We start from the raw sequence: 72,089 nt of genomic DNA on the forward strand, positions 1-72,089 counted from the left end.
GGAGACAACTCATGAATCCATGGTCCCTGCATGACAGCAGGGGCTGTTCAAGCTGGTGAAGGCTCTATAATGGTGTGGGGCGTGTGCAGTTGGAATAATATGGGACCCCTGATACGTCTAGATTGACTCTGACAGGTGACACGTACGTAAGCATCATGTCTGATCACCTGATTCCCTCCAGCACTACTACAGACATTATTCGAGCCCATGACATATTGTGTTGATTCATTCCTGCGTGCTCGCGGTGGCTCTACACGATATTAGGTAGGTTTACCAGTTTCTTTGGCTCTTCAGTGTATAAGCTTATGCTAAGATCATTAGAGACGGAGTACTATCTTAGATAGACCATTAAAGGAGAAATGATTTAGAGGTATTTGGAGATACGACAGGTTATAGAAATTTAAGTGATCTATTTAAGGTATGAAATCGACTCTTCTGCATCTACATCTGCGTAAATATCCCGCAAGCCACCGTACGATGAGGTGGAGGGTAGCCTGTGCCACTATTAGTCATTTCCTTTCCTGTTCCACTCGCAAACAGAGTGAAGGAAAAACGACTGTCTATATGCCTCCGTATGAGGCCTAATTTGTTGTTATTATCTTCGTGGTCCTAACGCGAAATGCATATTGGCAGCGGTAGGATTGTTCTGCAGTCAGCTTCATACGTCAGTTCAAAAATGGCTCTGAGCACAGCGGAGGTCATCAGTCCCCTAGAACTTAGAACTACTTAAACCTAACTAACCTAAGAACACCACACAACACCCAGTCATCACGAGGCAGATAAAATTCCTGACCCCGCCGGGAATCGAACCCGGGAACCCGAGCGTGGGAAGCGAGAACGCTCCGTCAAACGTTAGTTCTTTACATTTTTTCAGTACTGTTCCTCGAGAAGAACGTCGCCTTTCCTCCAGGGATTCCAATTTGTGTTCCTGAAGCATTTTCGTAATACTTGCGTGTTGTTGAAACCTATCGGTAATAAATCTAGCAACCCACCTCTGAATTGCTTCGATGTCTTCCCCTAATCCGACCCGGTGCAGATTCCAGATACTCGAGCACTAATCAAGAATAGGTCGCTCTAGCGTCCTACACGGCATCTCCTTTATGGTTGAACCACACCTTCCTTAAATTCTCCCAATAACGGGAAGTCGATCGTTTTCCTTCCCTACCACAACCTTCACATGCTTGATCCATTTCATATTGTACTGTAGCGTTGCACCCAGATATTAAAACGATTTGACTGTCAAATAGGCCACTACTAATGCTGTATCCAAACATTACAGATCTGTTTTTCCTGCTCATCCGCATTAGCTTACGTTTTTCTATATTTAGGGCCAGTTGCCCTTCATCACACCAATGACAAATTTTTTCTAAGTCACCTCGTATCATCCTACAGCCACTCATCTTCCACTCCTTCCCGTAGGCCACAGCATCATCAGCAAAAACCCGCAGATTGTTGCACACCCTGTTCGCCGGATCATTTATGTATACAGAAAGTAACAGCGGTCCTTCCATAACTCGAGTGGGTATTTCAATTATTGTGACAATTAATTCGTATTCGGTACAAGTGGAGTGTAAATTCCATACCAACCATCCAGATTTTCATTATCAACCGTCCGCAATAACCTAGTAGTCGATACGATCTTAAACACTAATCTTTGTACTTATTTGCTCGTAGAAGGTGTAGCCACACTTCGTATATTAGAAGAGGGAACCATCCCTCGTCTCTACGTAAACACACTGTGGCCCAGACAGTGTTCTCACCCTACATTACATCACTCCATAATAAAATATTCTTCCTTTCAGGTTACGTAAAAGTAGGAAATCAGTCACCACATAGACATTTGTCCTTGGAGGTTAGCCACTATTATTTATGGCTAACTGACTTACATTCGTCAATCTCAAAAGGGGAAGAATTCTGATATCCACCACCCTCAACAGGATGCACGCCGATACTGTTGCGCAAGGGTTCCCGAGCGCTAATTTACCTTGGACCTTGTACATATACTAACGAGGAGGCTACTTTCTCATAAATACAGTCGCTAAAGAAATTATGTGATAACCCCTCCAAAATACGTGCGCTGGGAAAGGAAGTTACGCAGTCAACATGAACCAAGAAGACAATGCGTAAACTATAGCAAATAGATTTATTTCCGTAAGAACAAAATTAAAACTCGGATCTTGATACGGAATGTTGGAGTGGCGGGTTGTTCAAAAATCACGAATATGACCTGAAATTTGTGCTGATTTGCTAACAATGCAAGTCTGTATTCCTAGTTTGACTACAGACAACGTACTGTGCACTCTGTTGTCAGTGGAGCGTCATTAGTACTAAATCAACCCGGTGACTGAGAACACACAGAAAAGGTGTGGTTTGCGTCCGAACAGAGAGGTACTGACTGTGGCCACTACAGACGGCAACAAAGTAGGAAATGGTGGTAATGTAGCTTGTAATTCCCTATCCACCAAAACCGCAGACGTATGACATGAAGCTGAGTTGTGCGCAGTGACGATGTCGAAGCTGCAAGAGTTTCTTCTGTTATGCTTCGTCCCCTGTTTCTCATATATCAATTTTAACTCATAGAGAAAACTCGTAAAGGAAACTCTGTACTCTCTAAGGACTTTACCACAAGTGCCTGCTCATATGACAGAAGGAGCTTAGAAAAACAGAGATAGATTATCTTTATTGACGGGCAATGTGACATGTCCAGGAACTGATTCTTTTTTATGGCAGCCTCAAACATCGTAACTGGACCCCTATAATCTGATGATTCGAGCTCTGGGCACATCAAAATCTCTTGTTGAATGCAATCTTGCATTTCTCGTGACAAACAGGTACCGAGAAACGCTTCATTAAATTCTTCGATAGTTCTGCAGTAAACTGTGATGTCCCTAACTTTATTTAACCTTTGTGTGTGCCCACAGATAAATTCAAGCTTTGTGCCGAGGGCCCATGAGGAAAGAAACGACCGACTGAACTGCCCTATCCAAATTTTAGGATGGAGCGTGTTGCTATTCACTTTAAAGTTTTGAAATTTTAGAATGGAGAGAAAACGTTTTTGGTCAAACGTCGGTTCGTCCCTCGCACTTGCACTTCTTACTGAATGTGGCATGTGTATTTGTTCGACGTGACACGTTATCACATGCCCCCTGTGGTTGTGGAATCCACCCGACTCATCGTGGAATGTATCAGGTGTGATTTCTCATCTTGGTGTGAAGTGGTCGCCCGAGTGTATATGTGGCACGCTCTGACAGGTGGCATGTGTGTAGTTTCTGTGGACAGCGCCTGACAGTTCTATCGGTGACCTGGGGGTCCCACCTCTGTGTATGTGAGTAGTAACATCTGTTCTGGGTGTTATTGTCTTCAGTGTCTGCTCAGCATGAGCTAAACCATCGTCAATTTTATAAATATTTTCGTCATACTTGGCAATACACTGTCTCCCTGTGCCAAGGCTTTGAAACATTTGTTTGCTGTGGACATGGCCAACTTTGAATGACTCTCTGCCACAAGAGCAGCTTTCTTCGCTCCTGCCGCCTCTTTGTGCGCCAAGCGTGCATCACTGATCTTGCCTGGTTTGGCGATACGATTCTCAGTTATAGACAGCAATCCGATTAACTTCTCTTGTGATTGTTCGACTGCCTTTTCAATCGGTTTCTTACATTCGTTCTTAAATTCAAGCGTCTCTCGTTACTCGTGTGGCGCTCTAGCAATCAGTGATACATCCCTTGATGGAGTGCTGTTTCACTCACTTTGCTTCGTCGGCGTATATCTTGCGTTTTCCATCGGGTTTCTTATTGTAACAATGGTTTCACTATGCCTCCTATCGCCGTCATATTCTGTCTCGTTTCTGCTGTCACATGCTGGTTCCCACACGTCATTATCGATTGGTACTGAAAGGCTACGGTTATAATACATCACATACTATCCCGTGGGAAAGTACGCCGATTCGTTCCTCGTCTGCATCATTTGTGTGCTCCGTATTGCCGCAAGATTCAGCTTGGCCTAGTCTTTGCAGGAACCTTACTCTACTTCTTGTTAGCATTCATGCATCACTGGCATGTCACCACAAGACAACAATAAAAGAAAACCAGAAAACTATTCTACAAGAAAAATCATCTAGATGGCTTCCCCACTATACTTACGAGTCATTAATACTCAATTAGAACCTTCCAAAATCAAACGATAGAAAGGCTGCTAAACGCGCTGGTGTGAATATTCATGGATGTGGTTCAGAACCTACAACACCAATCAATCAATATGCTAGAGTAGGATGAAGGTACATGCGTAAGATAGAGAGAAAATTAAGAAAAATATATGTTAAAGCTCTAAAATACTTCCACGAAACTAAAAGAAAAGATAAAACTGCTATGTGTGCTAAACCTGACTAAAAGCTATCAGAAGATACTGAGGGCTGTTCCATGCTAGAGCAACTACCGCCAATTACAAAAGTTATTCAGTGGTAGGTTCTACTTAGGGCTGACTGATTTACTTTCACCACTTGGAAGAATTTTGATATTCAGCACCTCAAGAGGTGCTTTTTTTAAAGAAAAGCATTAACAACTGTATACCAATAAGACTGTAACAATGAGAAGTCTTTGCTATTACATTCAAAAGCATACGACCCACCTTACATTTCAAGGTGGTGGGTTACTATGTACTGTTAATGAAATAAATAAATAAACCTCAACAGGATGCATGCCCAGACTGTGGTGTAAGGGTTACTACACGCTAATTTACTTTGACGCTCGTACATATGCTAATGAGGTGACTAATTTCTCATAAATAGAATTGCTGAAGAAATTATGTGATAGCCCCTCCAAAATACTGGGTGATCAAAAAGTTAGTATAAATTTGAAAACTTAATAAACCACGGAATAATGTAGATAGAGAGGTAAAAATTGACACACATGCTTGGAATGACATGGGGTTTTATTAGAACCGAAAATAAAACAAAGTATTGCTAGACGTGTGAAAGATCTCTTGCGCGCGTCGTTTGGTGATGATCGTGTGCTCAGCCGCCACTTTCGTCATGCTTGGCCTCGCAAGTCCCCAGATCTCAGTCCGTGCGAAAATTGGCTTTGGGGTTTACCTGGAGTCGCAAGTGTATCGTGATCGACCGACATCTCTAGGGATGCTGAAATACAACATCCGTCGCCAGTGCCTCACCATAACTCCGGACATGCTTTACAGTGCTGTTCACAACATTATTCCTCGACTACAGCTATTGTTGAAGAATGATGGTGGACATATTGAGCATTTCCTGTAAAGAACATCATCTTTGCTTTGTCTTACTTTGTTATGCTAATTATTGCTATTCTGATCAGCCAGCAGTGGTGGATGTGGGGAGAGAGATGGCGGAGTTTTGAGAGCGGATGATCTGGAAGTGTGTCCATCAGAGACAGTAAATTGGTAAGACTCGATGTCATGAACGGATATATATATATATATATATATATATATATATATATATATATATATATATATATAATGACTTTTGAACACTATTAAGGTAAATACATTGTTTGTTCTCTGTCAAAATCTTTCATTTGCTAACTATGCCTATCAGTAGTTAGTGACTTCAGTAGTTAGAATCTTTTATTTAGCTGGCAGTATTGGCGCTCGCTGTATTGCAGTAGTTCGAGTAATGAAGATGTTTGGGAGGTAAGTGATTCATGAAAGGTATAGGTTATTGTTAGTTAGGGCCATTCTTTTGTAGGGATTATTAAAAGTCAGATTGCGTTGCGCTAAAAAATATTGTGTGTCAGTTTAGTGATGATCAGAATAAGTAAAGAGAGAAATGTCTGAGTACGTTCAGTTTTCCTCAGCTGTTTCAAAATCAAATAACGTAAGGGGTTTACCAGCACAGTAATTCACTAATTTTTCCAAGGGGACGTTTCAAGTACTAACCTCTCCATGGATACAGAAGAGATAAAGTGACTCCAGTCTACGATCTTCCAGAAGCAAGCCCTCAATTTTCTGTCTTTTGCACCACAAAATGCACACACATCCCATTGCTCTCCGAAATGCCAATCCCCGCATAGCAACAAAGTTGGCAACAATCATGACCTCAAAATAGTCGCTCTGTGCTCCCACTACAACAGCAGAAAAACGCATTCGCCAATCTCAAGGTGTCCTCCCGAAACCAAAAGGCAACTTTGAACATGGGCAGACGTAACAGTTCGCCCACCAATCACAGGCCCTATTAAGTCCGTCTGCGGGACAGCTGAAGCTTGGGAAGCAATGACCGAACATGTAAATTTGATTGTCTACGTGGAGTGTTCGGCGTGCATCCCGCAGAGCCAGAGAGCAGTTTCTGTGAATTCTAAAGCCACTCATTAACAGGCCAACACCCTACACCCCCCGTGCTGAGTTGGTCTGCCCCGACAGGTTCGCCTTTGTGGAGTACGATTATATAGTGGTCAGGTCGAAGGTCCGGGTGCTTCGGCTCCGCTGGCAAGCGGCTACTTGCTGCCGCCACCTCTACCTTCCACCTCACACTCCGTCCTTTTCCCTGTTGTCTTGGCGACTGGGCCCTGGTAGACAATCACCTGGGTTGGCTCAGCAGGGGGGGCGGGGGGGGGGGGCGGCGCAGCGTGGGAGGGGGGGCGGTAGGAGTCGTCGGCTTGTGTATGAATAGTTGGCTTACCACACCAAGGCTTCCTGAAACATAGAGAGCTAGCTAGATATAAAGCGTTTTACCTGGCCAACTTAAAAGATGGTCTGTGACTGTGAAGCCCTTCGTTGCTTTCACGTATTGTCCTTGCTTCCGTCCGGGATGGTCCCTGTCTCGCCACATCACGTGACACCTGGGCACCCTGCCTTGACGGATGCGGTCGCCGCTTACAGCGGGCGAAATGTAATACTGAGAAAAGAAAAAAATGGCTCTGAGCACTATGGGACTTAACTTCTAAGGTCACCAGTCCCCTAGAACTTAGAACTACTTAAACCTAACTAACCTAAGGACATCACACACATCCATGCCCGAGGCAGGATTCGAACCTGCGACCGTAGCGGTCGCGTGGTTACAGACTGTAGCGCCTAGAACCGCTCGGCCACCCCGGTCTGCTACTGAAAAAAGAAATCCCTCCCCTCGCTGATGATATTCCCCACGCGTGCAGCTGCTGTGAGCTTAGTCACGAATTCGTACCTTGTATTCCGTAACAGAAATGAAATGACAAAATGTAAATTATGTCCTATTTTCGTCTAGAATTATGGAAAGAAAAAAAGAGGAAACGACTGAGAAAGGGCCTGATTGACCTTCCAAAGGAAGTGGACAGGCCAGAAGGGTTACCTTTCATCCTCTCAGTAGTTACACAGCGAAATATTTGGGCTACTTTTTGGGTATTATAGGAGGTGAGAAGAACACCTTTAACAATAACTGTCAGTAACAACAAAAGTTTGACAATTATCATTAGTAGTTGTCTTCCCTCCTGCTTCCATTTTACTTCCTCCTGAATTAGTTCCGCTTCTCAGGAGTACTGAGATATCACATAGGAAGAGTTGGTACCAGGTGTACCGTAGATGTCGGGCCGCTGAAGGAACATCGCTGTGCGCAAACCAATCACGCAGCCCATGAGAAGCACGCCCCTGGGAGCGGCATCGCTACCAGGAAGAGAGACGGATGCTTAAGTAACCACGCAGGAGCGGAAGTTGTCACATTCAAGTTGTAAGTCATTCCGAGCCTAGATAACGCGTTTCTGCAGAGTGTTCGTTATGTCTCCAAGTCGTCGAGTGAGAGAGAAACAGTGGCCGATAGATAGACAGTGGTTAGTCTACATTAGAAACAGAGCAGTGAATAGAATTATGTTATAAGGACAAGCCGGCACGTGTGGACGAGCGGTTCTAGGCGCTACAGTCTGGAAACGCGCGACCGATACGGTCGCAGGTTCGAATCCTGCCTCGGGCATGGATGTGTGTGATGTCCTTAGGTAAGTTAGGTTTAAGTAGTTTTAAGTTCTAGGGGACTGGTGACCTCAGCATTTAAGTCCCATAGTGCTCAGAGCCATTTGAACCATTTTTATAAGGACAGAGAACGCCTGTCTAGAGATTCGACTGAGTACTTTTAGTCTGGAACTGTTCTTCGAATAGTACGTCAAGACAGAAGGTTAGTTTTCTCCCGACGTTAGTTCAGAGGACATTATTTAGTTTGTGTTCATGGAACTGTAGTCAATGCATGACAGGCTAAAACAGCATTCTACAATTGCTGTAACCAGCGTTACCAAAGTTGAGTAACACATTTTACTATTCCACATTCTGTGTTATTTTCATTGTATGTTTACTACTATAGAAACCATGCATTCGTCCTACCAGGACACCTGTGTTAGTCTTTTTCAGCGGTAGCGAGACTTTCATCAAAGTGGACGCTCGCAGACCGCAACTGCTTCTTCTATGACGTCGGTTTTGTTCATTAGCACACAGTTCCTACTCACCTCGACTGAGACATGAATATTTGAATAAAAGATAGAAACTAGTTTCAATACAGTTGCGATACTGTTCATTTTGACTATGTGTTTCCTAAACATACTGTTGCGGCTGTGACACAGAATACCTTAATTACGATATAACATACTAAAAGTTGAGTGAAAACTCCACGTATTTCAGTTTCATTTAATCACATTTGGGATTAAATGCTTCATTTGTAACTTAAAAAATGGTTTTTATTTATCTGTAACATTCTATAGTCCAACAGCATTATCCATTTCATTGAATTGTTCGATCTCCAACGAGCATCGTGCATGCGAATTCTTGTGAAGGGAAACCGGTGACCTGAGTATCGAATGAATCGGTTTTTACTCTTCCAAAGTCTCATTTCCAGCAGGTCAACATGTTTGCGCTGATTTCTGTGTCAAATGAAGGAAAGTGCATCATGTATGAGACAGATATAAATGCAAGAGAGCACGACCTTGGCGGGAGAAACGGAAGGCTAATGGAGCGCGCAGCGGACTGCACCTCATTGGTAAACATTATTCACCGATGGTGCTCATGAATACACGTGATGTGACAATGCGTCTGTAACATCTTTCTCAGGCAGCAGCAATTTCCTGGAAAGCATTCACCTACAAACTTGAGGCAAAAACAGTTTCACTATCTTTGTTGCAACCTTCAACTTACATTTAACATAAAGCTCATAGAGAATCTCTCTCTCTCAGGAAAGTAATTGCTATCTTGGAGAGATCATGAACGTAAAAGTTGACCGTTTTAGTCTACAAAGTAAACAGCCTGTTCCATACAGGCATCGCATGGATTCATTACGACCTGTCTTCACAATACTAATTATTGCAGAGAAACGGCCTGAAATTGTATGCGAAGAAACGCTGCGTAGTTTTAATATTTCGTCTAAATCCATTCAGTCGTGAATCCAGGGAGCATTTGCCCACTAATCTAGCTACAATATAGCAGGTCAGCAACTGGAAGCAGTTAATTCCATAAATTATCTGGGAGTAGCCATTAGGAGTGATTTGAAATGCAATGACCATATAAAATTAATCGTCGGTAAAGCAGATGCCACACTGAGATTCACTGGAAGAATCCCAAGGAAATGCAGTCCGAAAACAAAGGAAGTAGGTTACAGTACACTTGTTCGCCCACTGCTTGAATACTGCTCACCGGTATGGGATCCGTACCAGATGGGGTTGATAGAGAAGATCCAACGGAGAGCAGCGCGCTTCGTTACAGGATCATTTAGTAATCGCGAAAGCGTTACGGAGATGATAGATAAACTCCAGTGGAAGACTCTGCAAGAGAGACGCTCAGTAGCTCGGTACGGGCTTTTGTTGAAGTTTCGAGAACATACCTTCACCGAGGAATCAAGCAGTATATTGCTCTCTCCTACGTATATCTCGCGAAGAGACCATGAGGATAAAATCAGAGAGATTAGAGCCCACACAGAGGCATACCGACAGTCTTTCTTTCCACGAACAATACGAGACTGGAATATAAGGGAGAATCGATAGAGGTACTCAAGGTATCCTCCGCCACACACCGTCATGTGGCTTGCGGAGTATGGATGTAGACGTAGATGTAGAATCTGCTTGACTGGACCTCGATACCACAAAGCAACTAAAAAATAAAAAGGTCGCAGATTCCTGATGAAACTTAGGCTGGGCACTTCAGCTGGCCAAGAAAGACTGCCGACACATGCGAGAAGACTTCTGCTTGTTTCTACATCATTCATAAGTTTCAAAACGTATATTTACATTATGTGAAATAGAAACTTGAGTAGTTATTTATTCTGCCGTATATTCACTATTGACACGTAATCCAACGGATACAGCTAACTATGAATGCAACGTTCTTTCGTAATATCCTTTTAAATTTGCCGGCCGGAGTGACCGAGCGGTTCTAGGCGCTACAGTCTGGAACGACGCGACCGCTACGTCGCAGGTTCGAATCCTGCTCGGGCATGGATGTGTGTGATGTCCTTAGGTTAGTTAGGTTTAAGTAGTTCTAAGTTCTAGGGGACTGATGACCTTAGAAGTTAAGTCCCATAGTGCTCAGAGCCATTTGAACCTTTTAAATTTCTTAGCGAGCGGGCGAATCCGCTTCCTCCTTCAGATCGGCTCCATACCACATTGTTATACACAGGCTCAGTGTATAACTAATAACGTGCATCCTTACCTTCGAGCAGCTCTAGCTATATGTGTGCAGCACGGAAAGCGACAAGCACGGTGAGAAATATAACTCTCCCGTGCGTATAGATCGTGATGAACGAGAGGAGAAACCTCACATACAGTAGTAACAGCAGCAATTTCTGCATTACCTGAGGCTCAGTTCTGCGTGTTAGACTCTTAGAATCATCTCTCATTCTGTTCTCCTTCTGATAAGAGTGCTGACATTTAACCTCAGAGTGAAAATTGGTCCTAGATTCGAAATATGGTAAGCCATTGTCCAGAGAAGTATAGGCAGGACGGAAGGGCAAGAGACGAGTTACAAGAGGCTAAAAGTAGTGTACACTGTGGACTACAATCGCACGTGCTGGATAAACATAATAATCAATACGTACAATCGTCATTTCACTTAACACTGATCTGCTAGCAGTGAGTGGCCTGTGTTAGAGTCTCAGAATTACTGCTTACTGCTCAGGCAAGTATGTGCAGCATCCGTTCCCTCCCCCCCCCCCCCCCCCCCAATAGAGAAGTATCATTGCGGACTTCAAGGCTCCTACTCAGGCACCAATTTATCGGCTAACCGACCAATTTCGCGGCTGTCCACATCCGTCCCGACCGACTGCACTCAGTGATCACAGCATAAGCTCATTGAGATAATGTTTTACGGGATCCCGCTTGGTTTTACACAGAAACAAAAACGGGGGCTTACCTTAGATGTTTTAGAGGTAATATAGCCCAAAAAATCCCAAGAGAAAGCTGTGAGAAAAGAAGTGGGAAACTCAGAGAAGGAAATTCACCCACGTTCCGGTACTTAAGCAGCTGAGAGACGGTGATTTTCGTAATTATCTAAAAATGGATGAATCATACATTTCGGAGCTGCTGAACAACATCAAACCATTCTTAACGAAAAAGAATACAGTTATGAGAGAGCCTCCTACCTGTGTTACACTTTCTAACCACTGCCAGAGGTTGAGAGGACCTCAAATTTAGTGCTGTTTTATCCCACAATTATTAACTAAAATTATTCCTGAAACCTGCTGTGTGATTTATAAGTGACTTAGGAAATACGTCGTGGTAAGACAAAATAAATAAAAAAAGAGTTTCATGTGAACATTATTAGTTTATTTACAGCATAAACGATGATCTGTAATATTAAGAAACTAATTTCAAATTCGAAGACGAAAGAGAACACGTGGTAGAGGTGCACATCATCTAATAAAATACAACAATTGATACATAAGAGAAATAATTCAAAAGCCAAGATCGCTCAAATACTGTTTACCGGCTAACCGGTTTCAACACACTAAAGGTGACATCATCAGATATGTGAAGACATAACATGATAGGTTTGACGGAAGGTTTGCATGAGTTGCACTATATACATTACTATTAGTACAGTACCATATACCTGAATCTAGATTAACATTTATAAACCATTAGGACATAAATATACATGAGGCAGACTAGCTGATATAAAATCACTGTCACAAAATTAAGAAACTACTGCTCTCATGGTCATTCTTTTCCACAAGATATGTGGAACTGAAGTCACAAGATAAAACAATTTGGTACATGACCGCTGCTCAACTAACAATGGTCAGCATCACACTGCCCTATTCCGCGCAGGTTTACCTGCTGCGATTCTAATGGTTCACAACCGGCCACTAGATATCGCTGTCCAAGCACTGCACACGCAGTCCCACGGTATAACCACTCATTACGACTACAATATAACTTCACTATTACTGCTAATCAAATACTTATCCAAAGAACACTTTCACATACACTTACTGTATACCTACTATACATACCATGCATACTATACATACTGTACATACTACACTTACTATAAAGTATGTCAATTACAGAGTAAAAACATCTGAAGCAAAGGCACTATCCCTGACGTGTCCGCCCAGGCCACTCTTTTCTATGTCCACTCCCTCCCTCGGCTCCCCCTTTTTCCTATTCTTCTCCTCCCCTTATTCCCGTCATAGGTCCGGGTCCTCCTCCTCCTCCTCCTCCTCCTCCTCCTCCTCCTCCTCCTCCCCCCCTCCCCCCTCCCCCCCCCCCAAGTCTGCCACCGTGTCACCTGTATAGTGCTGTTATAAGTGAGTGTTCAGTGTTGTGCGTCCCCTGTCAATGTTGCGAACAGCCGCCATACTGTCGCTAGTTGTGTTTTTTATCTCATGCGAACAGAAACCAGACTGTCGCAATGTTTTTTAACCTCTCTAATTCTTCATCCACATCGTCACCGCAGAGTTTTTATATTTTAAATTCCACACCTTACCGCCATTTTACAGTTTTTTGCGATGTCACCGTTTTATCGCCTGTTTTTCTTGTTTGTTTCTACTCTCATTATGTTTTTTAACTTTTCTGTAGGCTCTAGAGCAGCATATTACGCTGCTCCCAGCCCGCCCCCCTCTTTCGGGGTTGGGGGTGGGGTGGCGGATGAAATCCAATAAAGAAAAAAAAGGCATTATCCATATCAGCTCCATACAAAACTACATATTACGTTTTACCCTTATTCCTATCTGGATGTCAGGAATAGACACATAGTAAGCTGTTCATGACACGACTTAGATACAATGTGACGAGTGATTGAAACCTGTATGCTGGGCTTTACCTGTCTGGGCACTACGGTCTTATGTATTGTAAGCGCTAAAAAAGTACTAACTTGCTATAAAAGCCTCTCACCAGCTATACACTCATTATGAAATAGTATGGACCAACTATAAAAGCCTGCACAGGCACATGAAATTAAGGAATGCCAGGTAAGAAACAAATTGAGTGGCCACAGGAACAGGGGGGGGGGGGGGGGGGGGAAGACATGCGCATCTAGATTTACAGCCACTCCACGTGTGCTCCCATCGGCAATGGCACTCGTTTCATCCATTCAACTTACCGAATGGGGAGTATTGGAAAACCATATTACAACGATACCAAGAAAACACCCATTCTGACCGGTCACACAGCTCAGACGATAGCTGAAAACGTCTGCAAGCGGTTCCTTACAGCCCATCTTAATCTCACAATGACTTGTATGATGCAGTATAGAACCAGCAATAATGACCCGTTACCACTAAAAGTAGACATTAATTGCCCCACAATAAGCATGTTGGGGCCCACAGTTCCTCCTCTAGCGCCGAACACGAAGGTTGTTAGTTATCACTTCACCACAGCGTCGCTCTCCAGGACAGCCTTTCCTCAGTCTTGTTTGTGGCTTCGTACGCGTGACGTCGTTTGATCCGTAGCGTAAGTTGTGTTTCTCCGTTGGTAATAGCGTAGTCCGCTCATAATGTCAGCCGTGAGCTTCAAGCGTTATCCAAGATAAGGTACAATCAGCTCTAGCTTAGACAAATCCATGCGTTCCGTACAGTCTCAGATGTTTGAAGATTCGTGACTGGCTTTTGTTACCATTCACCTAACACCTCATCAGGTTCATACTACCTATTTTGGTTCTGGTACGTGATGACTGGGTGTTGTGTGATGTCCTTAGGTTAGTTAGGTTTAAGTAGTTCTAAGTTCTAGGGGAGTGATGACCATAGATGCTAAGTCCCATAGTGCTCAGAGCCATTTGAACCATTTTTTTGATTCTGGTAATTATATCTTTCTCGTTAAGTTTCTGGATCCATTACAAGTAAATATATGTGGCTTTTGCGTTATAGTTCTCAAATTTCCCTTAAGCATTGTGATGGTTCCGTAACTTTGGCGCTTCTTGCTAACGCGAAATTGGATTACATCGATGTAAGAGTGTTCAGTCTCCCGCCAGAAGTAGGCGACAGTTTACCTAAGCAGGTTTTACTCCGTTATGGTGCTGATCCACTCAAAGACTGCTCGCAATGTTATAGCGGAATGCGTTCACTGGAGAAAGAAGTCAAACGTAACATTCTCTGCTGTCTACGAGTCTGTGGTTACCGCATTTATATGACATGCAGTGGGCCAGTCGGGATATGCTCTCTCTGCAGTGAAAGTGGTCACCTTAGTTCGTATTTCCCGCTGCGGCTATTTGTATTGAAATCCGCATGTAAACAGCGTCTAAAACTGACGTCAGCCGGTCTCGTTTCTACTGCTCACGACGTTGACATTTTCTCCGGGTGCAGTTGAACAACAGAGGACGCACAGCTTATTGCTCCCCACTTCCCGTCTTTACCCTCGCAGCATGATCCAGAGACTGTTACTGTCAAGCCGGCAGTGTCCGCAGTGCAACAAAGAGACGTCGTACGCAGCATGGTGAGAAGTCGGAGACGTAATATTCCTCACGCACCCCCGCACTGAAGCAACTTTGTCGGTTCATATATCTTGTAGTGCTTAGTCCTGCATTCCTGATAGGGTCGCTGGTTCGAAGACAACTGCTTAGGTCTCTAGCGTTTCTCCTAGCATTCTTCCCGCAGTTTTGGTAACTCCTCCGGAACCACGCAAAAGTGGGGAGGTCGTTAAGCCAACCGATGTTCCAATGATTCAACAGCAGCAAATTAAGGCGCCGCTATAATCACCTGGTCCCTTGATGTCACCCATTCGTGTGACGTCAGAACGACGAACTGTTGGTTCTCTCGTGGAGGCGATTGGTGGCCAGGAAATCATAGCTGTTGAGCCAGATGTTGTGATGACTGACTCTTCTCTTGTGCATCGATTTAATTTGCAAGGATCCCATCCTGCGGAGTGGGTCTCTGAGGCTCCTTGTTTGTTACAGGCATTGGTTAATACTCAACAACCACCAACGTCCCCGACTGAAGATGCTCTGTTGCCTGGTACTCGCTGTAAACAACGTGTCCAACCTGAGGTCGCGGTGGCTCCTAAAAAGAAGAAGCCGCCCACTCTTTGAATTGTCCGTGGACGCGGCAATGTAACTTGCACACATTAATGACGTAATTAAGTTGGTGAGCAGGTAGTTGTTAAAGTAACCAGTGTTATACGTTTCTTTCTTTGAATGTTAATAGAATGGAATCAGACCTGCGGCTCTGTGATCCCTAGAAAGGGTATCCCTAGAATATAGACGTTATATTCCTACAAGAAGTTCAATTTATTCATTTGTCTTTCTCTGGATTTTGCACTGTGTTTAATGTGACTCCCGAATGTTCCACGGGCACTGCCTCAGCTTTTAGAGAGGGCAGTCCCATTGAAGGCATTGGAGTTCTTAATAATCGTGGCGGAATACGATGTACTTTTCTTCACCTGATCTTGATCCTCCTTTAATGCGCCTTCAAGGTGATGGACGCACTTTGGATATTTCCTGATTTTTCTAAGGAAGAGGTGGTTTATTTGTTACGGAAAAGTCCACAGCGCATTTTGATAGGTAATCATTTTAACTGTGTGTTGCGTACTATAAATCAGATTCCCAGTTTTAATTTCTGTCGTGAATTGCAATATTTAGTTAGTTTCTTGAAACTGCTAGATGTTTGGGTCTGTAAATATCCTACTCTCGTCAGATTTACCTATTTTACTGTTGCTTCTAACAGTAAGCTTGACAGATTTTATATACTTCTCCTGCTGAGATTTCATTACCCAGTGCCATGCTGGATGTCTTTTGTCTTGTACCTGGTGCCTACATCAACTAAGGCACACGTCGGTTAATGAAATTACGGGGTATTTATAATACTGTCATTTCATGAGCGTGTTCCATAGACATAAATCTTTGGGCCTGCTTGTGACCGAATGGCGCCCACAGTCTCTAAGGAGGGAAAGATGGACAATAATACTGACAGGTATGACCGTAAATCGTTCCCCTCCGTAGCTACACCATGGGAGCAAAGTATGTCTATAGAAAAGAGAGAGCCTTAACCGCCAAGGTATTCAGTCTGCAGGAGAGCAGATGGGGACTACTTTCCAGCTATGAAGCCTCTATTTTTTGTTGAACATCTGGAGGGTAAGTTCAGTCCTATTCATTGCTCGCCTGTAACAAGCTGGGTGATATTGCCGTTTCTGTCACTCCACATAGGAGCCTCAACGTGGCCCAGGCAATTATTTTTCATCGCGACCTTCTCTTCCAGTCCGACGACGAACTACGCGCCAATTCAGGGATCGCAAAAATAATAGGATTGCCACCGGTACCTTCATCTTTGCCTTTGAGGGTGATACTTTACCTGAAAAGGTCAAGATGTGACGTAAAACAATACGTAATCCCCCTACGTGGTGCTTTAAGTGCTGAAAATTCGGGCACACATCTTCCCGATGCAATTCCAACACCACATGTAGTGACTGCAGACGTCCACTGAATCCACGTTCTCCATGTGCACGTCCTCCCACCTGTGTCAACTGTGGTGAGCACCAGTCCCCCTGCTCGCTGGACTGCACAGTACTCTAAAAGAAGCACAAAATTATGGAGTACACGACCTTGGATCGGTTGACTTACCAAGAGGCTAAACGGAAGTACGAATGGCTGCACCTCATTCGCTTGAAATGTTCATACACTGCAGCTACATCGATGTCACCCACACTTGCGATGGTAGTTCCCACATCTCTGCCTCGTACAGTGGGCCCTCAGACTGGCCCGAATACATCTGCCCCTTGGTGGTTGAGGCCACTCTCTTCTTCCGTTCCTCCCAAAACACCTACTTCGGGAGAAATATCCCCCTCCCCCCCAAAGCAGGGGGCATCGGTCCCCTCGCCCAAACTGGAGATGCAGCAGCCTCCTCCACCTCATCTCACATGGAAGGGATCCCTTGGAACTCTCCCTTGCAATGTATCCACCAATGCAAAAGTGGACACGTGCCACTGGCTGGAGGAGCCACAAGTGGCTTGACGAAGGACTTCATTATTTTCCTCCATGCCTGAAGCTACTTCGGAGAAGTCTTCACGGCAAGCGCCTACAGAGAAGCGAGAGATCAAGCAGACAAAGGAGAAGTCTGCTAAGAAACAGGAAATTGCTGTGGTCCCAACATCACCACTCCCTGTTAGTTCTGGATCTGAGGACGAGATGGAGATTTTAGCTACCGCCGTGAACCTGGCTATCGCTGAACCTTCAGCCACAATGGAAATGAATACAAATAATCCACATGTGGCGGCAGGTGACCTTGAGGTGTACTGCCTCTTTGGTCCCTTCATGCCTTTCCAGAAGACAGAAAGCGTCATCCTCCAGTGGAATTGCGACGGTTTTGTCTCCCATCTGCCTGAGTTATGCCAACTTTTAAGCCCAACATTTGCTTTTTGCGTTACCCTTCAGGAAACATGGTTTCCCGCAATGCGGACCCCCAACCCTTCATTGCTATTGGGGGTACTAAGAAACATCCATCCTGACTGCCACACGCTGTCAAGTGGAATTTGTATCAACGTCCTTTCCTCTATCTGTAGCGAACCTGTGCCCCTTCAAACACCTTTAGAAGCTCTAACATCTACCTTCCTACAGATGCTGACGTGCTGCACTATGTATTGGCTGCACTAATTTCGCAACTCACAACACCTTTCCTACTTCTGGGCTATTTTAATTCCCATAAACCTTTGTGAGGAGCAACCAAGATTACAGCCGGCCGCTGTGGCCGAGCGGTTCTAGGCGCTTCAGTCCGGAACCGCGCTACTGCTACGGTCGCAGGTTCGAATCCTGCCTCGCTAATGAATGTATGTGATGTCCTTAGGTTAGTTAGGCTTAAGTAGTTCAGCATCTAGGGGACTGATGAATTCAGATGTTAAGTCACATAGTGCTTAGAGCCATTTGAATCTTTTGAACCAAGACTACTGGCCGTGGTAAGGACTTTGGGGCTCCACTAACACTACTCGACCTTTGCCTCCTCAGGACAGGTGTTCCCACACATTTCCGTGTGGCACATAGCACATACCTGGCACTGATCTCTCAGTCTGCAGTCCTGGCCTTTTCCAGTCTATCCGCTGGACAGCTCACGACAATTTGTGTGGTTGTGACCACTTTCCTATCTACCTGTCCCTACCCGAGTGTCATTCACCTGGGATGCTTTCACCTTGGCTACCACCACTGAACCTCCATTGTATGGAAACATCAATGAGGTTATCCACACTATCACTACTACAATTATTGCTGCAGCTGAATCAGCAATACCTTGTTCCTCGAGTTACCCCCCAGCGGAAGTTGGTGCCTTGGTGATCGTCGGAAATTGCTGCAGCCATTAGGTACAATAGGCAGGCCCTCCAATGTCATAAGCACCATCTGTCTGGGGAGCACATCATTGCCTTCAAATGGCTACGTGCCCTGGCCCATCAGCTCATCAAACAATGGAAGCAGGACAGTTGGGGACAATATCTCTCCACCATCATATGTCTCCACCTTTCCTTCCCAGTTCTGGACCCAGCTCAGACGCCTCTACAGATATCAGACTTCTGCAGGCACACCTGAAACTTGCACACAGGCAGCTGTATCCGTTGATCCAGAAGTAATTGCAGAGCATCTTGCCGAGCATTATGCTTGCACTTCTGAATCTGTGAATTACTGCTCCGCCTTTCATCTTCTAAAACAGTGCTCCTTTGAGTGAGTGGATACTTCTCAGTGTCCTTGTCGATTGTCCTGACTCAACCTCTGAACCAGACAGCATTCATTCCCAAATGATTAAACATCTGTCAGCGGACTACCAGCGCCACCTTCTTGCCGTCTTCAACCACTTCTGGAGCGATGGCGCATTTCAGTCGCATTGGCGGGAGAGTGTCATCGTTCCAGTGCTAAAGCCTGGTAAGAGTCCGATAGGTGTGGATAGCTATCGTCCTGTCAGCCTCACCAGTGTTCTGTGCAAGCTGCCAACAGTATGGTGAGCCAGTGATTGTGTTAGCTGCTTGAGTCTCGGGGTCTTCTGGCCCGCTCCAAGGGCGCTTTCCGTCGAAGTCGCTCAACCACTGACAACTTGGTCTACCTGGAGACTGTCAGCCGACCGGCCTTTTCCCGACGTCAACACCCACCTCATTGCTTTCTTTTTTGACCTGACGAAAGCCTACAATAATAATTCGCGACACCACATCCTCGTTACTCTGCACGAATGGGGTCTCCAGGTCCCGCTCCCGATTTTTATATGGAACATTTGGTCGCTCCGCACTTTCAGAGTTCAAGTCGATACTTCACGCAGTTCTCCCCATACCAAGAGAATAGGGACTCCCTATCATGGCGATTTATCTCCTGCAACGGCAGCCCAGATCGGGAATTCCAATCGCAGCCCGTGTCCGATCGCTTCTTACTACACTCGACACTTTCCATCTACCGCTATTCCTGCTAGTTCACTCACAAACGTCTCCATGGTCCGTGCCTCCGCCACAGCTTCGTCGAGACCTATCGCAAGGTCGAAAAGCTTAGGTCCACCTGAGGTCCTCCGCTGCCAATTTTTCTCTCCTATCAGCGAGTTCCAGGGCTCAGAAATACTCTACAACGATGGCTTGATAGTCGATGGTCACGTTGGCTTCGCTTAAGTTTACGGCGGCCATACTGAACAGCGCTCCTTGCCGGACGGCTGCAGTGTTTTCACTGCAGAGTTGGTAGCCGTCGCTCGTGCTCTTGTCCATATCCGCTCCTGCACAGGCACGTGCTTAGTCATCTGTAGTGACTTCTTAAGCTGCCTAAATCTCTCGACCAGTGCTTCCCTCGCCATCCTTTGGTAATGAATATGCAGGGGTCTCTTTATGCCCTCGGAAACAGTGGACATTCAACGTCCTGCATTTGGAGCCCAGGACATGTCGGGAACCCAGGAAGTGAAATAGCTGACAGAGTGGCCAGATAAGCTACTGGTACCAGAATGAGATTGTCACTCTGCATTGAAGTTTGCTCTGATATGAAAATTCCTGGCAGATTAAAACTGTGTCTGGAGAAGGTAGTAGGCGAGGTACTGGCAGAACTGAAGCTGAGAGGACGGGTCGTGAGTCGTGCTTGGGTAGCTCAATAGGTGGAGTACTTGCCCGCAAAAGGGAAAGGTCCCGAGTTCGAGTCTCGGCTCTGCACACAGTTTTAATCTGCCAGGATGTTTCAAGCTGCGGGTAAACCAACTCTGGAGATCAGTCTTACATGGCAAAGTTTTTGGGATCTGGGATACTGAATGGCGCACCTTCAGTACACCAAATAAACTACGTAGTATCAAGAAGACAACAAATGTGTGGTGGTCATCCATGCAGGCCATTCGCAGGGTCTCTTTTGTCTTTTGCAGGCTCTGCATCGGCCATACTTGACTGACCCATAGTCACCTCCTCTGTCATGAGTACTCGCCTCAGTGTTGCTGTGTTTCCCCCTTGACTGTTGTCCACATCTTGTTGAACTGCCCAATTTTAGCCACTCTGCGGCGAAATTTTAACTTTCCTAGAACACTACCTACGGTGTTGGGTGACAATGCCTCACTGGCTGATTTAGTTTTATATTTTATTCATGTGGAGGTTTTTATCACACAATCTAAGGCTGGACATTTGGCCTTCTCTCCCAGACCTCCACTCTCCCTTCATGTTAGGCTTTCCTCACTCTTTCTTTGCGGTTTGTTTGCCTTGGTATTTGTCTTTTCCCTATTTGTGTTCATTTCGCTTTGTCTTTTAGGTTGGAGATTTTAGTGTGTTAAAGAGTGGCTGGCTCATCCTATTCCATTCTTGTGATCAGCCAGCCTAGGCCATCTGCTATATTACTTTAGTACCTTACACTACTCATTTTAGTGTACGTTTTCCTCTTTAGGTTAGCGTCTTTTGTTATCTCTTTCCGTGTGGTTCCCCGTTAGTTTTACGCCATTTTACTTTCCCCGACTCCTTTGGGCACTGTTTCACCTTGAAACTTTGCTTATTCCGCTCTTTCACTTACTTCGATGGAACTTTTAAAAACCATTTAGGACACGATTAACGTTTCACATGTATTTTTTTAAATTATTCGACTCTTAAAATGACGCCCAACTTGCAGATGCTAAGTATTGTGTGAAATATAATCTGGGTGAAGGTAAAGGGATAAGCGTAATTTTTGCAGACTTATAGAAAACTTAAAATATTGTCTACATAAAATAACGAATCAATCTAGAAGTTTTCTTTCTGTACATATACCATCAGTGATACCACGATCCATAACGTGGTGACCGTAGCCCTTCATTATACGTTATCTACATTTCTGGATTACAGAATTTATTGATCTTGTCAGTAAAAATTCTTCACTTCTGGGTCAATGTATACTTCTACGTGACGCACAACGTAATTCCGAGGTAACACAGGGTGTACATAAAGTCCGGGAACACTTTCAATTATTTATTGCACAAGAACCAAACATTGTTCAAATATTATTTATATGTCATTTTGAAGAGAAAACCTGGCAGGTTTTTTTTCATGTATACCGCCAGAGCGTAGTTTGGTAATTTTCCGGTAGTCAGCACTAGTCGCAAACATGGCGAGTTCAGGTGCGGAGCGAGCTTTCTGTGTGTTGGAGTTCGACAAAAACAAGTGTGCTACAGCTGTTCAACGAATGTTTAGAACCAAGTACGTTAACAAGCCACCAACAAGGAAGGCCATTTATTACTGGCACAACAAATTCGTTTCGACGGGTTACTTGTGCCCGGTAAAGAGAAGCGGACGTTCCAGTGTGAGTGAATGTGGAGCTCGTACGAGAGACATTCATAAGTTGTCGAAAGAAATCCCGTGAACTCGAAATGGCTCCAATGACAGCATGGAAAGCCCTGCGACAGAAGCTGTCTATGAAACCATTCAAACTGGAGCTAGTGCAGAAACTCAATCACGACGATCGATGTGTCGGCCGTGCTGCAGAAGAGGACAGCTGTTTCATGAAATGGCCTCCCCGATCACCAGATCTCACTCCGTATGACTTTCCTCTGTGGCGACACCTTAAAGATCTGGTGTATGTACCGCCTCTACCACGTTATGTAGCAGAGCTCCAGGAGAGAATACGGGAAGCGAATGCCACAGTCGACAATGAATGCTGGGACGGGTATGGCAAGAATTCGATTACCGTATTGGCGTCTGCTGGGTCACTCATGGTTCGCATATTGAATGTTTGTAAAAAAAAAAAAAAAAAAAAAAAAAAAAAAAAAAAAAAAAAAAAAAAACTTTCAGAGTTTCTCTTCAAAATGCAATATGTATGACATCTGCACAGTGTTTAGTTCTTGTGCAATAAATAATTGAAAGTGTTCCCAGACTTTATGTACACGCTGTATATAGCCGGAATACTAAAATCAGAGGCTCAGAAAAGTGGCTTGATTATTTCCGCACACAAATCAGCGTCAGCTTGTTTTTTCCAGCAGAATGGCGGACACTGGCACTTTTACAGTGACGTTAGGAAGGGGGAAAATAGCACTGAATTAGGAAATCCTTTTCTTGTTCATGATCCTGGACAGAGAATGAACTGGACGTCGCAGGTAAGCGCCATAATTGTTTCGTACGATCAGAAACCGAACATTGTATGCAGCCTCGTGGCGGTTGATAACATATAACTATTGAGGTTGGATACTGAGGTTGGATTACGAAATGTTCACCAACTGTTCCAATGAATTCTTTGTGTCAATACCAAAGGATCTATAAGAGTACCACTAATCATTTCCAAATATGTAAAAAAGTCGTAGAGAATACTGTTTCACCTCGATGGGAAATATTTCTAAACATTTTGTTAATTTTGAATCCCGAATCTTACCAAACAATTTTTTATTTCTAATATTATTTGGGGTTACAGTGTCAGCATTCAGTGGATATTTACACGGATGTATAGAAACTAAAGAACGTAGAGACGTCTAGTCTACGTCCTCGCCGAAACTTTTATGTTACAGAGGGCCATTTAATGCTACCAGACGTTACCTCCCAATACCTGGTTAATTCTACTCAACCAAACAAGAGCGCTTGAATATTTTTGAAACTTCAAACACAGAGAGGACATTCAAGAAAACTTTTGAAATTTGTGCCAAGTTCCATGAGCATATGAAGCGGGACGAAAACACTACACTCGGTTGAACAAAATCGTGTTACAGTAGAAACGGGAAAGAGAGCGCACTAATGAACAGTCTAAGGAGGCTCCTTGTTAGGGATTAATACTGAATATTGAAGTCTCTTTTACAGAGTAGAACTAAAGTGATTAGGGAGACGGTACTTCACCGCCATCAAGAAGAATGTAACCCCTTATCTCGCTCAAAGGCATGGAATTACGCAGTATTCAGCACACCATTTCACAGAAGCCATGACTCGCTTGTTTTGATTGTCACAGAAAAGGAATGTCAGTCATTATTAGTTTAGTCATGGCAACTTTCTGTCTTACTTGCACTGAAGTCATATATTAGAAACCCAATAGCGATTGTGAAAAAAATTTGCCGAAGAACATTAATAACATTATTTTCGTTTGCGAAAAGTACAGTAAGCATAGGCAGGCCTCCCTGCACCAGTTGGTGACTAAGAATGCCGCTCTGCCGGCTTTCATAATTTTTCTCCTGTGCAATAGCACTTCAGAAATATATGCTATACTTGTAGTGAACATTCTTGCAGATAACGTCAAGTTTTGATTATATCATTTCAATTCGTCGCTTCTTTGTGATTGGTTCGATGCAAAACTATGTATTTTACGATCTAAGTAATATTTTAGTGACTCATTATAGATTAGTGCAGATTTTAATTCAGATTATTAATAGGAAGTACCTGGTGGTCATTGTTTGTGGAATTGTGCTTTCTTAACCAATGGCACACGAAAATTTTTATAAAAACTCTTGCTTTATCATTTCACTTTCCGTATCAATTTAAACTAAACACTTTCTCAGTATGCACACACCTCGATATCACCACACATCTAAAACACATTTTGCGTCTGGGTAGCCACCCGGTATGAGGCGCCTTGTCGCGGTCCGCGCGGCTCACTCCCCGTCGGAGGTTCGGGTCCTCCCTCGGGCATGGGTGTGTGTGTTGTCCTTAACGTGAGTTAGTTTAAGTTAGAGTAAGTAGTGTGTAAGCCTAGGGACCGATGACCTTATCAGTTTGGTCCCATTGTCCTTACCACAAATTTCCAAAATCTAAAACACATTTTATCATAGCCTTGACGGTAGATTTGGCTTACTTAATATCCTGTCTTAGCCTAGCCGTAAAACAAAAACCTGTCTCAAATTCTTTCATTTTTGCTGCTCTCTGTCACTGGAACAACCAGTCGTAAGAAACCCAAAACCATGTTCCACTACAGAAAAAGCTGAAGCACCTCGGTTTTTCTCTTAAAAATTCGCATAATGACAATTACGCTTGTCCAACAGTGAAGTAAATACTTAGTTTTTCTCCTAGTACTCTTCGTTTCCTTTTTCATCTCACCTGACATTTTCTTCCTCCTCTTTACTTTAGCCTACCGTTTCCTTTAGTTTCTCTCTTTCTCTATCTGCCCTGATGTCCATTGCTGCCCAGTCTATATTTAAAACAGAAAATAAACCATAAACAATTAAACAACAGTAATAAATAAAAATATGTGATTAGCGACGAAAATGAATCTCCGGAATCTAGCGAGTTACAATCATTTAAGGTTCTCAAGCAAACCTATTATGTGTAGTCTATGAATAACTATCAGTTAGGTCTTGAGAATCGGAACGGCTGAATAAGAATAATGATATTAAATTTATTTATTTACCTTAAGAGAGTTACGTTGTGTTTCGTCGTAGACATAAACCACTAAGAAATAAATCTACATTTGACAAGTTTGTTTGTGTGGCTATCCTCCGCAGCAAGCATATAAATATAGCACTTTTATTTACAAAACAAGTAAATCTACATTTCTTCTTCAGTAACAAACTGCTAGTAAAAATAGTTGGCAAACTAGTCGTACAATAGATTATAAGGTTTTGACGAAATAAAAGATCCGCACTGAAAGCGTTCCATGTAGCGGGAAGCGGAGCAGTCGAATGAGTACTTGTGTATAGGTCACGGCCGTTCCGACGTATGAAGCGGACCAAAAAAGGTGCACCACTGCAATCCGCTCGTTACAGCGCGTACAGCATTTACAAAAATGTCACTTTCTTATTTTAGGTTTGGGTTCCCCACACTTCTGCGTGCGTATTTTTGCCCGTTCTGAGAGTTCTGATCATGTCGTTTCTTCTTGTCTGATGTACGTGAAAAGTCTTAAACGTGGAAATATCGGGTGATCGATTTTGTAAAACCTTTTTACGATGTGTTCAAATTGATATTAAAGAATGTGGCGAACTGACTGATTTCTAGTTCAAAGAACATACAGCGTACTATCCGCGTGAATACATGCGCGAGGAACTCGGCAAGAGAGGCCGGTGAATTAGTTTCCTGTGGCGGCGTCCCTCGATGGCAAGATAAAGGAGCGGCGGCGGCGAGCGCGACTGCTGGGGCGCCCTGTGCCCTTCACGAGACAAAGCAATTCAATCAGGGCCGCCTCAGCACCGGAAGCAGATACAGCGCGCTCGCATCACAGATATTGAAAAAGGAAATTCAATTTCTTTCAATCTTGGTTGCTCATCTTAATGTTGGCGAGATTTTGTTTTACAAATGTAGCGCCCCCGCCCCGCGCAACTTGCGGTTGCGAGCGGGCCACTACATTCGACGCCCCCGCAGCCTGTTGATGCCCGCCCAACTTGTTGATTCTCGTCCGGGTATTGGATTTCTCTCTGGGATTGCCTGCCGCTAGGCTCGGAGCTCCCCGACACAATCCCGCGATCGCATTTTTGTCAATCGCCTTTACGACGTGAATTTTTAAAATGGAAAATCTCTTACGCACCTTAAGAAGCTTTCGAGTATCCTACGAACAAATCCCTTTAGTGCCCCGCGCGAAGCTGCATGAGCTTCTTAAGTTCCTCTGCGTAGACGAGAGGAATCGAGCACAATCCCTAGTGATGTTGATGGTGCTTGTTTCTTCAAATCCGTAGAACTTTACGCTGCCCTTTTGCCAGCGACCTTGTTACATTCGAAACTGGATCCTTTTGCGTAGACAGTGTCGCCGTTAGGTGTTCACACCTAATGTTACATTGTCTGTTTCATACAAATACCGTGTGGTGCCTGGTGTTAATAAAATGTATATTGGCTGTAATCGTAGTGAAATAACGAAGTGGAACCGAGCATTACTCAATAAACAGTATAAACGACTGTGCAGAATTTAGTTATTTATTGCTACAGCATTAAACCGTAAAGAGCTGGTTGCAGGTCTTTGGAAACACATGCAATCGCATTTTTCATATTGGTTCCAATTCAAATAATGCCTACGTGTTTCAATATTATGTGTGTATGACTTAAGTTTATTGTATCACCTAAGTATTCGACGGTTGGGACTCGAGAAGTAGAGTCAGCAAAATCGGTGGCCAGCACCTGAACCAGCGCCGATTTGTTGAAACATCGTGCTTATAAGTAAAGACGTGACAGAAGTAACAAACGTGATTCAAAAACTGAAAGTTGGCTATGCAGCCACTGGTGTGGACATGCATATGGAAAAGCTTAAGTTCTGAATCCACACGTCCAAACAGTTACAAGTAACCACCGAATAACTGAAGTCGTTTACGAATACAGCTACCTCGGCCATAAAATGCAGCTACAGAAAACCAATCCTGACCAACCAGGATTTTGAAATGAGTCCAACAATTAAATCGTACAACGCCTCTTACTTACCGTAAGGATTTACCGATCTAGAAACGACAAGGATGAATGCTCATAGACTACAGAGAGCACAATGAGCAATGGAGCAAGTCAGGAGCGTGGGTAGCAGTTCACTGAAGGCAGCTACGGTCTAGCGCCACTGTATTAGCGTTCGTCAGAGGCTTAGATTACGGAAGAGTTTAGTAACTCGAAACGTCCCAATTAACCGCACCTCTTCCTGCGACACATTACCTCCGACGTCCCTTACATTGGTTGGTGAGAGTACACGATATCCTAGTGCAAGCATTGTCAGTCCCCACCCTCACAGTGTAACATAATTTGCTAGCCGCCCTGTTCGGTATTGTCACCTCAACCAGTACCGGCCCACAGGGGAAGGAAGATTCTTTCAGTCCGGAAGTGATGGACCGGTTTTTCCCCAATCTTCCTAAACATACGTTGCTGAAAAGATGCTCAGTGGCCCTCCATAGCGGAGCACCTCACACAAGTGCTGTAAGCAGAAACACGAAGAGGCCAATAAGAGTGCCTACATTCTGCTCCTGATTCTGTTTCGCTGAAAGGCCGATATGGTAAATACACTGCTGGCCACCGTAAATGCAACACCCTGAAGGAAGCATCCGAATCAAGTGAAATTTACACCATGGGTTTGCAGCGATGAGATATGCAACTGATTAGAATTTCAGCGCAGACGCACAACACGCGCGCCTGTGGCGCCACCTCATAGCGCCATTTAAGGCTTGGCGATTTCGACGGGTGTACGTTCGGCACGTGTGTTTACCTTGTGGTTCTTTCACAAGACGATCAGTTATGCCTCGTAGACAACAGCGAACATCGTTTGATCAAGTATCCGAGTTCGACAGAGGAAGGATAGTGGCTTACCGAGATTGTGGATTATCATACAGAGACATCACTAGTCGTGTTGGACGAAACCAAACAACTGTAATGCGGATATGTGACCACTGGATGCAGGAGGGTACGACGGACCGACGTGGTCGAGCGCATTCACCTCGGTGCACCACTGCACGTGCTGATAGGCAAATTGTGCGCATGGCAGTGACGGATCGCTCAGTGACATCCCGAACCATAGCACAGCACATTGCGTCTGAAACGCATCATCCAGTGTCTGCGCGTACCATTCGACGCCGTTTACAGCAGAGTGGTCTGTCCGCAAGACGTCCATTGCTTCGTCTACCATTGACGCAGAACCACAGACGTCTCCGTCGCCAATGGTGTGATGACAGACGGATGTGGACGGCAGAATGGAATGACGTTGTCTTTACTGACGAGGCACGCTTCTGTCTGCAGCACCACGATGGTCGGATTCGAGTGCGGAGACACCGTGGAGAGAGGATGCTGGACAGCTGCATTATGCACCGCCACACTGGTCTTGCACCGGGTATTATGATACGGGGCGGTATTGGATATTACTCTCGCACGCCTCTAGTACGCATTGCCGGTACTTTAACTAGCCGGCGCTACATATCCGAGGTGCTGGAGCCAGTTGTCCTACCTTCAGGGCTCGGCCACAGCCACATTTCAACAGGATAATGCGCGACCACACGTGGCACGCATTGTCCAAAGGTTCTTCGTCAATAACCAGATTGACTTGCTTCTCTGGCCTCCTCGCTCTCCGGATCTTTCGCCGATAGAAAACATGTGGTCCATGGTTGCTCAACGAGTGACCCAGATTACATCCCCAGCTGCCACACCAGATGATCTTTGGCAACGTGTGGAAGCTGCTTGGGCTGCTGTCCCCAGGAACACATACAACGTCTCTGTGACTCAATGCCGAGACGTGTGGCAGCGGTGATCTCCAACAATGGCGGTTACTCTGGCTACTGATTCTCGCAGGAACCACATGTCACAGACGTCTGTAAACGTAATCATTTGATACTTGGTCAACATGTTATCTACAAAATAAATTTTGTTGTGCTACCTCTTGTCTTTCTTGGTGTTGCATTTACGGTGGCCAGCAGTGTAATTCTGTTGAACTCTATTTGGAACTCAAAAATTGTAAAGGAGTCGGCCGGCAGCCTTCGTGGGATTACGGTGGAATGTTGTGGACCCTCCGGGGCCGAGTTTGTATTTCAAAGTGGTTATAGGTGGAGGCTGAGAACCTTCGTGACCAACGAGGTGACTTTTCTGGCAGGAAAAGCCTATAAAGCATTCGAAATGCGTTCCAGTGCCTGCTTAGGCACTTAGCTGCTTGTTTCGGCGAGTGTTGCGGATTAGTGAGCGTGGTTTGTGAGGTAGAAAGATGTCTCAGGCAGGAGCGTGGAGCAATTAGCTAGCCGGAGGTGGTGTTGAATGAAAGTGACGGATTTGCTTAGAGTTGACTGATATCAATAAATTTCACTTATCGCCCAAATTTAAGACTGCTGTGTTTGAGCCGGCCGCGGTGGCCGAGCGGTTCTAGGCGCTTGAGTCCGGAACCGCGCGACTGCTACGGTCGCAGGTTCGAATCCTGCCTCGGGCATGGATGTGTGTGATGTCCTTAGGTTAGTTAGTTGCAGGGGACGATGACCTCAGATGTTAAGTCCCATAGTGCTCAGAGACTGTTTTCTCATGGTGGTGATTATCGGCGGCTGTTGGAGGTGGTGTATTAGACTATTAGAGGTAACCTATTCCAGTCCAGGAGTCGGATCTCGGAATCTTTGATGAAGATATATAGCTACAGAAGTTTTAATTATTGACTTTGGACTTTGTGAGAAGTTTAACCCTGTCGAGTGAGGCAAAGCGAGGTTGCCGACTCTTATTTCGTGTGACGAACGCAGTGCCAGAGCAGAGAATTAATTCAGGTCCGATTAAATCTGAGGAGCAGTACGTCGCGTAATTTGTCTCGCACCGCCTAGAGTGCGTTGATTCTCGCCGCGGCACGGAAGAATTGGACCTTCCAATAGGACGCATGGCTGAAGCCGACTCACAATGCGTTCCTGGTTGGAGAGGAAAAGAACTCAAGCGAAAATAATTATTTACAAGGTAAATGAAGTTACACCCCCCCCCCCCCCCCCCCCCCGAGCAAAGATGACAGAGCAGAGTACTAATTTTTAGTGTAGACAGACAGGGAAACGATTCGAGCGTGACCTTGTTAAAACAACCATCTCCACACTGGCCTTAGGTGATTTAGGATTCGTAACATCCCGACAACAAATCGAACCCTGTTTCTTTCCAACAGTTCAGTGTCATAAGCATAGCGCCACTTCCCTAGTCACTCACAAATGAACGAGAGCTATGAGGCACGAAACGAAAATTATCATTGGCGCCATGATTCACGAATTTCGTACATGTTTTAAAATGGCCCGAATAATCGAAAAGTACTTCTAATACATTGTTTACGTAGTGTGGCAATGTGGCAATACCTCTGCTTCAGCCGGCCGAAGTGGCCGTGCGGTTAAAGGCGCTGCAGTCTGGAACCGCAAGACCGCTACGGTCGCAGGTTCGAATCTTGCCTCGGGCATGGATGTTTGTGATGTCCTTAGGTTAGTTAGGTTTAACTAGTTCTAAGTTCTAGGGGACTAATGACCTCAGCAGTTGAGTCCCATAGTGCTCAGAGCCATTTGAACCTCTGTTTCATTTGTGGACAACACCAACAAAATAACGTGCACAAGTCTTCTAAAGATTTTAACATTAAGAAACATTTGAGGCATAAATTCAGTGATCACTGTTTCACGTGCTCAGTCTTGGATTTACCTGTATTCTACTAAACGCTAATGTAATGTTTTGTTTTCATAGAACGTCAAATATGACAATAACCTACTGTTATGCTTCAGCCTGTTACTATAAACTTACTCTTTAGGTTCTACGCGATGAACAACGTCTTAGGTCTGGTAAATGAGGTAGATAGAGGGCTTTAGAAGGAATGAATCAAAACCCTTTAGTTCTTAGTAATGTCAGAGAAGTGAGTAGCTGTCATACCGACCACCGCTAGCGGTGATTGCGCCTCATTCAACACAGCAAGCAAGACTAGACAGATGTATAGTGAGAGGACGGTGTTCCTGCTTGCTCGTGATTGCGCGATACATCCTGACTCATCGCCGCTTGCGAGCTGGCAAAAGCTGAGCGTATCTGGCCAAGGACGAAGTACCGTTCGATGCTCCGCAACGTAGCGGAACTCTTAATTTCCGCCTGCTTTTAGGCTTGCTAAGAGCAACAAGAGCGACTGAACCTCGAATGAATGTTTTTATCGTCTACGAATTTGCACAGGAAGACACTGAAACGTACAAAACCAATAAGCATCTGGAAAACAGTCCGGACCAAGATGTCTAATCGTTACGGCAATATCTCAGTTCTAGCAGCCTGATTTTACGAAGTGGTCGATACAGTCTATTTCATATTTGTGGCGTAATGGTGCCAATGGTTCTGAGCACTATGGGACTTAACATCTGTGGTCATCAGTCCCCTAGAACTTAGAACTACTTAAACCTAACTAACCTAAGGACATCACACATATCCATGCCCGAGGCAGGATTCGAACCTGCGACTGTAGCAGTCTCGCGGTTCCGGACTGAGCGCCTAGAACCGCTAGACCACCGCGGCCGGCTGTGGCGTAAGATAACCTCACTATTTGGCTAGTGACATATTTTACACAGTTTCGTTATAGTCTACGCACAAAGATAAGGTTTCGTTGAAAATTATATAGAAAGAATCGCAAGCAAATACACTGCTCAGATATAATGTTACACTGTATCTGAAGACAGTTTGTTCGAAGTCGTTATAGTCTATCTTGATTCTGTGAATACATTAGACCAACCGATAAAATGGATTGTCCCTGTTAGTTAAACAGATCGCATTTTTAATTTTCTTTAGTTATTAAGTTTCATGTATTTTACAATATCCAATCCTCAAGTCTAAATGTGTTCAAGCCAAGAAATATGATCTCAATAAGGGGATTTACTAGTAACCTAGGGCTTAGGACTTATGTTATCTGTTGGTGGGGCTTAGGAATTATGTTATCTGTTGGTGGCGTCTCTGCAGACAGCATTAGTGGTAGCCGTTCTATTTCCAGGGTGACCTGCAATGAGTCTGACATAGTGTAACGGTCAGAACCTCTGATTATAAACGTAACTATCTTAATAACAGTCTTAGTAAATGCCTTAATCCTGCACCACGCAGATATCGAAGCTGCAGTTAATTGCCTATACTCACACAAACCGATAAATTAATCTCCTAATACATCTGTTTACTAACAAACTTTTAGTTCCTTTCCGATCCGTACGATAAAAAATTGAATTTCGATAATCTGCAACTATACTTCGCGATCCATCTTAGTGGATATCGGGGAGACTAATTTGGGTAGCAGTATATTCTCGCCACCCTCTCCCCATCTCCCCCCTCCCTTCTCTTTTCGTGTTCTACTCACGAGTGGCGCGTGGGAAGAACGATAGTTGGCAAACCCGCGTTAGACATCTACATCTATAGCTTCATGGCTACTCTGAAAATCACAGTAATTCTCTATTACTTCACTCTCGAAGAGCACGTGGAAAAAACTAACATCTATATCTTTCCGTACGAGCTCTGATTTCCGTTATTTTATTATGATTTTCTTTTCTCTCTATGTAGGTTGGCTACAACAAGGTATTTTCGAATTCAGAGGAGAAAGCTGGTAATTGAAATGTCTTGAAGATCCCACCACGGGGTCCCGCGTTCGATTCCCGGCGGGGTCAGGGATTTTCACCTGCATTGAGATGACTGGGTGTTTGTGTTGTCCTCATCATTTCATCGTCATCCATGTACGTGACAAGATTGGGCTGAGTAAAGGTTGAGAATTTGTACGGGCGCTGATAACCGCGTCGTTGAGCGCCCCACAATCCAAACATCATCATCCTCATCATCATCTTGAAGATTCCACTGTAACAAGAAATGCCTTTGTTTTAATTATGTCCATCCTAAAACCCGTATCACGTCCGTGACACTCTCTCCCCTATTTCTCTGTAATAGAAGACGTGCTGCTGTATACGTTAAGGATCCGGATCTGTTGCATCTTGTAAGCGTTCTGACAATAAATCGCAGTCTTTCGTTCGCCTTCCTCACAACATTTTCTACGTGTTCGTTACAATTTAAGTTGTTCGTAATTAAATTTCCTAGGTATTAGTTGAATTAATGGCCTTTAGATTTGATTGATTTATCGTGCAAACGAAGTTTAACGGACTCCTTTTAGCACTCATGTGGATGAACTCATGCTTTTCATTATTTAGGGTCGCTTGTCAATTTTTACACCATGATGATATTTTTTCTAAATCTTTTTGGGATTTGTTTTGATCTTCTGATAACTTTAGTAGTCGTTGGGCTCCTCCGAATGAGAAAATATTTTCTTGACTCACGCCTACACAGGGAGAAAATATCATTGTAATAAAGTAAGCGAAATCAGAGCTAAGGAAAGATGCAGGGGTTCGTTTTTCCACCCGCTGTTCGAGAGAGGGATAATAGAGAATTACTGTGGAAGTGGTTCAATGAACCCTCTGCCAGGCACTTAAGTATGATTTGCGGAGTAGCCATGAAGCTGTAGACGTAGATATCAAAAGGAGGTTTACTATCATTCTTCCCACGCGCCACCCGTTCCCAGATGGTTACTTACGTTTCGAGTGATATGTCGCCAGTTATGTAATTGTACAGTTGTGGATTTATTCTCTTATGTATGCGCAGCACATGGCGCTTTCAAAGTTCCCACTAGATAGTTTGTGTACAGAATGCGTCACTTCAAACTTTCACTCATTTCATTGTGTAAAATGTTCAAGATATCCAAACGAGCTTTCCAGCGTATGGTGATACGCAGAGGGGCACGTAATGTTGTTATTTTATTGCATGTTCAGTCCAATTAACTCTTGTATCACCCCCTCCTCCAAAGACCAACTTGCTTTGGGGGAAGAGGGTTGTTTTGTTTACACTGCTTCTTAAAATAGTCCTGTTGTATGCGTTTCATTCTAACTTGAATATCGATCCATCATAAAATGTTATGAAGTAGGGTGCTTATAACCGATGGACATTCACCAAAGTTTGGTATTTGTTGTGGTCTTCAGTTTCAGCAGCTAATTAATGGGCTAGTGAATCCAAAATTAACTTTAATCTGTTGAAGATGACCCACGTGATAAACATCTAAAAATGTGATCGGGAGTGAGAACTCTGAGACAGGCAGGATATGGTAATGGCTGATTAAAGATGTGAGGTATCTGGAAGTGGCAAAATTGTAGGCAAATCGAAATAAATGGTACGCTGTATTTTATGTGATGAATTATATATGAGCCGGCCCATGTGGTCGAGGGGTTCTAGGCGCTACAGTCTGGAACAGCGCGACCGCTGCGGTGGCAGGTTCGAATCCTGCCTCGGGCATGGATGTATGTGATGGCTCAAATGGCTCTGAGCACTATGCGACTTAACTTCTGAGGTCATCAGTCGCCTAGAACATAGAACTAATTAAACCTAACTAACCTAAGGACATCACACACACCCATGCCCGAGGCAGGATTCGAACCTGCGACCGTAGCGGTCGCTCGGCTCCTAAATGTAGTGCCTAGAACCGCACGGCCACTCCGGCCAGCTGATGTATGTGATGTCCTTAGGTTAGTTAGGTTTAAGTAGTTCTAAGTTCTAGGGGCTGATGACCTCAGATGTTAAGTCCCATAGTGCTCAGAGCCATAATTATATATGAGAATGTTTTGTGCGGGATTGCACTGCAGCTGTGGATGCTGACGATAGGCAAAATTGGGTACATATGTCCAACTTCAGAAGAGGCCTAAATTTCAAAAGAAAATAAGTTACATTTCCTCATTACTGTGCCGAGAAACGTGGTTTGGCAATAGGGAAACTTACGGATTTGACGGATGATTTGAATAAAATACCTGTTCATCAGATTTAGCACCGCCTTACTTCCACTTACTCCCTACAATAAGTTACTACTAGGAGTTTTTTTTATGTCGAATGAAGAGGATATGGGATTTTGTAAATCTTCCTGAATACCAATTTAGGTTTGGTACCCATTAACTGAAAAAACGATGGGTAAAGTGCATTGACCTAGATGGGAAATACGACGAAAAATAAATATATCTTTACCAAAGAAACACAGCCACCGAGACGTTTCCACCTCGTCCTTGTAATGATAATGTAGTGGTATTGGCGAAGCAAGAGGGACAGGCGTGTGTTGTCGTGACTTGTTGGAGGTTTTTGTGGGAAGAATATGGTCACGGATGGGCAGCTGAGTTAGTAACTGGCCACTTCTTGCCGGCTGGCCCGAGGCGGCCGGGGCGTGTCCGCACTGACTCACCTGGCCGTGGCCCTAGCCGCCAGACAGCTGGACGCCAGGCGGCCGCGTTGCCACGTCGCCGCCACCGCACTAGACCACTGCCGACGAGGTAACCTACAAGCTGCGTTATGTGTCGAACGTGCTAATGCTGTCTTAGACAAAACAAGGCGCATCCATAGTCACCAGATACGAGTACGGCCAGTAGGCGAGGCAAGTGAATGCGAGGCCAATAGTTCTACTATCGTTTGCGCCTGTCACGGAACAGTGAAGTTTGGAGCCCACAAGCCTACCTGACAAGAAGGGAAGGAACGCTTCAGTGAAAGATAAACGATATGCTGTGAACCATCGCCGTGCAGTAAGAGGCAGCTAGATGTTGCTGAACCTGACTGCATGGTCGACCTAGAGAACGTATAGAGGAACTAGATACATACCAATAATAGTGAACTCGGTCGTTCCGTCTTAGACTACAGGGAAGACAAACTGAGTGCAGTTACATAATAAACCACTCAACTAGGCTTTGGAAGGCGGCGCAACAAACATTATCATAAGTAACCGTAGCAAAACCATTAGTTGGTTGGTTGGTTGGTTTGGGGAAGGAGACCAGACAGCGTGGTCATCGGTCTCATCGGATTAGGGAAGGAAGTCGGCCGTGCCCTTTCAGAGGAACCATCCCGGCATTTGCCTGGAGTGATTTAGGGAAATCTCGGAAAACCTAAATCAGGATGGCCGGACGCGGGATTGAACCGTCGTCCTCCAGAATGCGAGTCCAGTGTCTAACCTCTGCGCCACCTCGCTCGGTAGAACCATTAGTAATTGTAACGTACGTTTCAGTATTAGTAGTACTTGCTGTGGAAAATTCTAGATGGAGGTAGTAATAAGGCGCCGACCGCGGTGGCCACGCGGTTCTAAGCGCTGCAGTCCGGAACCGCGCGACTGCTATGGTCGCAGTTCGAATCCTGCCTCGGGCATGGATGCGTGTGATGTCCTTAGGTTAGTTAGGTTTAAGTAGTTCTAAGTTCTAGGGGACTGATGACCTCAGATGTTAAGTCCCATAGTGCTCAGAGCCATTTGAACCATTTTTGTTGAAACAGAGAAAATCTACGGCTCTTTTCATGTCACAATTAAGGAACGACCGAGGTTGGGAAAACGTGCCGTAGAATAACAACATGTACAGTGGCGTGGAGATAGCTATATAAATGTATGAGCGATAGTAGAAGACACAAACATAAGTAAGGAAAAATACAGAGTGATTCAAAAAGAATACCACAACTTTAGGAATTTAAAACTCTGCAACGACAAAAGGCAGAGCTAAGCACTATCTGTCGGCGAATTAAGGGAGCTATAAAGTTTCATTTAGTTGTACATTTGTTCGCTTGAGGTGCTGTTGACTAGGCTTCAGCGTCAGTTGATGCTAAGATGGCGACCGCTCAACAGAAAGCTTTTTGTGTTATTGAGTACGGCAGAAGTGAATCGACGACAGTTGTTCAGCGTGCATTTCGAACGAAGTATGGTGTTAAACCTCCTGATTGGTGGTGTATTAAACGTTGGTATAAACAGTTTACAGAGAATGGGTGTTTGTGCAAAGGGAAAAGTTCTGGACGGCCGAGAACGAGTGATGAATATGTAGCACGCATCCAGCAAGCATTTGTTCGCAGCCCAGGAAAATCGACTGGCAGAGCTAGCAGAGAGCTGCAAATTCCACAATCAACTGTATGGAGAGTCCTACGGAAAAGGTTAGTTATGAAACCTTATCGTCTGAAATTGGTTCAAGCACTGTCTGCAGCTGATAAGATTAAAAGAATCGATTTCTGTGATTTTATCCTTGCTCAAATGGAAACAGATGAATCTTTCGTTTCAAAGATTGTGTTTAGTGATGAAGCAACTTTCCACACTAACGGGAAAGTCAACCGTCACAATGTCTGTATATGGGGCACTGAGAATCCGCGGGAAACAACTCAGTATGAACGTGTCTCGCCTAAGGTGAACGTTTTCTGTGCCATTTCAGCCAATAAAGTTTTTGGTCCCTTTTTCTTTGGACTACAGTATCTGGAGATGTTAGAGAACTGGCTGTTCCCTCAGCTCGAACAAGAAGCACAACAATTCATATTCCAGCAGGATGGACCGCCACCACATTGGCACTTATCTGTCCGTAACTACCTGAACGTCAACTACCCGAGGCGATGGATCGGCCGCCAGGCAGCCCGTGACAGAGCACTTCATCACTGGCCTCCAAGAAGCCCTGATTTTACCCCCTGCGATTTTTTCTTATGGGGGTATGTTAAGGATATGGTGTTTCGGCCACCTCTCCCAGCCACCATTGATGATTTGAAACGAGAAATAACAGCAGCTATCCAAACTGTAACGCCTGATATGCTACAGAGAGTGTGGAACGAGTTGGAGTATCGGGTTGATATTGCTCGAGTGTCTGGAGGGGCCATATTGAACATCTCTGAACTTGTTTTTGAGTGAAAAAAAAACCTTTTTAAATACTCTTTGTAATGATGTATAACAGAAGGTTATATTATGTTTCTTTCATTAAATACACATTTATAAAGTTGTGGTATTCTTTTTGAATCACCCTGTAGTATTACAGATACTGTAAACTTAGTTCATTTGCCATAATGATTCACATATATGAAAGTTTGCAAACACAGCCACCGAGTAAAATATGTGACAAGGCGTTTATGTGTCCATTTCGAAATACGTACACTGACGGAAAAAAATCGCAGCACCAAGCAGGAATTGTGCGACATAAACGGAAGTTGATAGGCGAGTTTCTACATTTGAAAGATGATGTCTGCTAAAATGTCGCCCCAGATGCATGACAGTGCCACTAGTAGCGCCACTATGAATAAACCAATTAGGTTTCCTTTAAACACCTGCTGTAACAGTCGTGAGCGTTAGTTATCTTTGAGATTGGACGTGGTGAGTTGATGTTAGTCAAGAACGTATTTAAGGCGACAAAGACGCCATTATCAGCACCTCAGTGACTTCTGAACGAGATCGTGTAATAGGTCTACGAGAAGCTGGATTTTCCTTCCCCGATATTGCAGCAAGACTTGGCAGGAATACGGCCACTGTGCGTGATTGTTGGCAGCGGTGGACACGACAACGTACGGTCGCAAGTACACCAGGTGCCGAAAGACCACTTGGCACTGTCGACAGGGAAGACCATCGTGTTCGGGGCATGGATCTGTCACGTCGCACTGCGACTGCAGTAGCAATTTGAGCAATAGTTCGCACCATAGTGACACAACGAACTGTTACAAATCAATTAGTCACTTCAAAGACAGCTCCGAACTAGACCACCACCATTTGCGACTTCAGTGTTGCCAGTCGACAGCTCACTGGAGGGAAGAGTGGGCGTCTGCTGTGTTTTCTGATGAAATCTGGTTCTGCCTCGGTGCCGGTAATGGCCGTGTGTTGGCTAGGAGGAGACCAGTTGAGGATCCGTAAACAATCTGTCCGCGTGTTCGACGCATTGGGCTTACACCCGGACTTTCGGTCTGAGGTCCAGTATCGTATGACAGCAGGAGCACTCTCGCGATTATCCCACGCATCCTGACCGCAAATTTGTACATCAGTCTGCTGATTCGATCTGTTGTACTGACGTTCATCAACAGCATTCCACGGGGTGTTTTCCAACAGGGTAACGCTCGCTCACATACCGCTGTTGTACCCCAACATGCTCTACCGAGAGTCGACATGTTACTTTGGGCTGTTCGATCACGAGATCTGTCTCCAGTGAAGCACAGATAGGATATCATCGGACGACAACTCCAGCGTCGTCCACAAACAACATTAGCCGTCCCTGTATTGGCTGACCACGTTCAACAGGCATGGAACCCCATCCCTCAAACTGATATACGGCACCTGTACAACACAATGGATGCACGTTTGTATCCTTGCATTCAACATTCTGGCGGTTACATCGGTTATTACTGTAGCAGCATTTCACGTTTATAGTATCTTACATCGCTCATACAATAACCTCTGACGTTGCAATGATAATCACTTAAATATGTTACCCAGACAAATGTATTCCCGAAATTTCATTACTGTACATTAACTATTGTTGGTGTTGCCATTTTTTCTTCAGTGTCACACTTAACATTTTGTTTAAAAAATTTGGCACAGAAATTTTTAGATTAGTAGGAGAGCTTGCTCTTTAGCTGATGAAGCTCGTCTTCAACTAACTGCTTTATAAACAGTTGGTAACACAGTACTCAAAATGAATACTACTTCTCACCTCTCCGTCATTTTCAGTTCTTTGTTGCTTCTCTCTCTCTCTCTCTCTGCGTGTGTGTGTGTGTGTGTGTGTGTGTGTGTGTGTGTGTGTGTGTTTGTGTGTGTGTCAAATGCTTCTTCATTATTTGAGAGCAACAAGACGCGACGTACTGAAAACGTTTACAAATGCTTCTTCGTTAGAATATGCTACTAGTGAACGAATAACAAAAATAAAACGAAGAATAATTCACAGACCTTTGACAATATACTGACAAACCCCCTTTATTAGATCCAAGTAATGGCACTAACAGTGAGGAAATTGAAATTACGCTGTCTAGGGCTTACGTTTTCACTCGTTCCGGTTGAGTGTTCTGCTCCCAGGAAAGATCTTAGATAATTGTATGGAGTGAAATGGGCTTTGCCTGAAACCAAAAAAATTAAATAAAGTAAGGAAGTGCTTTGATATCTTAAAAACCGGGCAAAATAAAAAAAATTAGACAATAAATGATGGATACTGAGACTTTTTTTCCAATTATACTAGTTTTTCCAGTGACTCGTCTAAAACTAACAAGTTCGTTTCCTTCATTTTGCAGCAACTTCCAGAAAATGTAAATTTCACTACTTTATTCAACCTCATCATTTTGCCTAAAACACAATCACGCATAAAAGATCGGAGTCACCGTTTCCGAGCACAGATGCCTGTACGGTAGGTCCCAATCGATTGTGTATTAAGCCACATATTAAGTCAGATGATCTCAGAAATATTTATTTCAATGACAATGTCAGTAAAAAAATGAGATTCACCCTATGTGTGGAAATATTTCACGCCACCGAAGATGATTCTAATAAACTGTGATGAAACGTCTATGACGAAATACAGTTCCCATCTATTCCGTTTGACATAACTGTAACATCAGCCGGCCTAGGTGGCTGAGCGGTTCTAGGCGCTGCAATCTGGAACCGCGCGACTGCTACGGTCGCAGGTTCGAATTCTGCCTCGGGCATGGATGTGTGTGATGTCCTTAGGTTAGTTAGGTTTAAGTAGTTCTGAGTTCTAGGGGACTGATGACCTCAGATATTAAGTCCCATAGTGCTCAGAGCCATTTTTTTGTAACATCAAAACATCTTTGTAATATTTCTAGGCACTGCGGAGTGAGAACCCAACAATTTTAAAAATGAAAATAAAGTTACAGACGAAGTATTTGTGTCCATATTGTAAAAAAATGTTGAAAACATTAATGGCTGCTGGGCCAGTATCATACACCAGTGGTACGGTAAGTGCTGAGTGCTGTTAGCCAGGCAGCAATATACAGCGATGTGTAATACTGTGCCTGTGGGGTGAGTAGACTGTTCTAACTAAGCTGAATACGATCCAGAATGTACATCTGTATAATTCATGAGCTGCATTATTTGCTGTTTGTATTCATCCAAGAGACACGTCCTGTAATCGAAAGATGTTATCTTGCGGAACGAAATAATCATCTATTGTAACGGCTCAACAGCAGGAATGTCAGCTTTACGTACACGTGGAGTCATAATTCCGTATAGAAAAACCATGAAGGTACATGGTTCAAATGGCTCGGAGCACTATGGGACTTAACATCTATAGTCATCAATCCCCTAGAACTTAGAACTACTTAAACATAACTAACCTAAGGACATCACACAACACCCAGTCATCACGAGGCAGAGAAAATCCCTGACCCCGCCGGGAATCGAACCCGGGAACCCGGGCGTGGGAAGCGAGAACGCTAACGGAAGACCACGAGCTGCGGACGAAGGTACATGTTTCAACCAATGTAGCCATCCAGAAACGTCCACACATGAAAACTTTCGTTTCAAGAATATTTGATGGTTGATAATGGATTCGGTGTTCTTGCTAGATAAAAACACGTCTGATGTCACTTTGCGAAGTCATTCTGAACGCATTCGCTTTTCCTGTGACGAACGACGAACAGTAATCACAATGCCGTCAACGTCAACAGCTGTCCTACTGACGCACATGTATTAGTTTTACGCTGCACTAATTTCGTAACAAGATATTAATAGTCGCGTCAATTTCTGTACTTGAATTATTACTGATTTTGATATTTCTGTGTTATTTGTGGAAACCGACGTAGTAGTGAGGTTAGAAGAAAGCGACCTGTTTACTCTTGTGCGATTAATGTGCGACTCTTGCTGGAAGGAATTATGCTTGTTATTGTTGTGTTCTTCAGCCTGAAGCTCCAGTCCTCCACGCTAGATTTTCACAACTCCGGGTAAGTTGCAACCGGCAGCCACCCGCACTTTCTGACTGTAGTGAAACGCTGATCTCCATTTACAATTGTAGCTTCCCCCAATACCCCCGCTCGCACACACACACTTCCTTCCAATACCAAACAGTCGATTGCTGGATGCCTCAGGGTGTGCCCCGTCAACCGATACCTTCTTTCAGTCACGTTGTGCCATAAATACCGATGGTTAATAAGAGTCACCGCTTAGGCAAACCGCAGTCCGGCGGACAGGTGAACGAATTTTCACAGTTGACTCATATCGTTACACCATTCCGGTGGTATCTGGAGTGTGCAGCGTAAATGGCAGCGTGTGAGTCACGTCACGACACGGCTGGCAAGTTGAGACACGTGCCTGCAGCCACGCGGGCCGCACGTCAGCCGCAACTTGCGGGGCAGCCAAGTCTGACGCTGTAACGGCGTAGCAGGGAGGCGGCCAGGTAGCTGGCACAACTCGTTAAATTTAAGGGAAAGTCGCAAAAGGGTTCAAATGGCTCTGAGCACTATGGGACTTCAGGTCATCGGCCCCCTATAACTTAGAACTACTTAAACCTAACCAACCTAAGGACATCACACACATCCATGCCCGAGGCAGGATTCGGAACTGTGACCGTAGCGGTCGCGCGGTTCCAGACTTTAGCCCCTAGAACCGCTCGGCCACTCCAGTCGGCTAAGGGAAAGTCGCTATCTTTACCCAGCACTGCTTTTTGTATCAGTTGGCTACTGAAATTTACTGGTGTATTTCAAAGTGATATAGCCAAGTGAAGTTCTTGAATATCCTAACGGACCACGAATGTTGCATGCGATGCGTCTGCATCATAAGGCTGACGGCCCATATCAGTGAACCGTACACTCAATCTTTTGTGGCACTCATATATCATATACATGATATTTCGTCAAAACTTCAAAATAAGCTGCTATGTGTAATTCATACTGTCTGTAATGAGAACATCACCTGCCGACGCTGCAGAAACATTGGTCAGCTCCTTCCCCATTGTTAATTCTGCCTGTGTAACCACATTACTGCTGTTATGAGCCAAGCGTCACGCTACAATTACGGAGGTCAAGTTACCTTCCATTAGGAATGTGGATGCACTCAATCACTGTGATATGACTTTCAAAATGATGGAGCACAGCAGTCAGTCGTCCTTTTCTTTTAGGTTTTATTAAGCACATCGAGATTTCGGATAGTGCCTAGCCAATATCAATGCTCTACATCATAGTATCAATGTATGTCCTACTACGTCGGTCTTCTGTTGTTCGAGCTTCTGTCAAAGTTCGTTCATCGCCTGAACGAACTGGCCTAATTTGCTTCATAAATCCAGAAGGAAAAGACGACTGATCGCTGTGCTCCAGCGTTTCGAAAATGAAGGAGATGACGTGGTAGAAACAGAGAAATTCAATCTCATACTACGGCTTACAGATAGTGGTTCTTCCCACCCACAATTCGCGAATGGAACTGCAAAGAAGGCAAACAAGAAAAGTACCTGAAGAATACACTGTAAGGTATCTTGCGGAATACAGATGTTCATTATGATGTGAAACTACTTTCTGCTGTCGCCAAAGTAACTTTGTTTTAGTAACAGCAAGGCGTACTTCTTCCGTTCCTGCCCCGTTAGCTTCTATTTCGAGCAGTTTTTCTGGCTTTATGAAGTAACGTTCTTCCCTTACGCTCTTTAATGATGAACCATTCTATGTACGGTAACTTGCTTGTCTGCTTTGTATTTCTACCGAATACTGCTATTATTGCTCGACCTATACCTAAAACAGCTTCAAATCGGCTATATAATGTCATTACACTATTATTGCTGAGCCTCAGATCGCCTATATACTGTCATTATTGCCCGTTTAGTTATTAGCACTGTGATTTATATTTCCAACTTCGGTGCTGTAGGTCTTTTAATTTTGCTTTAGTCGGGTTTTCAGTTTTATTGCACCAGCTGAAGAATATCTAGTACAATATTTTCATGTCAGCAGAACTTGTGAAGGACGCTTAATTGAATAGAAAAGTGTTGTATGTGAGAGAGGCCATGTTGTACCGTGTCTTGCCAGGTAGAATAAATAAGTTCAAGTGGTTCAAACGGCTCTAAGCACTATGGGACTTAGCATCTGAGGTCATCAGTCCCCTAGACTTAGAACTACTTAAACCTAACTAACCCAAGGACATCACACACATCCATGTCCGAGGCAGGACTCGAACCTGCGACCGTAGCAGCAGCGCGGTTCCGGACTGAAGCGCCTAGAACCACTCGGTCACAACGGCCGGCGAATAAATAAGTAAATAAATAAATAGATCCTTTGGTAAGAAATAGAGTATAGTTCAATACCAACGGGGCAGGTGCAATAAAGAGACAGGGACGAATCATACACACCGACAAACCTACTCAAAGTAAGAGACGTAGCGAGTGATTAAGTCATTGGACTTGTTTGGGACGAGTGAGTCTGGACGTCCTGATTTAGGTTCTACGTGGTTTCACTCAGTTTCGGAGGGCCATTGCTGAAGTTACCTCTTTGAAAAATGTTCAGCCTATCGCCTGCCTCTTTCCATACTTGTTCACAGTACTTGATGATATTAAGATCGACACGATATCCATCCTTTCTGGATTCCTAAGGTATAGATGCGCAGAGCGAGAATTATGCGACATTTTCTTGGATAAATACTTGTCTCGGTGGTTTGATAGTGACAGTGTCCATGGAGGTGGCCGATTGTGATGAACACTCATGATATTCAGAGTTGTTTCAAGTTTTTATGAAATTAAACGAAGGAGAGGATGAAACACAGTGTCACGGCTCTTCTCGAATGGTACAAAAATGTCCACCGATCTCTCTCTTGCTGACGTAAGCTATTGCGCCGGTGTCACTGACTGGGAATGTGTACTGAAATTCAAAACTGCTTTGTGTACAGAGCATGTGTTGACAGAACTGCTGGAGGATATACATGTGAATATTAGACAAAGGAGGTAATTCCAGCACGACGGGGTGTTGTCCATTTCAGCATTGCTGTGAGGCATCATCTGGGAGCCACCTTCTGGATTCGATGGCCCTCTGGTCTGGCCATCAAGGTTATCTGACGTAACATGTCTTGATATCTTCATCTGGAAGCATATGAAGCAGCTGGTGTATGAAACCGTTGGGCAAACAAAAGAAGACCTCGGTCGCTGCAATTGCCGTCGCTGCTGGTACCTTGCGAACGTGGCAGGAATGGTCCGACGATGTACTGCGTACATGCAGGCCAATGATCGGCCATTTGAGCAGTTACTGATGTAATGTGCATGTTAAACTCTATCGTGTATAAACAGTCCCAGAAATTGCCGTCAGGTCCCATATGTACTACAACGAAATATATTTGTTTTGACGTTCTCTACTTCCTGTACTAATCTGAACGAATAGTTCCTGAACACCCCGCAGACACCTTCTGGTGTTGAAAATTTCTTACACTACTAGGATTTGAACCAGCCATCTCTTCTACAAGAGCCGATTGTAACATGAAACGTTACCCCAAACGTTACTGGCACTGTCGTCAATGTGAAATTGAGAATCGCATGACAAAGTGAGAGATTATGATGAATATCCTACCCATCGTTTCGCAGAATTTCATTGAAGTCTTGCATAAACATACCAACACGAGACAACACGTCGTCGTTATCACACCGCGCCAGATAGGTCACTGGCATTGTATATCATCGAAGTTGTTCTGATTGTTCCTCCTACACATTTAGATAGCGGATTCCTGCAAAACACACTTTAGGTCCCGTTTATCTGTCACGCATATCACACATACATTCTTGCATCAGCTCGACAGATTTTGATTTACGTTTTTTTTCGCGTAACACTCGAAATTATTCTGAAATGCTCTGTATGTCATAAAAATGTGTGCGCATCATTAAGTTTTGTTGATAAATGTCCCCTGAAACTCGGTACTTTTTCGTATCTTACAGTTCTTTGTGAAGTTTTGTCGAAGGCAGGCAAGTTTGACAAAGTAATGAAAGACGGCCATAATCAGAAGCATATTGCTGCCGAGCTAAAAAAAAATATTGTATTTATTGCCAGTTTAGACCGCGCAATAGTTTTATTTTTATAAGTTGTGGGTCACTAAGTGCATGAAATATATTTGAATACTCATAATGACTGGATGAAAATAATTATCCGCTGTACTTTACTGTTGTTTGCATAACGAAAACGATGTACTCTCGCTAATCACGTCAGCAACGCTCATCATAGTCAGTACACAAGAAATATGTGGCACAGGAAAAACCGTATTGAGCTGTATTCGTTACTACATGAATTTAATTCTCTCTGATAGTTGTCCATTGTGTATCCAACTGTATACAAGTAGAGACGTCACATTTATGCGTCTCAGAGGCTCAGTGGTGTTCGGAGAAAGCAATTAGTTATGGTGAGATTCATTAGGTGAAAGAAACTTGTTTGCAACGTTGTCATTATACAGCGGTGTGGAGCTTAATAAAGTTCGGCTCGAAAGATGGTCTTGCTGACCATGCTGTTTATTAGACAGTACAATTTGAAACGTCCCCTTAGAACAAATATACATGACTGTGTTTAAACTGACACACAATATTTTTAGCGCAACGCAATCTGACTTTCAGAAATCCCTACAAAAGAATGGCCCTGACTAACACTAACCTATGCATTTCACAAATCGCTTACCTCACAAAAATCTTGGTTACCCGAACTACTGCAATACAGCAAGCGCCACTACTGCCAGCTAAATAAAAGATTCAAACTACGGAAGGCACTAACTACTGATAGGCATAGTTAGCAAATGAAAGATTTTAATAGAGAACAACCACTGTATTTACCTTAATAGTCATAATATATATATATAGCAGTTCATGACAAATTACAAAACTCAGCCATCTCTCTCCCCACATCCACCACTGCTGGCGGCTCACTTCCAACTGCGCAACGCTACGCGCTGTTCACATCCAGCTGCCGCTGCCCAACACTACAATGGCAGACAACAATGCAAACCAGCCACAGACTGCACACAGCACAGCCAGTGATTTTCACACAGAGCGCTACGTGGCGTTACCAATAAAAAAACCTAAACAGCCTACTTACAAATTAGGCGTACGGCATGAAAACAGCCGTGCGACTGACCTTCGGTGTGAACTCAAGAAAATATGAAATCAATAACACAACAGGTATGAAGATCCCAAAACTGCCTAAACTGGAGACCTGTCTCACGTTGCATAAAACGTCTGGAACGCCAGGATGAAGGCAACATTTAGTTCCTTGAATGAATTGCCGCCACTGTTGACTAGCGTGAGTGATCTGTGCTACCAAGGGCTCAGAGGACAGTTTGTCTAGTAGCCAGAAGACAAATCAGCAGGCACACGGCAGTGACAAGAAAAGATTGAACAACCATCCTGTTGATGACAGGTTTACTACATGACTTTACACAATACTCAAGAAGACACAGTTCTTTGTGTTTCCGTTTTCTCGATATCTTACGTCATTTGCAGTGTCCGTCTATAATTAATTTGTATATGATTCGTCCAAATTTTAAATTAAGTGAAAAGTTGAATGACAACATATATGACAAAACACAACAAAATATATGCCGACGTCTGTGGTTCGCTCAGCAGCTACGATAAAAGAGAAACAAAGAAACAGAAAGATACTCACATCTCATAATATTTCTGGACCGAATGATGGTAGAATCTTCATGCTGCCACTTGCGTTATATCAGTGACACATAAACTGCAGGAGAGAAGGAAATGTATGTTGATTTAACGTGTTGTGGAAAGGCCTTCCTCAGAAAGTCAGACTTAGGGTCAGAGACCCCTTAACTGCACAGTGATTTGCAGCGTCCTTCTTCTGATAATCATATTAGTGCCGGACACTTACAAACACAGTTAAAGTTTAATTACGATGGGAAACCGGACAAACTGTTATTCACCAAGTGAGCTACGGAAACCTAGGATTGATATTGAGCCTAATGTGTTGTAATGCATTCCTACAAAAACTATGAATTTAAGATCATCTTATGATGCCCCTTTCTCCAAGCATTAACAAACACTGTCAGATATCATAGACACTGTTGTGTATCGACATTTATTGCTAAGTATTCGTCAATAGTATTCACACACACACACACACACACACACACACACACACACACACACACACACACAGGAACGTGGCTTCTACTTACAATAAACCATCTTTAATTCCTCATTTGTAATATGAATGATTAATTGAGTTGATTTTGCTGAAAATTCTTAGAATTAAAAGTTGGACAAAATTTCGTCATAGTTAAGTGAATCTTTTACTTTTTAAAAAAATTCAGCGGCATTATATTATTTTCTAATGAAATCACTCCAGTAACATAATTATAGCAAGTGAAAAAACGAACCACCACTCAGACACGAGGTGATAAGTGACGAACTTCAACTACGTATCTGTTAAGCAGCATATGAATTCTTACACTGAAGTCACGGATACAGGGTGATTCAGTGCCCCTACCGATGTCGTTTTATGCAGTCTGAAATGCTGTATCTGGCCTTCATGAACCACGTACGCTATTTCCATAGTTCTTGCTCGCTACGCGCAAACTATTATTCCTACAGAATGAAATGAAGAAGACAGGAAATTCAACGTTCAGGTTGTTAAGTTTTGTTCTGGGATACGTTTTTGTTGTAGGCCACAGTTTTCGAGTTATTCAAGAGAAACGTACCCTAGTGACCTTCATATGCACCTCCACCCCCCACTCATCCCCCTCCAGTCAGGATTTCTAGCAAGTTTTTTCGAGGTACTCCCTCCTACCACTGTAGAAAAACTTCTGACTACACGAACTACTCCCGGCATTCGACCTATTTGTTATCTATTGATTGGGCTCATACGCGAGCAGCATAGTTGGCAATTTCGTTAACGTTATTAAATTAAATTTGTCCGTCAGAATACTGGGAAAAAATATTCTTGTAAACGTTGCAATTAGCTAATTCTACCCAAACTCAGTCCATAATTTTGCAGTCAGAATGCCTGATGAATAAGACAATGTAATTGTTTATTTTCTGATGTTAAAATTCAAAAAACTGTTAGGTAAAATTTATACAAAAATCAATTTTAGAATTTGTAAGCGGGTGGCACAGTAGAGCTTTTGAATAAAGACCAGAAAAGGTCGAAAGTGGGAAATAATTCTTGCGGTCGCAAATTTAGGAGGGAGCGCTACAAACAACATACCAGAAATCATGACCGGTGGGGGCTGAGTGTCGTAGTGGGGGTGCCTTTGAAGGTCACTTTTGTACCTTTTTCTAGAATAACTTGAAAAATACGGCCTCGAGCGAAAACGTGTCCCAGTACAAAATTCATCTACCTTTAAGTTTCTTACATAAAAGTGGTCCTGTTCATTTTTTTTTTTTTTTTTGTCTAGGAGTGATACTTTGCGCGCAACGAGCGAGGGGATATGAAATGCTCGCGAGTCGTTTTTGAAGCGCAGATATAACAGCGCGGGTTGCATGAAATGATATCCGTAGGGACAGCTGAATCACCTTTCATATAACTATGTACGTACTTTTTGGTGGGTGATTTCAGTTTACAGCTAGGCAAAGAAACAAAGCGTACGAAAACAATTGTAAAATTCCCAGGACATAAATTAAGCAGCCAAAACGGAAGAAGATTAAGGTTGAACATTCTTCATAGTTCAACTAAACTTATTTCAGCACACTTTAAAAACCAACATGTGGCATGGAGGTCACTGAACTCATGGATAGGTGAAGTCGAAATTGAAATAGTAGCAATCTCTCATTCAAACCGCAGAGAAATTATGAACGTCCAAGTCAGAGAGGATGCAAACATGAACTCAGACCTAACCTGACAAGAATAAATAAACATTTAAAATCTGAGGTTCGCAAAATAGGAAACACAAAGCTAGCAAAATCCAACGATCTCTCACGGAAGAATGAGAGGAAAAACAGTGAAACGGATACCAGCCACAAAGTCTCTGCTTCAAAAAAGAAAAAGAGCAGCAGAATAAATAAAACTGGAAGGAAGTTGCTACTTATTTCAAGGTACTACTTAACTGACCAGAACTAACACAAATATTCCCGCTACAAGAGCCTGAGGACACTAACCAAATTCATTACATCCAGATTAAGAACAAATTGCAGAACAGATGAAAAGACGTAAAAACAATACAGCATCAGGAGAAGATGGATTCGTAACAGAAATCCTCAAATCAGAAGGCTCAGAGACTGTAAAGGAATTCACGAAAATCATTGTAGAAATTAGGCAAACAAACAAAAAAATGCCAGAAGGTGGAACAAAGTACGTTAATTCACCCTTTATACAGGAACGGAGACGCAACAGACGTAAATAACTACATCGGATCCGACTAATATCAGCTGCATACAAAGTGAGAAGGAAGAATGGTTCAAAAATGGTTCAAATGGCTCTGAGCACTATGGGACTTAACTTCTGTGGTCATCAGTCCCCTAGAACTTAGAACATACTTAAACCTAACTAACCTAAGGACATCACACGCATCCATGCCCGAGGCAGGATTCGAACCTGCGACCGTAGCTGTCACGCGGATCCAAAATGAAGCGCTTAGAACCGCACGGCCAAACCGGCCGGCAAGGATGAATGATAAATTGTATTCGGATAAAGATAGCGTTCAAAATTACTTCTCAAGCATGTTGTTAGTTGGGAGGATAGGTCATTACCTTTCTTTTACAGCTGACGATGGGAGTCTGTTTCTGACATTGCAAAGAATATTGTTCCATAGGTGAAGCAAATGATTGAAATAAGCCTGACGTGTGTTGGAGCGAAATGAAAGTGGCTATGCTTTTATGGGAACGAATGTATTTGTTGTGCTGTTCTTATAGGATTGGTTAGACCGAGGAGAGATACGGCGGATTGTATATACATTGAGACATTGAAAGAGACAGTGTCTGTGGAAATATCTTCTCCTGTCTGCAGGTGGCTGGGGTAACTGGGTACAAGATGTTGAAATACGGTTCAATAAAAACTGGCGTAGACGTATCGCACGCAAGCGGTGATCACCAACTTCAAGCGTTATGAGCGTTCCTAGGAATGTTTCCGTTACATGAGAAAATTGTAGCTAACAACTACAGAACCGATGTCTGTAAAAATAAATTTTTCAGGTTCGACTGAAAGAGCTTTTCGTATACTTGTCGTGGGTGAGGAGATGATGATTCGCCTCTGCGACTGAAGAGCGCGGCGCGAAGATGGAACCCTTCATTGAGACCTGCGTTATGCAAATTTATCTCGCTTGATTTGCCCTCGCCACTCCCTCAAGAAGTGTCCACTTGAGCGAAGTAAGCCTGCCAGCGCCGGTAACCCTTTTGTCCCAAGGATTAAAAATGAGTGCGGCATGTGCGCCAAACAGGCGGGTGTCAGTTGGCTGCTAATGCGAGTGACACTCATTAGCGCTCGGCCACTTGGCGGCCGCCTGCGGCTGACGCGCCCTCCCCCTTCTAAAGCCAGCACGCCCACCGCCGATTCCTGCACTTGCGCGCCGCCACGACGCTGTCCCGGCCAGAGAGTAGAAACAACAGATTACGTTTGTTTGTTACCTCACTGGAAAACAAGTCACTACGAGTGCATAAAATATCAGTCGAAATTGTGCTAAACGCATTCTCTGAAAATTATCTCGAGCAATTAGTTCATTAGCCCACGCGAATAGTAAACGGTTGTGAAAACACACTTGACCTCTTAGCAACAAATAATCCTGAGTTAATAACGAGCATCAAAACCGATTCAGGGATTAGTGAACACAGGGTTGTCGTAGCAAGATTGAATACTGTAATCCCCAAATCCTCGAAAATTAGCGAAAAATATACCTATTCAAAAAAGCAGATAAAAATTCACTTGACGCCTTCCTGAGAGACAATCACCACTCATTCCAAATTAATAATATAAGTGTAGACCAGATGCAGCTTAAATTCAAAGAAATAGTATCGGTAGCAATTGAGAGATTTATACCAAATAAATTAACAAACGACGAAGCTGATCCTCCTTGGTACACAAAAAACAGGTTAGAACACTGTTGCAGAAACAACGAAACAAACATGCCAAATTTGTTGTTGTTGTGGTCTTCAGTCCTGAGACTGGTTTGATGCAGCTCTCCATGCTACCCTATCCATACAAATACTTTAAGAAACAACTTCCTGACATTTAAATCTATACTCGACGTTAACAAATTTTTCTTCTTGCCATTGCCAGTCTACATTTTATATCCTCTCTACTTCGACCATCATCAGTTACTTTGCTCCCCAAATAGCAAAACTCCTATACTATTTTAAGTGTCTCATTTCCTAATCTAATTCCCGCATCATCACTTGACTTAATTCGACCACATTCCATTATCCTCGTTTTGCTTTTGTTGATGTTCATCTTATACCCTCCTTTCAAGACACTGTCCATTCCGTTCAACTGCTCTTCCAAGTCCCTTGCTGTCTCTGACAGAATTACAATGTCATCAGCGTACTTCAAAGTTTTTATTTCTTCTCCATGGATTTTAATACCTACTCCGAAATTAAACAGGCGCAAAATCCCCCAAATTGGCGATCATTTACAGTAGCTATAAATTTAGCGCAGACTTCAATGCGAGATGCTTATAACAGTTTCCACAGCGAAACTTTGTCTCGAAACCTGGCAGAAAATCCGAAGCGATTCTGGTCGTATGTGAAATTTGTTAGTGGCAAGAAACAATCAATGCCTTCTCTGCGCGATAGCAATGGAGACAGTGCTGTCAAAGCAGAGTTACTAAACACAACCTTCCGAAATGCCTTCACAAAAGATGACGAAATAAATATTCCAGAACTCGAATCGAGAACATCTGCCAACATGAGTAACGTAAAAGTAAATATCCTCGGAGCAGTGAAGCAACTTAAATCACTTAATAAAAGCAAGTCTTGTGGTCCAGACTGTATGTCAATTAGGTTCCTTTCGGAGTATGCTGATGCATTAGCTCCATACTTAACATTCATATACAACCGTTCGCTCGACGAAAGATCCGTACCCACAGACTGGAAAGTTGCACAGGTCACACCAATATTCAAGACAGGTAGTAGGTGTAATCCACTAAATTACAGGCCCATGTAATTAACGTCGATATGCAGCAGGATTTTAGAACATATATTGTGTTCGAACATAATGAATTACCTCGAAGAAAACGGTCTATTGACAGAGAGTCAACATGGGTTTACAAAACATCGTCCCTGTGAAACACAACTAACTCTTTATTCACATGAAGTGCTGAGTGCTATTGACAAGGGATTTCAGATCGATTCCGTATTTCTGGATTTCCAGAAGGCTTTTGGCACTGTACCACACAAGCGGCTCGTAGTGAAATTGCGTGCCTATGGAATATCGTCTCAGTTATGTGACTGGATCTGTGATTTCCTGTCAGAGAGGTCACAGTTCGTTGTAATTGACGGAAAGTCATCGAGTAAAACAAAAGTGATTTCTGGCGTTCCCCAAGGTAGTGTTATAGGCCCTTTGCTGTTCCTTATCTATACAAACGATTTGGGAGACAATCTGAGCAGCCGTCTTCGGTTGTTTGCAGATGAAGCTGTCGTTTATTGACTAATAAATTCATCAGATGATCAAAACAAACTGCAAAACGATTTAGAACAAATATCGGAATGGTGCGAAAAGTGGCAGTTGACCTTAACTAACGAAAAGTGTGAGGTCATCCAAATGAGTGCTAAAAGGAACGCCTTAAACTTCGGTTACACGATAAATCAGTCTAACCTAAAAGCCGTAAATTCGACTAAATACCTAGGTATTACACTTACGAACAATTTAAATTGGAAGGATCACACAGAAAATGTTGTGGGGAAGGCTAACCAAAGACTGCTTTTTATTGGCAGGACACTTAGAAAATGTAACAGACCTACTAAGGAGATTGCCTACACTACGCTTGTCCGTCCACTTTTAGAATACTGTTGTGCGGTGTAAGATCCTTACCAGATAGGACTGACGGAGTACATCGAAAAAGTTCAAAGAAAGGCAGCACGTTTTGTATTATCGCGAAATATGGGAGAGAGTGTCACAGAAATGATACAGGATTTGGGATGGACATCATTAAAAAAAAGGCGTTTTTCGTTGCGACGGTATCTTCTCACGAAATTCCAATCACCAACTTTCTCCTCCGAATGCGAAAATATTTTGTTGACACCGACTTACATAGGGAGGAACGATCACTAAGATAAAATAATGGAAATCAGAGCTCGTACGGAAAGATATAGGTGTTCATTCTTCCCGCGTGCTATACGAGATTGGAATAATAGAGAATTGTGAAGGTGGTTCGATGAACCCTCTGCCAGGCACTTAAATGTGATTTGCAGAGTATCCATGTAGATGTAGATTCTTTAATGGGATGAAAACCTGATGGGTCAAAATATGTATTACGTATCGGAAGGCTGATGCAGTGGGACTGAGGCCATTGTATAGGCACATGTATTCGCAGCTACCCGCTGAGTTGGACGAATATGTAGGGAGGAAGTGGACAAGAACTGTCTGAGGAATAAACTCTACATTTACCTGCGATATATTAGGGCAGTCTTCAATACTTTTATGAGGCGCTGTCTGAAACATAGATCGATTTTAGAGAATACAGTTCTGTAGTTCTTGTATTAAGCCGCTAATGAGCAATCATCGAGAAGCCATACCCCATTCATATTGAGTTGGTGTCATGTCTGACGAAAGGGTGAGCTAAAATTACAGTATTTACTTCCCTGCAAGAACATTCAAAATAGAGTACACAGCATGAAGTCAGAGTTTGTCTTGCTGGAATTCGTCACCAGCATTATGCAGAAGGGAGTTTATTACAGGAGCTGCCACTACTTATAGAGGTAAGAGGTACCGTCGATGGTTTCAGTACATCGCAGTTATCTAGATCACCGGTTGTACCCAAAGGTGTTTCACGCAAGATATTCATCTAGTATGGGCATACTGTCTAGTCATGGAAGACTCAGACAACATCTTCTGCACAACAGAGACTGTGAACTACAGGTGGAAACAGCAACGTTTTTGACTGAGACCTATTTCTCTTGGACCAAAATTGTGTCTGTATGGGCGTTAGCAGATGATATGACACGCACCATGCTCTATCATGAGCCTTTGAGCGCCATACTGGATGAGTAGTGTTACAATGAACATTTGACTAACCCACCATCCTTAATTGTGAAGTTGTGAAGCTTTGCTTCGCTGTTCTCTAATTGATGAAGATAGACACTCCTCGGCAAATCATAACCAATTAGTTCGTTTATTCCCTAGGTACGTAATTTAATTTCGTATATGGTTTATTGCAAAGCTTTCAAATTTTGTTGATTACTTTGAGTATGTTGTAGTGCACTTAATTGCCTCAATTTAGATCAGTCAACACTATCTCATATATAAAACGACATTGGGAGCCATAGATTTAAATTATTATTTTCTTCTCCTTATGATGAATTGGGATAGGAATTATATTGATTTCAGTTATCTTAAAATAGACTGTTCTCTTTTTTATTGGTTTTGTTTCGGCGCTATGCGTAGTTTATGGCAACACTAGTCAGAGGTAGGAAATGTCCTTATTATTGTTACTATAGATAGTCTTCTCAATAAATATTAATCCTTTCCCACTTGTGACAGTAAACATAGTCTTTGAATAGTTTCATTCAGCTCATCTGCTAAATTGGTAATTACATTTATTCAGCTGTAAAATAAAATACCTACTTTGTCGACGTTCCTTTAAGAGTATACGAATTTATCGGTGAAATGAAGATGGATGATGAAGAATTTATGTTCTAGATCATCCACAAATATGTCAGCAAGCACGCCGACGGACCTTCTCCCATTCCTAGTTCATGTTTCAGTATATGTATCTTGCCATTAAATCAGAAATGCCGCGCGGGATTAGCCGAGCGATGTGAGGCGCTGCAGTTATGGACTGTCCGGATAGTTCCGGCGGAGGTTCGAGTCCTCCCTCGGGCATGGGTGCGTGTGTTTGTCCTTAGGATAATTTAGGTTAAGTAGTGTATAAGCTTGGGGACTGGTGACCTTAGCAGTTAAGTCCCGTAAGATTTCACACACATTTGAACATTTTTTTGAAATCAAAAATAATTAGTTTGAAAGGATGATCTTAAGTAATCTGACGCGTTCATAAATTTCAACTACTACTTTTTTTGTAAATAATTACACTGAACTGTATTGTTGTGAGAGCATGTTTAAGGGGATATTTATTCAAATATTCACTGTATTATCAAATACAAATGCATCTGCTTGTTGCATTACCAAGAGCTTAACGTTTGTAATTAAATTATAGCTCATATGGATGGAAATCCATTTGTGAAATGTGAAACTTCTATTCATTCTAACGAGAGTTTTAAAATCGTTGTATCAGGTACGTTAATTGTCGACTTTGCTAACACCCATCTGGGTACAGAGAGTCGTGAATTTTCAGTCTAATCCTTAAGCAGGTAACAGGTGGATTCAAAAGAATACATTGCTAGGCATCGCTAATTCTCGAAAGGAAGTATCATTTATAAAGAGTTCCCGAATTATGTTCTTGACATTTCTGGGTGCTCAAGCCTTACCTAAGCACTGTTTCCGGTTTCAAATAGTTCAAAGAATTGCTGTAGACACCTTGACACACTGTACTATATTTATCTAATTTTTTGAGTTTCTTACTGCTGTGTTTGAGCGCAGTAGTTGATTGTGGCTTTATTTGGAATATTTAAGTGTATTACGAATTCTCTTAATTATTTCCTTGACGTCGTGGAATACTGCGTTTTCTATAAAGCGATTTAGTCTGGCTACAGTTCGCCTTACTTTACTTCTTAAAACTTCTTTCCTCTGTGTGTTTAGTCTGTGTGAGTGGGCTACTGTGTGCTTTAATCCTTAAAAAATCAAGTATCTATTGATAAAAGCTTTCAAGAAATCGGCAGCAGAATTTGTGTTGTTTAAGATAAAGATCAGAGAAACGCCAAATTATTTGGCTTGAGACTAAAAGCTTCCTATTATGCCTACATTATTTCTAGAGTTATCTTCTATTCCTGTGCAACATCCACAACTGTAGCCCTTCTTTGTCTATCTGACATTGATCACTGTTGATCTACGCTGTATTTTGGAAACATCCATTATTCTTCTTGTATGCTCCCCTTAGAAATCACTCCACGGTACAAAGAAATTACTTTGATACTGCACTCAAGTAGAAAACACGGAGACACTGCAGCACAACTATGTTCGCAATAAATTCCAGCTAAGTAGGATACAGAGCGTATTTTAATTGTGTACCTTCTGAAGAATGAAAATAATTAGCCAAATATTGGGTATCATAATCGATCGTTCGTGTAGATAAGTCATACAATAATAGTATATAATAACTGCAGGAGTTAGTTTAAATCGTGCCCCTTAGAGCAGACTAAAGATAACACACAGTTGTACTGGACATACCTACTGAGTGAGGTCACTGTCTTGCGTCGTGCATAGGTTGACAGTCGTTTGTTTACAAACACGCCACAGGTCTTGGGCCGGATGTGTCAGGTTACCCTGTTGCCATATGAGCGACGACCATATACGACAACTGACATCTGCGTCTGCAAGCCACGTCTCAGTGTCATTGCGAGACGCGCAGCGATCTCTTACTCCATCCTGAGGATCCACGCCTGTTAGTCTCGTGTGACGCATTTAGCAGCACGTATAAGAATCTTCTTAACCAACCGACATTATTTCCGTTACTTCAGATTTTGTATTGTTTTTAATTTATCTGCACATCATCTTTTTCTCACAGCTGCTAAAAGCAGCGTACTAAGTAAACTAGGCTCCATATCGTAGTATTTGTCATCTTTCCAATATATTGTTCGTTACTACCAACCTTACAAATTGAAATGGTCTCCTTCCACCTGTGAGAATACCTTCTCATGAGCTGCCAGCCATACTTATTTTGTTTAAATATCTTCTTGACGTATTGTATTGTCAGTTTCATTTTAGTTGTGTCTTATAGCACGACATTTAAAATTATTTCGAGTTCAATTTCCCCTTGATTTTTCCTAGTATATGGGTGATCACTTCCCAGGTATTAGAATGTCACAGTATGTTTTCTCATATTTGTTTTTTAATTAAGTATATTACAAATTAGAGTCTCATTTATGCTGTTCGTTATTATTCCTACTGAATTTCTAATTTTGAGCAGAGTAACATGCTTATTTCGTTGCTTGTTCTACCGCTTTCTTAAGTTTCTCTGACAAAATCAGATTCTACTGCAGTTTTCTACTCGTCGTAGATTCTTAGCAGTGGAGTCTGTGCTTGCGTCATCAGCTTTTTGTTAAAGTGTCTCTTTTTTAATTTCTCCATCAGTCTGCCATTTAGTACGTGTAAGTTCTGGAATCTACCTATCTGTATCTACTTTTCATTGACATTTTCCTTTAAATTTTCAGATACTAGATTCCATTTTCGGCTATAAAATAATTTTTCTTTATGTATAATTAAGATCAGAAACAGATGTAATCGATTCTTTTCGGAGTCAACATGACTGAACTGAGTGAAGGCCATAGCAAACTACTCATAATCGATTGCGGACAATACCTCTGCGTTTAGTTACAAATGAAGCATTTCTACTAGACTCATGTTACTGGTCGGGTCTTGTGGTACACGGAACTATTTCCTCAATTGTAATTATAGCAGAAGGAAAGTAATATTTTGTGTTAAACTCTGCTAAACATCCTAGATATGAAAAAACTTAAAGCACACTTTATTCTGGTGTAAGCTCCGGATTTAGCTTTCTACTGAGACTGATTCCGACGGGAAAGGTTCTAAATAATAATGAGGCACTTCAGCGTTACGTAATAGAAAAACGATACATAATAGTTTTTTCCAAGTGGCAGTCTGGTTCAAACACTATCTGGTCAAAAGAATCCGCGCGCCCATTAGTGGAAATGAACACGGGGTGTGTCTGGCCTACGCCTTTATGATGTCTTGAGCTCAGTTGGAGACAGTGTCAGTGAGGTGACTGAATGTCTGTGGAGGAATGGCACCCCATTCTTCCTCAAGAGCCGAAACCAACTCAAAGCTCCAACTAATCCCGAAGGTGTTGCATTGGGTTAGATAACGTTGTCCAGGCAATTGCCAAACCCCAACCCTTCCATTGGACTGAGACAGAATATAGCGCCATTCATCACTCCAAATCACTCTTCTCCATTCATCCAGTGGGGTCACTCTTCATACCTCAAGCGTCGCGTAGCGTTAACTACAGAAGTCCGATTATTATACGCCATTCTTTTAAACTGCCCACACACGCTCATTGTGCTAGCTGGTCGACATGTAGCACTTTGGAACTCACAAGTGAATCCTTCTGCTGATTTCGTTCGAATTTAATTCAGGCACCGTCCTCAGTGCTCGACGGTCCCTGTCAGTACGTGAGGTCAAGCTAGTCTTGGTTTAGCTGTGTTTGTTCCTTAGCTCTTCCGCTCCAAATTACATAACCAACAGTCGATTTGGAGAGTCTTAGAAGGGTTGAAATGTCCTTGATGGATATGTTGCATCCGATGACTAGTCCATGTTGGAAATCACTGGGCTATCCTGACAGACCTACTCTTCTGTTACTGATTCTCTTTCCATATTGAATTGTCCGCCTGTCTTGATTTCTGATGGTAGATTTCACATTACGTACGGGTTCTCTGAGGCTTTTGATCAGACAGTGTATTTTTCGAGTGTTGCACGCAAATAAATCGGTAAGTAGCATATATTCGCGGTAGATAGCTTTCATCGCTGCAGTTTAAAGATAGCAAATGTGACAGACTGAAGGCTTCGGTTCCATAGCGTCAGTAGAAACGACGAACAGAAATATGAGCCGCAATCTGCTTTTATACAATGCGGTAGCGTGTCCTTCACTTTCCACTAGTGTTATTCACTGTACTCTGAACACTTGTTGCGTTCTCCTTTTCTTTTTATGCACTTTACCTTTTAAAGTCGCAGTGTGATCTCTCACTTATATGTCATTCACCTCTATCCATTGTTTTCTCACAGTCAAGTAATAAATAAATATCCAGTTGTTTCTTTGCCACATACGTAACGAGAGTAATGGGGCTCATGCTCACAACAGAAAGTTACAGGATGTATGTATTCAGTGTCTAACAACAGTGATAAATAAAAAAATTTTCGCGCACATCTGCATCACGGTGCTTTAATTTCAGCACTTGTGTATTGAAATTGAAATGTTCACCTTTTGTTCTGAACTATCACAATTTTTGGTGGTAATTTAAAACCTGGAGAAAGGGTTGAACCATTTTTTGACGAAATAGTTCCCGTTTTTCCAAATTTGCAGCTCTGTTTCTTTCGTAACACAACGCTCCTGTATTAAAACTGGTGTAAAGTATATTTTAATTCGGAAAATAAATACATATTTCTGTTTAAGACTTTATTCCATTGGAGGTAACGTAGTACATATTTAGTCCATGGTCATTTAAATCCTTAAGGTATGCATGAAATAGTAATGTGAGAAGATTATTTTTTTAAACATGTATTCACCTCAAAATAAAAACCGGAAATAAATGCACCACATATAATCTATGGTTATGTATAGCTGCAATATAAAGATATAAATGAGAAATGTAAGTGGCAGAAGCGAAATTGTGGTAAGCTGATATTTGTATATAATAAATGTCGAGCTGATCATCAATTCTTTTTCGAGAATAATCGACACGTTCAGTTGTAATGATGACAACTTATTAGTGAATTTGTCTTCACATAAGAAAACGGTACTTCTTTGCCACAAACGACGTTGCAACTGAGATAACCAATACCCGCAATGAACAAAAAAGATAAAAGTATTTCTATGACTCTATGAGATACATTGGTGTTAATGTACGAAGTACTTACAGATTGTCAGACATGCTTTTTTTGTGAGGGGTAACGTGGGGCAAATCTGTATTATCAAATTCTGAATATTAATTTCACCCGGCTACCTACTGAAGACGTAGATGTGAGACATAATTCACACCCTCAAGCAATAGATGAAAGGTAAGACCGTCATGCACCTGCAGGTTTGTTTGAACACCACACTTCTATACAACGCGTGGTGATATTCAAGCGCTTTACCTTTCCGGCTATAGAGGAATTTGCAGAATGACGTAGATTCAAAACAACTGTACACCCCTCGGGCGTGGATGTCTGTGTTGTCCACAGCATAAGTTAGTTTAAGTTAGATTAAGCAGTGTGTAAGCTTAGGAACCGATGACCTAAGCAGTTCGGTCCCATACGATCTTACCATAAATTTGCCAATTTACAACTGTACAGCTTGTCATTTTTCGCATTAAAAATTCATTTCTATAGGTGAAAGAGATGAATTGTGACAGAAAACATTGTAGAGCCCAGGATATTTGTATTTGTAGTCTGACGCTTACTTGCTTACCCTTTTTACAAACACATAAATGTCATGGCTGCTGACAGGGTACTGCGTCGCCACGATGGAACAGTAAAGGTTCAGCTGGTGCAAAATCATTCAAATAACAAGCGTATTATTCAGGTGCAACTTATTCACACATTTCTCAGTGTAGGACAACGCAGAATATTTGAAACGGCGGATGAAACAGTAATAAAGACAAATTTGAAGCCGGCCGAAGTGGCCGTGCGGTTAAAGGCGCTGCAGTCTGGAACCGCAAGACCGCTACGGTCGCAGGTTCGAATCCTGCCTCGGGCATGGATGTTTGTGATGTCCTTAGGTTAGTTAGGTTTAACTAGTTCTAAGTTCTAGGGGACTAATGACCTCAGCAGTTGAGTCCCATAGTGCTCAGAGCCATTTGAACCAGCCACAAATTTGAAATTTTACAATCAGCTGTTCATTGAAATACATTTCGTAGGATAAATAAATAAAATGGCCCAGTCCCCAGAAGTTTTAATATCCAAGTTTAATTCTTCAATACATATGCTCTACATTATGTAACACAATCATTTCGTTGGCAGAGTCAGCGTCATAATGTTTTAGTTCATCGGCAAATATAAGTACATATACAGGGCTATTACAAATGATTGAAGCGATTTCATAAATTCACTGTAGCTCCAATCATTGACATATGGTCACGACACACTACAGATACGTAGAAAAAAAAACTCATAAAGTTTTGTTCGGCTGAAGCCGCACTTCAGGTTTCTGCCGGCAGAGCGCTCGAGAGCGCAGTGAGACAAAATGGCGACAGGAGCCGAGAAAGCGTATGTCGTGCTTGAAATGCACTCACGTCAGTCAGTCATAACAGTGCAACGACACTTCAGGACGAAGTTCAACAAAGATCCACCATCTGCTAACTCCATTCGGCGATGGTATGCGCAGTTTAAAGCTTCTGGATGCCTGTGTAAGGGGAAATCAACGGGTCGGCCTGCAGTGAGCGAAGAAACGGTTGAACGCGTGCGGGCAAGTTTCACGCGTAGCCCGCGGAAGTCGACGAATAAAGCAAGCAGGGAGCTAAACGTACCACAGCCGACGGTTTGGAAAATCTTACGGAAAAGGCTAAAGCAGAAGCCTTACCGTTTACAATTGCTACAAGCCCTGACACCCAATGACAAAGTCAAACGCTTTGAATTTTCGGCGCGGTTGCAACAGCTCATGAAAGAGGATGCGTTCAGTGCGAAACTTGTATTCAGTGATGAAGCAAGATTTTTTCTTAATGGTGAAGTGAACAGACACAATGTGCGAATCTGAGCGGTAGAGAATCCTCACGCATTCGTGCAACAAATTCGCAATTCACCAAAAGTTAACGTGTTTTGTGCAATCTCACGGTTTAAAGTTTACGGCCCCTTTTTCTTCTTGAAAGAAACGTTACAGGACACGTGTATCTGGACATGCTGGAAAATTGGCTCATGCCACAACTGGAGACCGACAGCGCCGACTTCATCTTTCAACAGGATGGTGCTCCACCGCACTTCCATCATGATGTCCGGCATTTCTTAAACAGGAGATTGGAAAACCGATGGATCGGTCGTGGTGGATATCATGATCAGCAATTCATGTCATGGCCTCCACGCTCTCCCGACTTAACCCCATGCGATTTCTTTCTGTGGGGTTATGTGAAAGATTCAGTGTTTAAACCTCCTCTACCAAGAAACGTGCCAGAACTGCGAGCTCGCATCAACAATGCTTTCGAACTCATTGATGGGGACATGCTGCGCCGAATGTGGGAGGAACTTGATTATCGGCTTGACGTCTGTCGAATCACTGAAGGGGCACATATCGAACATTTGTGAATGCCTAAAAAAACTTTTTGAATTTTTGTATGTGTGTGAAAAACATTGTGAAAATATCTCAAATAATAAAGTTATTGTAGAGCTGTGAAATCGCTTCAATCATTTGTAATAACCCTGCATTTGAATTTTAAAAACTGAGATTTATGTAACCTATACTTTAGCTAGTTCTTCAGGAAATACTTTCCAGAAAATAAAGTTTCGATTTTATGTACAGGAAGTTATTTCATATTCTTTACAAATGTAAAACGTCACAACGATTAATATTTTAGGGCGAAACGTGACTGCGAAATTAATTATACAGTAGAGGCGAATCGAAGTTGACAGCAGTTCTTCACAGGCATCTTATTCCTTCATTCTTACCCACAGTAAATCAGGTTGGTTGACATATAGTACATACAATATGCTGCTCCGAGCAATGATTCGTATATCATTTCAGTCTTGTTTTTCATTCCATTACACTATATAACACTGTTATTTTTGTTTCATTCCGCACAAATAAGAAGAAATTCATCGGTAAATTTGACATATATTCCAGAATGAGATTTTCACTCTGCAGCGGAGTGTGCGCTGATATGAAACTTCCTGGCAGATTAAAACTGTGTGTCCGACCGAGACTCGAACTCGGGACCTTTGCCTTTCGCGGGCAAGTGCTCTACCAACTTTTTTTTTTTTTTTTTTTTTCTTTTTTTTTTTTTTTTTTCTGGGAACAGGAAGTCAGGATAAACAAACAATCTTTATTCGTACAATTGTGCTGTCCTAGGGATAAGTAAAGTATCGAGACAGCAAAGACAATTTGAAAACCATAAAATCAGCGCAAAGGCCGCCCTCTTCTTTTTTTTTTTTTTTTTTTTTTTTTTTTTTTTTTTTTTTTTTTTTTTTTTTTTTTTTTTAACAGGAATAAAGTAAATGACAATCCTAGTCACGGGCGGGAGTGAAAATGAAGTTATCATCTGCATCAAAATCCCTGCAGCACGCGGTGTCGCATCATAAACCTGGCAGAAAGCCATATAATCTTGACCATTTCTGCCAGTGTCTCTAGTCGTTCTGCTGCAGGAGTCTTCCCAGTTCTGGGACACCCCAGCTGTCGGGCGGATTGTGAAAAACACTTCCTAAAAAATTGGAAAAGTAAGTCCTGTATTTCGTATGACTCCGTATGAGCTCGTGTTGTTCTTGTAAATACAACCAATAATCCATCACGGACTTAATATCGTACGAATACAAATATTTCGCCGCATGTCCAGCGATCCAATTGACCGCATACGTCTTTTGATTCGGAAAAAAGGTCTTGTCCGGTAGAAAAAGTACATCCGATGTGATTTCTGTGTAGTTAGTGCGCCGAAGGAAGGCCAATATTCGACGCGTCAGCATCCAGACGTCCCTCGCTGCGCCACACACTAAACCATGTTCTTCCGTGGCTAACAGTCCACAGTTGGTGCAAAGAGGAGAATCGACCATATGAATTGTATGTAATCGACTCCTGGTCACAAATTTACGGTTTATAAGAATATACCACATCGATCTCGCTGCTGTTGACAGTAATGGAGTATGCACTGCACACCAAATGTGGTTCCACGTTCTCGACGGGTATTTGAATTCCATTATGTTGCGGCCATGGTGATCCATCAAGCATCTATAGATCTCCCGAGTCGTGGGTATTCTCGTTGAAGGGACTTTCAGACGAACATAACTGTAATCAACAAGAAATGAGGCAATGTGTGCAAGAGAAGGCGAAATATTGCCCACCGCAATAGGGGGTTCGTACGAAGGCGGAACAAGTGCTTCTATCAGAGCTGACGTTATGGTATGCTTTCTTTGTTGCCAATTTCGTATCATTGCTCGCATGTAAAGCGCCAGAGCTTTGTTTCGCACGTTTGTGAGGTTGAGGCCACCGTTCCGGAACTGTAGCGTTAACGTATCATATTTGATCTTAAATAACATCCCAGTACTAACATAGTAACCAAAGGCAGCCATGAGGCGGTCGGCGATACCCTTCGGTATTGGTAGGATCTGCGCTAAATGGGGCATTCGTGACGCTATGTGAACGTTGGTGTATGCCACACGTTGGATCATGTCAAAGGCTCTCAGTGAGTTGTTGCGTATCGTCAGACGAACATTCTGCAGAAGCCGCCGAGAACTCGCCGCCGCTGACCGCCGTAGTGAACGGGTAAATGTAATCCCCAGACATCTCAGCGATTCCACCGTCTGGAACGGTCCCGGTACGTCTACCAGACCCCGTCCAATGTGCATAATTTTGGATTTCGTCATGTTAACGACACTGCCTGCCGCCGTCCCGTAAGAGTCTAGATGTTCAACAGCCTGACGAACTTCATGTCCTGATCTGACAAGAAGGATCAGGTCGTCCGCATATGCGCGACAAATGAAAGAGTTCTCATTAAGGGCTATCCCAGTAAGTGAGCGCCTCATAACACACATCAGCGGCTCAAGCGCTATCGCAAGCAGCATCATGGAGAGTGGGCACCCTTGTCGGACTGAGCTGTTAATAGGAATCGAGCCCGCTTCCCGACCGTTTACAATCACCTTCGATGTAGCCCCTCGTATTAGCCTCATAACGATGGAGATGAAAACCGGAGGAATCGCCATTCGACTCATGACTGACACCAAGAAGTCATGGTTTATCCTGTCGAACGCACGATCGAAGTCCACAGATATCATCGCTGCTCGCATTTTACACGTTTCCGCAAGGGCGATAACGTCACGGTATTCACTTAACGCCGAGGAGATGTTGCTTCGCACCCCTAGGCAAGCCTCATCAGGGGATATTGTCCTGGAAATCACCAGCTTGAGACGAGACGCTAGTAGTCGTGCAAAGATTTTATAGTCGGTGTTTAGCATAGTGAGAGGCCGATATTGATTAACACTACGACTCTCCGCCATCTTCGGGATAGGAAGAAGAAAGCCCGTCATAAAATCCGACGGTAGGCGCATGTCCGGACGCATCGCCTCATTGTACATCGACACCAACTGTGGCATCATCATGTCCACGAATTCTCGATAAAACTCTAGCGTAATCCCATCTGGTCCTGGTGATTTATGGGCCGCTCCTTTTGTGAGTGCCACCTTTATATCGTCTTCTGTGAGTGGCTCCATAAGCGCTGCCTTATCCGTCTCTGTCAGTGTCGTTTGCAGATGTTGCAGTATCTCTTCCCCCACCAGACGGTCCGTCGGTGTACCGGCATAGAGGTGGCGGAAATGCTCTAAAAATTCATTTGCAATGTCCTGTTGTGTTGTCAGTTGACGGCCATCTAAACCGTGGAGCTCTGTTACCAATGCCCGGCGGTAACGTTTATGTTCCCGCGACACATGGTGCATCGAGGTACGTTCCCCAGTGATGGTATCGAGACATCTTGCCCGTATTGGGATGCCACCCAGTCGTCGTCGCGTGATCGATAGGATTCGTGCCTTGACACGATGAACTTCCGCATGATGTTCTGCAGACGGCACCTGGAAGGACAGCTCACGAAGCATGGTGTAATAATAATCAAGAGTGTCTCGTTGCCATCTCGTCTTATCCCGACCATACTGTATGAGAGCTCTTCTTAATGCCGGCTTAGTACACTCGAGCCACCATTGAAGCACGGAGGTATATGTTGGTAGACGGCGTTGACATGTGACCCATACCTCCTCGACTCTCCGACGACATTCGGGGTCCGCCAAAAGTGACGAATTGAGCTTCCATGTCCCGCGGCTTCTCCACACACTTTGCCTAGGGAGTGATATGGTACAAATGTAGGCCAGATGATCAGTAAATGCCGCAGGCCATCGTTCCGCGTCGACCACCTTATCCTGTAGGCCAACCGAAACATATATTCGATCGAGTCTGCTCGCCGAGTGACTGGTATAAAAAGTATATCCCTCACGGTTCCTATGAATCATGTCCCAGGTGTCGCTTAACTCCAGATCCCGGCATAGCACATGCAATTCACGACAGGTATTGTAATGTGGAGTCTGGTCTTTTTGCGCTAAAACACAATTGAAGTAACCACCTATAATGAAATGATCGAATCTGCCGGTAAATAAGGGCACAATCTCTTCCGAATAATATCTAGCACGCGCCCGTCTGTTGTCTGTGCCGGAAGGGGCATAAACATTGAGAATGCGAATTCCATTAACAGTTATCGCCAGTCCTCGTGCCGAAGGTAGATAAGCCAGGTCTCGGACCGGAATCCCGTCCCGGACCAATATCGCCGTTCCACTGTCGTTGTTCGAGTGCGGCGAGGTGTAGGAGATGTATCCATGGACTTCCTGGAACTCAGGAATGTAAATTTCCTGCACCATAAGTATATCCACATCCGACGCGTATATCATGTCCCTAAACAACTGCTGTTTCACGGGCGATCTAATGGTATTTACATTCACTGTCCCTATTCTGTATGCCTGGGGTCGAGTAGCTGTCATCTCCACATGATGTTAAAATGACAAAGTTTCACCGTATCGATAGTCCCTTTGCACATCCGCAGAGGGTCGCCCGACGGACGTGTCCCTGCGGCATTAGGTTTCTTGAGATGCGGACGGATGCGAGTCCCCACCAGTAGAATGGTCCACATCGGTGATTTCGTCGTCCTGTTCATACCAGCTGATACTATTGGGGTGCTCCAAATTTTCCTGTGCGGCATTGATGTGTGACATCTGTTGTTCTTTCGCAGCATTAGACTCCACCGCAGAAGGGGTAGCAGGCCCCGGAGCGGATGCGTCTTCCGAGCGACATGACATCTTTTCACTGTCCGAATTCATATGGTCTGCGACATCCGAAGCTTGTGGTTCCAAGTCAGACAGTTCCATAGTGTTAGACTCATCTGGGCTTCCAAGAAGAGAAGGGAGCGTCTCCGCAGAGTTTAGTCGGCGCTTCTTGCGGCGCTTTGGCGAGCGTTGTTTGCGGGCCCTAACCTCGGCCTCTGGTGTTGGCAAATCTTGCATCACCTGCGCTCTCGCCGCCGCTACAACGCCCTGGGGCCGTTCCACTTCAGCTTCCATGCCTGTTGTGATGCTCTCATCCTCTTTCTGCACCACCTGTAATGTCTGGCACTGAAGGTTGGTGGGAGCTGTTCCTTCTTCAGTGGGGTCCGAAGGCGCCTCAATCAACTGCGGCGTCGGTTCAATAGTGCGCTCCGACCTCGGCGTCGCCTCCCCGCGAAGCGCCGCCACGTAAGTCATCGGCAGTGACGTTGGTGTAGTCGGATTCTGAAGGTCTCCGCTGGGGAGTTGCACGAGTCTCCTCTGCATACACGCAGATCGAAGATGTCCTTCACCACCACACCCGGAGCATGTCCGGGGCTGTCCATCATAGATGACAATAGCTCGACAGCCGCCGATGTTGATGTACGATGGCACATGTTTCGTAAGTGCAATTCGCACCTGTCGGACACCATTGAGCACTGGATACGTGCTGAAACTTGTCCAACGTTCGGCCGTATGACTGATAACTCTGCCATATGGCTGGAGCGATTCAGTGACCAAGGATTCTGGTAACTCGAATGGCAGCTCAAAGACTCGAATCGTACGCACGCCCAGGCCCGAATGAGCGACTAACACTTCGCCAATATGACCATCGGAGTGTCGGAACTGGAATCCTCGTTTGGCAGCTTCAATGATCTTATCGCATGCTGCGTCGTCAATCATCTTTACGTAAAGAGTGCTGCTCACGATCGATAAATGAATTCCAATAACCTCAGTGTAATTAAGTTGCACTTCGTCCCTCAAGAAACGTTCGATTTCGAGTGCCTTCGGTCGTGCATACTCGTTACAGAACGTGAACTGTATCGTGGTTTTTCGGAAATTGTGTGCCATTGCGTTCGATTCAAACAATAACACACGCGAGTGACGACGGTGTAAACACCGCTTCTTCCGCGAACGGTCGCAGCCGGGACGTAAACAAGTCCGAGCTGCTCCGCGGCTAAAGGCGGACTGACCTATACTTTAGCTAGTTCTTCAGGAAATACTTTCCAGAAAATAAAGTTTCGATTTTATGTACAGGAAGTTATTTCATATTCTTTACAAATGTAAAACGTCACAACGATTAATATTTTAGGGCGAAACGTGACTGCGAAATTAATTATACAGTAGAGGCGAATCGAAGTTGACAGCAGTTCTTCACAGGCATCTTATTCCTTCATTCTTACCCACAGTAAATCAGGTTGGTTGACATATAGTACATACAATATGCTGCTCCGAGCAATGATTCGTATATCATTTCAGTCTTGTTTTTCATTCCATTACACTATATAACACTGTTATTTTTGTTTCATTCCGCACAAATAAGAAGAAATTCATCGGTAAATTTGACATATATTCCAGAATGAGATTTTCACTCTGCAGCGGAGTGTGCGCTGATATGAAACTTCCTGGCAGATTAAAACTGTGTGTCCGACCGAGACTCGAACTCGGGACCTTTGCCTTTCGCGGGCAAGTGCTCTACCAACTGAGCTGCCGAAGCACGACTCACGCCCGGTACTCACAGCTTTACTTCTGCCAGTACCTCGTCTCCTACCTTCCAAACTTTACAGAAGGTTCGCAGGAGAGCTTCTGTAAAGTTTGGAAGGTAGGAGACGAGGTACTGGCAGAAGTAAAGCTGTGAGTACCGGGCGTGAGTCGTGCTTCGGCAGCTCAGTTGGTAGAGCACTTGCCCGCGAAAGGCAAAGGTCGCGAGTTCGAGTCTCGGTCGGGCACACAGTTTTAATCTTGACATATATTATTTGTCCTCTTGTACAATCATCTGCAGATGCGAGCAGAGCTTTACAGTGAATCAAAAGTGTTAGTCTGTTTATATCGATCTTTACGGATTAGCAGACTTTGATGCAGTAGCAGCCTGCGGTGAAAGTGACACTGGAGATGATAATTGTTTTTTCATGTCATAATTTGTCACCGCACGTATCGAATAAGCCATATGGGCAATAAGAGAATAAACTGTGTGGTTTAAATTCTTTTGTTGTTTGCAACATTGAAAAATATATGATAATGAAGCCTAATACGTGACGTATGCTGTATCAGTAAGTCGCAGTTACCTTCTACAATAGCATGCTGTCAAAGGGTAAATAAAATTTCCAGTTTTCATGCTATAGTTCGGTACTGTGTTAAACTGTTGCATGATTTCAGCAAATATTTTTCTTTGTACTGCCGCTGCAAGTAAGCAAGAGCTATAGTGCAAAAACGTTCCTGCAATTCGTTGGATTTCAGTGTTTTCAATTTATATTTCTTTTCTTAGGATAAACAGTCTTCTCAAGAAGCCAATGCACCCAAATTGACGTAATTAGACGATGTTAAACTACACTTTGATTGAAGATGAGATTATCCTAAAACCTACTGCCAGATTTTTTTGTAAACAAATAACGTATACATGAAATGAGCTTCAGATGATTCACTTGTTCCAAATTTCAGTGTTTTTCGTTTAGGTGGACGCCTTGTGGTGAACAACGATGTGTATTGAAAAGGTAGGCATGGAAGGCCTCAATAACGGAGCACATAGCCTCACAAGGGCCCCCGACACGTGACGCGCCCACCCTTACGCAGCCTCTTGCCGAGATAACGCGGCTAATAACGCTTACACCCGGCCCTCTGCCGTCACTTATCTGTATTTTTCCACACGGCAGCGTTAGTCATGTGAATACTACGAGGCACCTACATGGGGTTCCATGTCCTACTTCGAGAACATAAAAGGGGTGGATGGACGTTGTTGGGTTACTTGTTGAAACATTTTCGAAAAGTTGAGCCATATTCACGAATTGTTGTTGAAGTACTTCTTCAGTAACGATTTTTTTTTGTTTCGACCAGGAGTAATGGCTGTAGCAGTGAACACTGTGCTATAACTACCATCAGCTGTTCTTTCTGCTGACCTTTTCACATACTGACAGTTCTATGCACATAGTACCGTTTAATCGAGTAGCCATTTAAACTACAACAAAACCTGTTGCTGTAAGTAACGAAAGATATGAAGAGCACTTTTTTGAGCAGCTGTCTCTCGCTAGAATATGTCGTTAATTCGAAGAAAAAAATTCCAGGAGGAGGAGAATGAAACTGAGAATTAAACGTTTCATGTAGCACTACATTAGTTGGAAAGTATGGTCTGGAATAAGTTATTGCGTATTTAACGAACATTCCGATATTTGAATACCGAGGAACACCAAAATCACGAAGGCTGACCTTAGATTTTAACCCGCTGCCTTTCGAATACGATTCCAGTGCTTCAACCAGCGTACGCCCGCTCCCTCTTCGACGGGTTCTTCTAAGCTCCTGATCTTGGATAGTCTCAACACTTAGGTGCTTCACCTACCATCGGCTTCGTTGGTTCTTGTTGTTCTTGACGTTGGTGGTTTTTATGATGAATTGGCGGAAAGACAACGGCTGTAGTTTATGTACGATGGGACTCGAACCCATTTTCTACGGATCGTGCGGCTGTATCTCACCGCAACGTTTCTTGGGCGATGGATTGCTCGAGGAGGCCCGGTAGCACGTCCTCCCCGTTCACCGGGCCTGAATTCATTGGATTTCTGGCTGTGTGGACATTTAAGGGTATTAGCATGTGTCCAACCTATCGACGATGTGCAGCCGTTATAGGGCCGTGTGACCAGTGCTTGTGACACCATCCGAATGGAGGCAAGTGTATTCGAAAGAGAGCCTGGTACACTGCGAAGAAGTGCTGAAGGAAGCGTCAGGATGCATCGGTAACCACTTTCATCATCGCCTGTAGTGTCTACGTATACGCTACAGGCAGATGAGAATGAGAAGACGGATGGACCATATTCTCAACAATTGTTGGTCTCTGGAGATACCATCATACGCATATTCTTCTAGTTTTGACCATAACAACCATGTGTAGGAATATGTGACAACTTTTTTAAACACAATGTATATGGCTGCTAGGTGAACATCATAGACGCTGTTGAGTCAGAAAATGATCTTTTTAACTATATCAGAATTTGCCAGAAGTGATTTGAGAAAGTTAGACAGGGGTGGCTGAAAGGGATTTGAACCCAGATGCTTCGGAATATCAGTTGAATACATTAATCACTGCCTTAATCTGTACATTAGTTCATTCGAACTGCACTTTACATACAATGGTGTCTG

The sequence above is a fragment of the Schistocerca piceifrons genome, chromosome X, assembly GCF_021461385.2.
Source record: "Schistocerca piceifrons isolate TAMUIC-IGC-003096 chromosome X, iqSchPice1.1, whole genome shotgun sequence".
NCBI lineage: Eukaryota > Metazoa > Arthropoda > Insecta > Orthoptera > Acrididae > Schistocerca > Schistocerca piceifrons.